General features: G+C 35.4%; 2 protein-coding genes and 1 long non-coding RNA gene across 4 annotated transcripts; 2 read left to right on the top strand and 1 right to left on the bottom strand.

Moving 5' to 3' along the window:
• The first annotated feature begins 784 nt into the window (after positions 1–784).
• On the top strand, positions 785–4,838 carry LOC145820122 (uncharacterized). Its single transcript, XR_014361110.1, has 4 exons — positions 785–1,517; positions 1,787–2,027; positions 2,849–2,948; positions 3,485–4,838. It is a non-coding gene; the product is annotated as an uncharacterized LOC145820122 (long non-coding RNA).
• A 9,316-nt stretch (positions 4,839–14,154) lies between these two features.
• LOC114279165 (nicotianamine synthase) lies at positions 14,155–15,459 on the top strand. Its single transcript, XM_028221367.2, has one exon. The coding sequence runs from the start codon at positions 14,215–14,217 to the stop codon at positions 15,187–15,189; it is 975 nt and encodes a 324-aa protein (XP_028077168.2). The 5' UTR covers positions 14,155–14,214; the 3' UTR covers positions 15,190–15,459.
• Positions 15,460–31,488: 16,029 nt separating this feature from the next.
• LOC114279176 (homeobox protein knotted-1-like 10) lies at positions 31,489–53,807 on the bottom strand. 2 transcript variants are annotated; one of them, XM_082914830.1, is made up of 7 exons: positions 53,491–53,801; positions 53,198–53,379; positions 52,968–53,081; positions 47,805–47,958; positions 35,171–35,415; positions 34,592–34,793; positions 31,489–31,772 (listed from the first exon to the last, which is right to left on the bottom strand). In XM_082914830.1, the coding sequence occupies exons 2-6, from the start codon at positions 53,297–53,299 to the stop codon at positions 34,596–34,598; spliced, it is 813 nt and encodes a 270-aa protein (XP_082770956.1). In that variant the 5' UTR covers positions 53,300–53,379; positions 53,491–53,801; the 3' UTR covers positions 31,489–31,772; positions 34,592–34,595. The 2 variants fall into 2 exon arrangements, with proteins under 2 accessions (XP_082770956.1, XP_082770955.1); XM_082914829.1 differs by having other exon boundaries at positions 53,198–53,807.
• Positions 53,808–72,089: the final 18,282 nt, after the last annotated feature.

The following is a 72,089-nucleotide window of genomic DNA, read 5'->3' as shown; positions in this document are numbered from 1 at the left end:
AACAAATCAGCAGTGATATGCAATCCTTCACGTTATACCGATAAATTTAAGAATGATGTTATTAAGTCTAAGACAAGAATCCATTGCAAAAGAAAGATTTTTCGTTCTTTGCAAATTTGGCAAGTGGGAAAAATAGATATTTTTGATTTTTGTCTTCAAAAAATTAAAATAAAATCAACTCCATTGATTAAAAAAAATACTTCTCTCCAATCTAGAAATGGACAGGAGGGAATTGAATGAGTTCCGAGATTGTGTCACTCAATATTTTCTATAAATTAAATAATTAAATTATGTTTTTTATTCAACTCATTAAATATTGAGTCATATTTTCTTTACGTGAATCTAATATTTACATTTATAAGTAGGTGTACAAAATCTGAACCATTAACTTATTAGAAAAAGTAATGACGTGGCAAATATTAGATGCTTGAATTTTGAACACAGTAGTGCGACATGCATCAATTAATATATTAATTAGTGTACTAACATTAGTAATGACATTATTATTTATTACACTCATTAATCACATTACAAATATCAAAACCTCTTAAATTATATTATATCATCAATTGTTATACTAATTAGTATACTAATAGATACATTTAACATTATTCTTTGAACAGCTCTAAAAAATTTCAAAATAAAAATAAAAACATGTAATGCACTAAATGCAGCAAGTGCGAGCCACACGTCCCTCACTTAGAAATGGACCCCACACAAAAAAAAATGTCCATAAATAAAGAGCTCAAGAGAGGCCTAGACTGTGTGTGTTTTCAAATTTCAATATCACTTTTCCCCTAAAGCCCTCTCTTCTTGTTGTGGGGGTGTCTTCATTTTCACCTCATAGTGTCGACATGGGTTGTGAAGAAGAGATTTTGATAAAGAAAGTGTGTGAGATTTATGAGAAAATATCAAAACTAGAAAGCCTCAAACCATCCAAAGATGTCAACATGCTCTTCACCCAACTTGTTCTCACTTGTATGCCACCAAGCCCCATTGATCTGACCAAGCTTTCCAACAAAAGGGTTCAAGAAACTAGGTCTAAACTCATCAAACTATGTGGTGAAGCGGAGGGACTCCTAGAGAACCATTAGGGCTGGGCGTAGGGTTATCCGACCCGCGCAAACCACCCTACATGATCCGAACCGCACGCGTATGGACGGTTTCGCAAACACATTAGGATAGGGTGCGGTTTGGATTTTATATAAATTTCGGGTTACGGGCGGGTTGCGGGTTTGAACCGCACCTGCCCAAACCGCCCACATTAAATTAATTAATTAATTTTTTTTTTTCTTTCTCTTTCAAATCTAACCGTCCATCTCACCATCTCACCCACCTCATCTATAACAAACAAAACAAAAACCCTAATCGTTGTCTCCCTCACTCTCTCACTCTCATCTCATCTCTCATCAGTGTCTCTCTCACTCTCTCGTTTCGTTGTTCATCTTCATCTTCTGCACCGATCACTCTCTCATTGTTTATCTCATCGCACCGATTGTTGATTTTTTTTACAACAGGTAAGCCACTCTCTCTCAATCTCTGTCTCTCTCTCTCTCGCCCCATTCATTGATATTTTTTACAACATATATATATATATATATATATTTGTTTTGTTTGATCTGAATTTGTTATTAAAATTAAATTAAATATGAATCTGTTATTAAAATTAAGTTTGAATCTATTAGTAAAATTGAATCTGAAATTGAATTTGTTATTAATCTGAATCTGTAAATCTGAATCTGTTACTAAATCTAAATCTGAATGTAATCTATTTGGAATGTATAAGGGATATTGTTGACCTGTATGGATCTGAGTTATCCTTGGATGGCATTCAAAAATACCGCAAGGGCAATGGATTGCAATCCATAAGCTCAATATGCTTCAGGGCTGCAAGAATCGCTACAATACTCATTGATGATGGAATTGAGTTTGACAAAATGCATGACATTGAATGGCATAGGAATTTTGCACCGGTGGTTCGTAAAATATTGAGAACTGAGAATCTGGCTGAGAAGATTCTTGATGAAGTGAGATTCTTTCAAGACATAGTTATACATGTTACATTTATAGAGTATTTAATTATTATGAATGTATCTTTTCCATTGCTAATGCATTTCACTTGGTTAGATTAACTTTTGGTAAAACTAAATTTTTATGCTGCTGTTGGCATTAATTAATGCAAAATTTTTGTAATGTTCATGATACTACCATTTTCGTTAGAAGATATTGTAATTGGCTTTCTCATTTGATTCGATGTTCATCTGAAAATTTAGTCACTGGCATTAGGTTTCTAGCTATTGCCTTCTTTGCCACTTTCCAAAATAGAAGTGAAGCAGTTGATTAATGATCACATTCCATCCCAAGTTGATGATTGTAACAAATTTTGGGGAAAAAAAAAGGTTTAAAAATAAATTTTTGGAAAAAAAATTCAATCTGCAAACCGCCCGCAACCTCCCGCACATCCGCGAACCCTATCCACACAAACCGCAAAGCGCATTGCGGGCGGTTGCGGGTTGAGTTTTTCCCAAACCGCATAGATGCGGGGGGGTCCAAATCGAACCGCAAACCGTCCCAAACCGAATCGCGGACACCCCTAAGAACCCTTTCTCTACCCTATTGGGAACCTTTGAAAACCCTCTTGACCATCTCAATATCTTCCCATACTTGTCAAATTACCTCAAACTTAGCCTCCTTGAATTCACAATCCTTACCCAATACTATTGCTCTCTGCATTTTGATGCATTAATTTTTCCTATGGAAAAGTGTGTAAACACAAAGTGTGTTCGCTGTGTAAATAGTTTGTAGTGTTGCTACTATTTACTGTTGATCATTTTATCCTATGAGATAGACGTCCGCAATCTGAAAGCACCGTGGAGAGGACGAATCTGTCTTAAGGACACAATGTTAAACACTGGACTTGATCAAATTTTGTTCGACTAATTAAAAAGGTTAGTAATTAATTTACTTTCTGTTTTATTATTTATCTCTATCAGATTCTAATTTTGTTTTTTTTTTAACAAAATAAGAATCGGTTGTTTTTATTTATTTTTATACTGTTTTGATTTTTGTAATCAAACAGCCTCTCTCTTTTCTTTAATTCTTTCTTTAAATACTTTGAAGATTGTCCAACAATCTTAAGAAAGAATTATTTTTTTGTCTTTATTGTATTTATTTTCTGTACTTTTACAAAGTGATATTCTAGTTGGAAAATACAAATAGTAGTCATATACTATTTGATAAATAGTAGTAATGTACTGTTTATTTTCTTTGACAAATAGTAGTAATATACTGTTTGTCATTAACAATTTCAGAATATTAATTTGTGTAGTAGTGTTACAAAAAATAATTGTGTGATATTTTATTTTTTTGATTTTAGTAACTAAAAAAGTAAAATTATTTTGTGTTATAATTTATTTTCTTCTTTGAGTAACTAGAAAATTAATTTGTGTTTTGGGTTTGGTTTTTTCTGATTTTTTGTAATCAGATATTATGATTGCTGAAAGTAGTACTCCAAACCCGATTGTTACAACGACTCCGGTCCCTATCCAGAACCATGTTCAAGTTCCTATAAATCATGGAGAAAAATCGAAAAAAATTAATGGCACCGTGTTTAAGAGATGACAGCAGAAAATGTTGTTTTATCTTACAACTTTAAATCTAGCCCGGTTTCTCCGTGAAGAGACTTCAGTACTTAAAGAGGATGAACGTGATCGGCAAGTTGTTGCCGCTGTAGACGCTTGGAAACATTCTGATTTTCTGTGCTGAAACTACATCTTCAATGGCCTTGACAACATGCTGTATAATGTTTATAATCCTCTGAAAACAACAAAAGAATTATGGAATTCTTTGGAGAAAAAATACAAGAAAGAGGATGCAGCACAAAGAAATTTGTTGTTGGCAAATTTCTAGATTTTGTTATGGTAGACTCCAAAACGATAATTTCTCAAGTTCAAAGTTTTTAATTAATTTTGCATGATATTCATGCTGAAGGTATGTCTCTTAACGAGTCTTTCCAAGTCACTGCTTTAGTAGAAAAGTTACCACTGGCTTGGAAAAATTTCAAAAATTATTTAAAACATAAACGTAAAGAGATGACCATAGATGAACTTATTGTAAGACTAAGAATTGAGGAAGATAACCGTAAGGCTGAAAAGAAGAATGGTAAAAATCTCATTGAGTCTAAGGCTAATGTTGTTGAACAAGTGCTTAAACCACATAACAACAAGAGGAAGTTTGCTGGAGATGGTCCTAAACAAGACGACAACAATGGCAATAAGAAATTCAAAGGAAAATGCTATAACTGTAGCAAGATTGGACATCGTGCCTCTGATTGCCGATGCCCTAAAAAGGATCGCGGAAGTATAAGTAAAAAGACTACTAATCAAGCCAATGTGACAGAAGTTGAATACATCTCTAACAGGGTAAATGACATCAATCTCTCTACTGTGATGTCTGAGACTAATTTGGTTAGAAATCCCAAGGAATGGTGGTTTGACATCGAGACAACTCGACACATTTGCACGAACAAAAAGATGTTCACTACTTACAATGAGACTGCAAATGGTAAACAACTTTTCATGGAAAATTCTTCTACTTCTACTGTAGCTAGACAAGGAAAGGTGATCTTGAAGATGACATTTGGGAAGGAACTAACCCTCAATAATGTGTTGCATATACTGGACATCCAAAAGAATTTAGTTTCTAATTCTTTGTTAAGTAAAAATGATTTTAGACTTGTATTTGAGTCTGATAAATTTGTATTAACAAAGAGTGGTATGTATGTTGGTAAATGATACATGAGTAATGGTCTCTTCAAGTTGAATGTAATGACTGTTGTACCAAAACTTTCTATTAACAAGAATAATACATCTTTTGTTTATATTCTTGAGTTAAATTTGTGGCATAATAGATTAGGACATGTAAATTTTGATACTTTGCGCAGACTAATTGGTTTGGATTATATACCAAAGTTTGAAATTGATCCTAATCACAAATGTGAAATTTGTGTAGAAACGAAACTAATTAAGGCTCCATTTAAATCAGTTGAAAGAAAAACTGAACCTCTAGAATTAATTCATATTGATGTATGTGATCTTAAATTTGTTCAAACTAGAGGAAGCAAAAAGTATTTCATAATATTTATCGATAATTGCACAATATATTGTTATGTATATTTACTTAGAAGTAAAGATGAAACCTTGGAAATGTTTAAACTCAACAAAATTGAAGTTGAAAATCAACTTGGTAAAACCATTAAAATGGTTAGAAGTGATAGGGGCGGTGAATATGATGCACCTTTAAATGAATTTTGCACACAACATGGCATTATTCACCAAACTACAACACCATATTCTCCACAGCAAAATGGAATTGCTGAAAAGAAGAATAGAACCCTTAAAAAAATAATGAACGCCATGTTATTATGTTCAGACTTACTGCAAAACTTGTGGGAAGGAGCAATATTGTCCGCTAATCATATTCTTAACAAAATATTCCACAAGAAAACTAATAGCACTCCTTATGAATTGTGGAAAGGTCGACCACCTTCCTACATATTAAGGCTGGGCGTAGGGTTATCCGACCCGCGCAAACCGCTCTACCTGATCCGAACCGCACGCGTGTGGGCGGTTTCGCAAACACATTAGGGTAAGGTGCGATTTGGATTTTATATAAATTTCGGGTTACGGGCGGGTTGCGGGTTTGAACCGCACCCGCCCAACCCGACCGCATTAAATTAATTAATTAAAATTTTTTTTCTTTCTCTTTCAAATCTAACCGTCCATCTCACCATCTCACCCACCTCATCTATAACAAACAAAACAAAAACCCTAATCGTTGTCTCCCTCACTCTCTCAGTCTCATCTCATCTCTCATCAGTGTCTCTCTCACTCTCTCGTTTCATTGTTCATCTTCATTTTCTGCACCGATCACTCTCTCGTTGTTTATCTCATCGCACCGATTGTTGATTTTTTTTACAACAGGTAAGCCACTCTCTCTCAATCTCTGTCTCTCTCTCTCTCTCGCCCCAATCGTTGATTTTTTTTACAACATATATATATTTGTTTTGTTTGATCTGAATTTGTTATTAAAATTAAATTAAATATGAATCTGTTATTAAAATTAAGTTTGAATCTATTAGTAAAATTTAATCTGAAATTGAATCTGTTATTAATCTGAATCTGTAAATCTGAATCTGTTACTAAATCTAAATCTGAATGTAACCTATTTGGAATGTATAAGGGATATTGTTGAACTGTATGGATCTGAGTTATCCTTGGATGGCATTCAAAAATACCGCAAGGGCAATGGATTGCAATCCATAAGCTCAATTTGCTTCAAGGCTGTAAGAATCGCTACAATACTCATTGATGATGGAATTGAGTTTGACAAAATGCATGACATTGAATGGCATAGGAATTTTGCACCGGTGGTTCGTAAAATATTGAGAACTGAGAATCTGGCTGAGAAGATTCTTGATGAAGTGAGATTCTTTCAAGACATAGTTATACATGTTACATTTATAGAGTATTTAATTATTATGAATGTATCTTTTCCATTGCTAATGAATTTCACTTGGTTAGATTAACTTTTGGTAAAACTAAAATTTTATGCTGCTGTTGGCATTAATTAATGCAAAAATAATTTTATAGGTTAAATCTACAAAAAATGTAATGTTCATGATACTACCATTTTCGTTAGAAGATATTGTAATTGGCTTTCTCATTTGATTCGATGTTCATCTGAAAATTTATGTTCATCTGAAAATTTAGTCACTGGCATTAGGTTTCTAGCTATTGCCTTCTTTGCCACTATCCAAAATAGAAGTGAAGCAGTTGGTTAATGATCACATTCCATCCCAAGTTTGATGATTGTAACAAATTTTTGAGAAAAAAAAAAAGTTTAAAAATAAATTTTTGGAAAAAAAGTTCAATCTGCAAACCGCCCGCAATCGCCCGCACATCTACAAACCCTATCCGCACAAACCGCAAACCGCATTGCGGCAGTTGCGGGTTAACTTTTCCCCAAACCGCATAGATGCGGGCGGGTCCAAACCGAACCGCAAACCGTCCCAAACTGAACCGCGGACACCCCTACTATATATACTTAAAAGTGTGGGGGTGTTTGGTAAAGGTAAAAGTTCTTGTTCTTAAAAAGACTAAGATAGGACCAAAGATAGTAGATTGTGTGTTTATTGGTTATGCTCAGAATAATAGTACATATCGGTTTCTGACTTATAAATAAGAAATACCAGATATACATGTGAACACTATTATAGAGTCAAGGAATGATGTGTTTTTAAACATGTTTTCCTTACAAGAAAGAACAGGAATTAAGTTCACATAAAAGAACTTATGATTGTACACAAAGTCAAGAGACTAATGACAATCAAACGCAAGAGACTAGTAATGGTCTCAACCAACATGATTTAACTGATGATGAACCAAGACGAAGTAAGAGAACGAGAACATCAAAATCCTTTGGTTCAGATTTTCTGACATACCTGTTAGGAAATGAACCTCAAAGCTTTAAGGAAGCAATGTCAGGTCCTGAAGCACCTTTGCGGAAAGAGGCTATTAATAGTGAAATTGAATCCATTATGAAAAATCATACTTGGGAATTAATGGATCTTCCACCCGGATCTAAACCTCGTAGGTATAAATGGATATTCAAGAAAAAAAATGAAAGCAGATTGTTCAATAGACAAGTATAAAGCAAGACTTGTGGTAAAAGGTTACAAACAAAATAAAGGTCTGGACTATTTTGACACATATTCCCTGTGACAAGAATAACATCTATCCGCATGCTTATTGTTATAGCAGCGTTGTATAATTTAGAAATACATCAAATGGATGTTAAGACAGCTTTCTTAAACGGTGATTTTAATGAAGAGATCTATATAGAGCAATCCGAAGGGGTTGTAGTGCCAGGACAAGAAAATAAAGTTTGTCGGCTTGTAAAATCTCTTCATGGATTAAAACAAGCTCCTAAGCAATGGCATGAAAAATTTGATCATTCTATGCTTACTAATGTGTTTAAGATAAACGAATGTGACAAGTGCGCCTATGTTAAAAACATTGACAAATGTTATGTCATCGTTTATCTTTATGTGGATGGCATGCTTATCATTAAAAGCAGTCAAAATAGGATCAAATCAACTAAGCAAATGCTGAAAAAAAGATTTAATATGAAAGATATGAGAGTCGCAGATGTAATATTAGGGATAAAAATTACTAAAATATTTGATGGATATGCATTATCTCAATCTCATTATATTGAGAAAATTCTTGGTAAATATATCAAGGATAAGGATGCAACTTGGATGGGCTCAACCCGAGCAACTTGTGCCTAGCCCGAGTTTTTTTAAGGCTTAAGCAACAATATCTTGTAATCTAGATGGGCCTAGGTAGATTTTTGATGCTCGAATTATAATTCGGGCCAGGCCTGGACAGAGTTAGTGGCTAACCCAAGCAACCCGAACCTGAATTGCATTTAATATATTATATAAATTATATAATATATATATAAATTAAATAGTTGGCCCTTAATTTTTTATTTTTTCTGGAGGTGGTTTTTGGCCCTTGGATTATCATATTTTATTTGGACCATTAGATTAAAACTAAAAACAAAACCCTACCTTATCTATTCTTTCTTCTCTCTCTCTCAGACTCTTATTTCATTTCTTCATGACAGCTGAAGAAGGGCGGACGACATCAAAGACGCCACGAACAACGACGACGCCACCCTTTCAATAAGTTTCGACGCCACACAAAACTGGTAGATCATTCTCTGTGTTTGTATTTCAATTTGTCTATTTTTGGTCACTCGTCGTTCGATTACCACTCAAAACCGGTGATATTGATTTTTGAGGACTTTGGACTAATTCCATTTGGATCTGGTCGAAGAGCATTGTGAAATCAATCTAGGAGTTGCAACAATAGAGCTTGCACTTGCCAATTTTCTTTACTCATTTGATTGGGAATTACATGCTGGGATGAAAATTGAAAATATTGATACTGATATCAATCGTGGTCTTACAATGCATTAGAGAAATGCTCTTTGCCTAATGCCTAAGAACTAATATGTTTGTTGTATGGAATAATAAAGCACTGTTTTATTGCCTTGTGAAATTTACTTTTATATGTAGCAGAGTTTGTGGCTGGAATGATGTTTAAGTTTGTTGTATGGATTAAAGGACTTATGTATATAATGAAGCACTGTTTGTTATATGAAAAAATTCAGAAGATATTTGTTGCCTTATGAAATTCAGGCAATTCAGGCTAACCCGAGTTCAAATTATGAAGCTTGGTCCGAACTTGGACAGCCGTGCTCGAGTTGATGATCGGGCTTTGGCGGGCTTGGCCACTACCAAACATAATTCGAGCTAGGCTTGGCAAACCTCCAACCCGCCCGAACCTACCCAAGTTGCATCCCTAATTAAGGATGATATAAATGTAGTAAGAACACTTGTAGACATCAGTCTTTATTTATCAAAAAATAAAGGTGATGCGGTGTCTCAGCTAAAATACTCCCAAATCATTGGAAGCCTAATATACCTAATGAATTGCACTCGTCCTAATATAGCTTATGTTGCCAATAAATTGAGTAGGTACACTAGTAACCACTGAGAAGACCATTGGAAAGCGATCATTCAGGTTCTTAGATATATAAGATTTACCCGTGATCATGGTTTGAATTTTACTCGATATCTAGCAGTACTTGAAGGCTATTGTGATGCAAATTAGATATTGGATAATAAAGATTCAAAATTCACTAGTGGATATGTCTTTACTCTGGGAGGTACTATTGTTTCCTGGAAATCTACGAAACAAACATGAATCGCACAATCCACAATGAAATCTGAGTTCATTGCTTTAGACAAAGTAGAAGAGGAAGCAGAATGGCTTCGCCACTTCTTAGAAGATATTCTAATGTGGCCAAAACCTGTGCCAGCTATTTGCATTCATTGTGATAGTCAATCTGCAATAGGTAGGGCACAAAGTCATATGTATAATGGTAAGTCACGACATATTCGTCGTCGACATGATACCGTAAAGAAATTGCACTCAAATGGAATAATCTCAATAGATTATATAAAATCTAAAAAGAATATTGCGGACCCGTTAACAAAAAGTTTGACAAAAGAGCTAGTTCATCGAAGGGGATAGGATTAAAGCCTATTACATAAGAGTCATCATAATGGTAACCCTACTTAGATGATTGAAAATTCCAAGAACTAAGTTCAAAGAGACAACTAAGTTATGTGTGGCTCACCAGAAATCACCAAGGGATTAAAATTCCCTACTATTCCTATGGTAAGAGTGATATCTGCAACATGTATTGTATGCAGGGGTTTAAGGATAAACTTTGCTTTTTATGATTACTTATATCTTGATTTAGGCATAAAAGTCAAGACAAGTATAAGAGATACTCACAATAAGAATTACCTATATGAGTGTTGAACTGAGGTCGATTCTATGAGAATGACGAGGCTGAATTCTCTAGAAGCACTCACGAACAACCAAGAGTGTTCAAGGCCAAAATGAACACAACCGTGAGAATCACGATGTGTTAGAAGATATTTGTGTAAAATCTATTGTTTTGGTTTACACAAACAGCTGAACAATTCAAGGCATCGCGTCTATTGGTTGGCTAGTAAGTCCGATAGGTTATCACTAAGGAAGGTTTAAGGCCGAAAGCTACCTATCCTGATGCAAAATATTTTCAATTTATACTCTTTCAACAAATTTGCATATTGTTACATTTCCGTTGTCATCAAATTCCATTTATGTGGGGGATTGTTAGAAATGGTTTTGGAAAAAAAAAAAAGATTTTTCCTAGACTTTGGTCTAATTTTTAGGTGGGACCCATGCGACAAAGTTGGCGGGTCTAAGTGGTAACGCGTTCTATGTCACGTTGTGATTCACGTACTATATTTGGTTGCTCAAAACCATTATCGGGTGAATGAGAAATTGAAGCCAAAATGAGCTCCATGGAAATGTTGTTTTGGTGAAATTTCCATTAAGGTTTTAGTTAAAGCTTGTCACGCATTGGTTTCGTGGGCAAACTTTTGTGGGTTTATAAAGCTTTGGTTTGCAACTTGGGGAGGGCCTCAAGGGGTACCCAAGTTTTGTGGAATGGTGATGTTATGGGTAAAGTGGGCTAGACCCATTAGACCCAAAATAAACACACATGTGCATACCGCCGCCATCGTCCATCCTGTCGGTCGGGAGGGCGGAGCAGGGCTTGGGCTTGGGCTTGGGCGTGGGCTTGGGCGCAAGTGCGTAGTGTGAGGTTGGATTAGGCTTGTCTAGCCAAATGCTTATCTTTTTAGGTCAAAAACTTTTTGAATTTTATTTTTCGAAAATTAAATTCTTGTCATTTTTTGGAATTTGAATTTTGAATTTGATTCCAAAATGGTGTCCAAATTTTCCTCCACCCAAACAGATTTATATCTATTTAAATTTTGTCCGTACAGATTCAAATCTGTTCAAATTCAAAACCCAAACAGTGCCATATCTGCTCATTCAAACCAAACAGGTCTTGCACCTGTTCAATTAGATTTGCTACCTATTCATTCAAATATGAACAGTCACCTTTGCACTTATAAATAAACAAGTCCCTCATTTGGTTTTTCATTGAATTTCATCCTCAATAATACTATTGCTCTCTGCATTTTGATGCATTAATTTTTCTTGTGGGAAAGTGTGTAAACACAAAGTATGTTCGCTGTGTAAATAGTTTGTAGTGCTGTTACTATTCACTGTTGATCATTTTATTCTGTGAGATAGACGTCCGCAATTTGAAAGCACCATGGAGAGGACAAATCTGTCTTAAGAACACAATGTTAAACACTAGATTTGATCAAATTTTGTTCGACTAATTAATAAGGTTAGTAATTAATTTACTTTCTGTTTTATTATTTATTTTTATCAGATTCTAATTTTGTTTTTTGTAACAAAATAAGAATCTATTGTTTTTATTTATTTTTATACTGTTTTGATTTTTGTAATCAAGCAGTCTCTCTTCTTTCTTTAATTCTTTCTTTAAATACTTTGAAGATTGTCCAACACAGTTTAGTTTTGATTATTAAAATAGAAAAATTATTTGTGGTTATGTTCGGAATTTTATAATTTTGGTTCCGGTTTAAAATCATAATAGGATCATTTGGTTTTATTATTTCTTAAAATTATATATATATATATATATATATATATATTCATAAGTTCTTAATCCTTTAGTGTTGCAAGTGTATTGTTGTATAATGATTGAACTAATTCTAAACAATTACTTAAATAATTTTATTTGTAAAATGATGATATTGTGCTTGATTTTTAAACAAGTTGTGATCATGTTGTGAATGATATAACAAAGTTTATAAATACCATAGTTCCAAACTAATCTAAACAACATTTTTCTAGTTCGCTTTGGTTTGCTTCTATAAAATTTATGGTTCAGTTTGATTTCAAACTCTACAAAATTGTCATCCATGCTCACTCTTAACAAGTAAAAATTAATAAAGTATATATTAAAAATTTAATTTTTAAAGTAGATATAAATTTCAAATAATATACATTGAATAGAACTCAGTGATTTTTCCATCAAAGATGATGTGAAAAAAACCATTTTAACCTCTTTTTTTTAAAGGAAAAAAAATAACAAAAAGGGAAAAGAAAAAAACACAGGAAAAGCTACAATTTAACATTAATGCACCTCATTGGGCTGCTTTGTAATTTTTTTTTTCTTTTTTTTGAGTCTTATGATAAAAAAAATATAGGAGAAATGACAGTGAAAAAATAATTACACTATAGTTGAAATAAATCCTTTTTTTGATATAACTCTAACACATCTAGATGACTTACTAAAAAAAGCACATAGGACATTGGACCATCATAAAAATACAAATATTTTGTCCACTAATTTATAATTTTCTTCCAAATATATATATATATATATATATAAAGTTGCCTCTGGATTGGGATCAGTGGCTTGATATCCCACCCCCCAAGAAAATGTATGCATTTTGTGTGGTCCATTGGAACCCCCTACTTCCATCAAAGATTTCAGTTTCTTCTAAACATGAAACACTGCTGCTATTGAAGTGAATGTATGTATAACAGCTTCATCAAATTTTGTTTTAAATCATCTATCATAGCAAAGTCAAAAATATTCATGTTCTAGTTAGGAGAGAACTTGTCCCTTCTCTACTCCCACAATTTTAAAAATATTTAAAATATTTATTTTATATTTATTTATATACTAACTTGACAAGAAATTAAATTTTATTTGATTGATTCCTCAACAAATCAATAGTGATATGCAATCCTTCGCGTTATACCGATAAATTTAAGAAAAATGTTATTAACTCAAAAGCAAGAATCCATTGCAAAAGAAAGATTTTTCATTCTTTGCAAATTTGACAAGTGGGAAAAATAGATATTCTTGATTTTTGTCTTCAAAAAATTAAAATAAAATCAACTCCATTGATTAAAAAAAAAAAACTTCTCTCCAATCTAGAAATGGACAGGAGGGAATTGACTGAGTTTCGAAATTGTGTCACTCAATATTTTCTGTAAATTAAATAATTAAATTATGTTTTTTTATTGTTTGGGATGACCTAAATAAGTGTACTTTTTGTCTTTTTACGAAAAAATGTACAGAAAAGTAGAGAGGTGATGTGATGGAAAAAAATAAAAAGATAAAAAGATAAATTATTTTATGTATGCCAAACATGACTTAAATATTGAGTCATATTTTCTTTCCGTGAATCTAATATTTACATTTTTAAGTAGGTGAACAAAATCTCAACCATTAACTTATTAGAAAAAGTAATTACGTGGCGAATATTAGGTGCTTGAATTTTGAACACGGTACTGTTACATGCACTAATTAGTATATTGATTAGTGTACCAACACTAGTTATGATATTGTTATTGATCTCACTTATTAATCACATTACAAATATTAAAAATCTTTTAAATTATGTCATATCATCAATTATTATTCTTTGAATAGAGCTCTAAAAATTTCAAAATAAAAATAAAAACATGTAATGCACTAAATGCAGCCAGTGCGACCCACACGGCCCTCACTTAGAAATGGACCCCACAAAAAAAATGTCCATAAATAAAGAGCTCAATGGAGGGTAGCCTGTGTGTGTTTTCAAATTTCAGTATCACTTTTCCCGTGTCTTCATTTTCACCTCATAGTGTCGACATGGGTTGTGAAGAAGAGATTCTGATAGAGCAAGTGTGTGAGATTTATGAGAGAATCTCAAAACTTGAAAGCCTCAAACCATCCAAAGATGTCAACATGCTCTTCACCCAACTTGTTCTCACTTGCATGCCACCAAGCCCCATTGATCTGACCAAGCTTTCCAACAAAAGGGTTCAAGAAACTAGGTCTAAACTCATCAAACTATGTGGTGAAGCGGAGGGACTCCTAGAGACCCATTTCTCTACCCTCTTGGGAACCTTTGAAAACCCTCTTGACCATCTCAACATCTTCCCATACTTGTCAAATTACCTCAAACTTAGCCTCCTTGAATTCACAATCCTCACCCAACACTACACCCCCCAAGAACCCCCTAAACGCATCGCCTTCGTGGGGTCCGGTCCCCTCCCCCTCACCTCAATTGTCCTAGCCACTAACCACCTCACTGCAGCCACTTTCCACAATTATGACATTGACCCTTTGGCTAATTCAATGGCTTCACGCCTTATTTCGACCAATCCTGACCTGTCTAAACGAATGTTTTTCCACACATCCGATGTAATGGATGTCACGAGCGAATTAAAAGACTATCAAGTTGTTTTTTTGGCAGCGCTTGTGGGTATGGACAAGGGAGGGAAAATTAAAGTCATTGATCATTTGGCTAAGTATATGGCTCCAGGAGCCACTTTAATGGTGAGGAGTGCTCATGGTGCTCGGGCTTTTCTTTATCCGGTGGTTGATCCTTGTGATCTTCGAGGGTTTGAGGTTCTTTCAGTGTTTCATCCTACCGATGAGGTGATCAATTCTGTTGTGATCGCACGAAAGTTTTCGGTGCCTATGCACTCACCTCATGATCATCATCAGGGGCTTGGCCCTCTTATGCTGCCTTGCAAATGTTCTGATCATCACATCCAAGGCTTCAGTCCTCTCAATCAACTGATTGAGGAAGTGGCTATTCATGAGGAGCATCTCTCATGAAATCTATCTCTTTCTCTCTCCAACTTATCCGCCTATCACACATGCCTAGGATTCTCTGACGAAACAAATTTGAGACAGAGGATCTGGCCTCATGAGGCATATGGAAATTTTATCCATTAATTGCTTTTGATACTTCTATGCATGTCTAACTTTTTTTTCTTTTTTTTTTGGTTGCCAATCTTCTAGCAATATATTTCTCTTTTGTATCTTTACTTCTTAATTTTAAGAATTTAATAAAATTACCCTTCAACGAGTGTTCTCGGTTTTTTATTTCGATCAATATTATCAAGCATTGAATGTATATTGCCTTTTTTTTTAAGAAAAAGAGAGAGAGAGAGAGAGAGAGAATGTATATTTCCTTTTTCGGTTAACATACCATCAACCTTTCGGTCTCTCGATGTTTTTTTTAAAGAAAAGAACAACAAACAAGAACAAATATCTATCTATACTATTATAAAGTGAACACATAACTCTTATGGTGTCCTGAAACTTTACTCTCCTCATACTATGTGGCAGTATTTTTTATTTTTTAAAAAAAAGTTAAACAAAGAGATGGACAAGGCTTGGCAGTATTTTTTATTTTTTAAAAAAAAGTTAAACAAAGAGATGGACAAGGCTTGAACCCATGACCATTGGTTTAAGTACGAAAACTCATACCACTTAAGCTAAATACACACTACAATATTAATTTCATTATTATTTTTTTTTATTCCTACTTATTTAAATTGCACACACATCGTGTGTGCCACCCACTAGTATATATATATATATATATATATATTTTAAGTGAAGGACCTTTTCAAAAAAATATTAGGGATCCCAAATATTTTATTAAATATTTAACTAAATGTCTCATATGAGTGTGAGACTCATACCATATGAGTTCTATGTGGACCCTATACGACATTTGATAAAATATTTAAAATTCTTAAGGTTACTTGAAAAAAAAAAAAAAAAAAAAAAAAAAAAAAAAAAAAAAACTTAAATCTCCAAAAATCAATGCACACAACCCAACACTGAACACCCATAATCACACTTCATGCCACCCACGCCTGATGGTATTTGTCTCTAAAAAAAAATAAATGATTTATTTTAATAATATATTTGACGTTTATTTTTAAAAAATAAATATGATAAAATAAAAAATTTATAATTATTAAATTAAAATAATTTTTTTGTGAATAATATACGTTAAAGATCCTACCAAATAAATCAATCAGATCGCTACAAAACCCTGATAAGTTCTATAAACCCCTCAAATTCTCTCCCATTAAAATCTCCACATTCAGAAGCATTGAATGTATATTGCCTTTTCCCAGCCACTCCAGATTAAGATGTGAAAGTGAATTTATTTTTATAAGATGTGTTTTTATGGAACCTTAAAAAGTTATTTGAAAATGGACGAATTACACTAATTTTTTTTATAATTTGAGATTTGTGTCATTTTAATCTTTAATTTTTTAATTATGACATATTTAATTTTAAATTTTGAATCTTATTTTAAATAAAGACAATTAAATATACCATTGCTTAATTTCAAGAGTAAAATCGTCAATTTAATAAAATAAAAATTAATTTGACAAAAATAAATGTCAAAAACACATTTTTAAATTTTTAAAAATTATTTCTATCCACCAAAGATAAAATTATATAAAATTGTTAAATCTTTTACACATTTATTTATTTTACCAAATTAATTTTTATTATGTGTTTGGATGATGATTATGTAATGGGTGGTTGTTTTTATTTTCATTAAATTATTTTCAATTTTTTCAAAAGTTAAATATAGTGACAATTTTGATATTATTATTAAACCCATCCATTAAATCAAAAAAATCCAAAACTAAAACATTTCATATATTAAATATATTGATTACATATTAAAAGTCTAACAACCACTCATTACATTATCATTATTCAAACACATAATACAAATTAATTTGGTAAAAAAATAAATAAATAAATGTGTAAAAGATTTATCAATTTTACATAATTTTATCTTTGATGGATAGAAATATGTTTTAAAAATTAAAAAATATTTTTTTGACATTTATTTTTGTCAAATTAGTTTATACTTTGTCAAATTAACGACTTTGCCCTTAAAATTAAGCGATGATATATTCAATTATCCTTATTTAAAACAAAATTTAAAATTTAAAATCAAATATATTATAAATAAAATGTATGAATCATATTTATTTTAAATGTCACGCTTCACGATAAATTTAAAATCATGCTAAAAACTTCGAGCAAGGATTCTCTCCTTACCTTCTCTACTTGATCCTCTCCTTGCAATGGTCAAGATTCACTCTAGGAGGATCCAACGGTCCAAATCACTTTATTAAAAAAAATAAAAATTAAAAAATAATATTTTTGGGATGATCTAGGCCATTAGATTCCCTTAAAGTGAATCTTGACCATTGCAAGGAAAGAGCCAAGGAAGAAAGGGAATGAGAGAATCCTACCTTCTCGCAACTTTTTAAACTCCTTAGTTTTCTCATAATATTCATACATCCATTCATTCTTTGTTCGGTTTGACTGAAGGGTGCAATTTGGACGGACTTAACCGAACATCCTAAGCTTAGCCTGAATTTTTTTTAGGATTTGGATAAGAAATTTTTTAATTTGGTATGGATTTAGATAAAAATTTATAAGCCTGAATTAAATTTGGGTAGACTTAAACAAAGATATCGAACACCCCAAACAACCTGAAATTGAAATTATATATAGATATAAAATATATTAACTGTGCTGATTATCATATGAGTAAATTAGATATCCTTAGTGGATGCTAATTTCAATCCACCTATTTTACAGATGTCTCCTCCGAGACCTTTGAGACCTTCTAGTAAGGCTCTTGTTCCTTCTAGTCAACTAGTTCCTCCTTTGGAGTTAGTCACCTGACACCATCCGGCTGAATTAGTCAATCGTTACCAAGTTCTTGGTGATATTCCTAAACCTAGTTATACCTCTGCATTGGCTTCTGACCCATTCGCCTCTTCTTCTCAGTCAGTTACTCCTTACCCCATGGTCGCCAATAATTATCTTAGTAACTACCCAGACTATACTCAACCTGAAATTGTTTCATTAATAACCTCTAGTTTTACTGGTAGGTTAAAATCTTGGTGAGAAAAATATCTTATTAAAGACCAAAGAGAATCTATTTTACATGCAAGTAAAAAAGATGAAAATGATTTACCCATATTTGACGAAACAATTGGCTATTATAAACCTGATGGTATCAATACCCTAATTTATACTATAGTTGGACATTTTATTGGCACACCTACTAATATCTATTCTAGAATACATGATCAACTTAGTAATCTTACTTGTCCAACACTAAGTGATTTCAGATGGTATAAAGATGTTTTTACATCCAGAGTAATGCTCCGCGAAGATTGTACTAAATCATTTTGGAAAGAAAAATTTATTAATGGTCTACCTAGTCTTTTTGCACATAAGATTAGAAATGTTCTTAGTCAACCTACTGGAATAATTGAATATGATAATTTAACTTATGGTGATATAATTAGTACTATCCAAAAAGAAGAATTAAAAATGTGTATTGATTTAAAACTTAGTCAAAAAGCTGCTAAAGATAAATATAAAGCTAAGTATGAACTAGACAATATCTGTGAACAATATGGCCTACCTCCTATAGCACCCTCTAAGAGAAAGTCCCACATAAATAAATAATTTTCTAAAAAATCAAGTCATAAATATCGTAAGAGATACTCAAATTATAAGTTCCTTGATAAGTATTATGATAAACTCGAATCTCATCATAAATATAAATCCTTTAAAAAGTCAAAATCTAAATTTTCTTCCAAATCTCCTTCTAATATTACCTGTTATAATTGCGGAAAAAATTGTCATTATTCCAATAAGTGTAAAGAAAAACAAAAATTGAAAGACAAAGTTAATCAACTCAAATAAATGACGAATCTAAAAATCAATTATTTGACATCCTCCAATTAAATCAATCTCTTAATAACTCCTTTGACATACCCAACTCAAATACCTCCTCTGTTTATCATTCGCCTAGTGATACTTCTGATAGTAACGGTTTTTGAATTAGGATGTAATGATGCTTGTTGTAAAGCTATTAAACAAATCACTGTCTTCACTAAATAACATCAAGAAAAAACTGTTCTTATTGAATTAATTAGTAAATTAGATGATCTTGAATTGAAACAAAAATATATTGGCAAACTAAAATCATTATTAATTAACAAAGATACTAAACCACAACATGACAAACCAATCATTAGCCTAACAAAAACTTTAGAACGATTTAAAAATAAACAAAAAGAAGTCACTCTTCAAGATCTACAATAAGAAATTAATCAAATTAAACGTCTCATCAAAGATTTACAAAATAAAGATAAAATTTTAGAATAAGAAATATCTGTACTAAAAATTAATAAAAGTTTAGACAACTTTCAACAAAATGATGCCATCTCTTCTAATGAATCTGAATGTACTAATGAAGATACTAATCCAAATAATATTTGTTTGATAATTGATCCAATCCATCTGATAATCCTGAAAATAAAAGATTAAATCTTATCAATAAAATTAATATTCAAAAATGCCATTCAAAAATCAAATTGGTTGTCAATGATTTTGAGTTAGAAGTCATCGCATTAATAGATGCTGGTGTTGATCTTCATTGTATTCAAGAAGGCTTACTCCCTACCAAATATTATTATAAAACAGATGAACAATTAGCTTCTGCTAATGGCAGCAAAATGCATAGTAAATATAAATTACCAAAAGTCCATATTTGTCAAAATAATGTTTGTTTCAAAACATCATTTGTTTTAGTTAGAAATATGACTAATAAAGTTATTTTAGGAACACCATTTATATTTTTATTCTATCCGTTCACCACTTCTAATCAAGGAATAACTACTCAAGCCTTTGGCCAAACCATAACTTTTAAATTTTTATCTCCACCTGAAGTAAAAGAATTACACCAGTTAAAAGACTATTCTATTTTTAAAATTATTAATCGATTAACTCAACAAATCAGATATCTTAAAGAAGAAGTGAATTATAAAAGAATTGAACAACAATTAACTGATCCTATTACTATTTCTCAAATTGAACAATTTAAGCAAAAGTTAGAATCAACCGTATGTTCTACTTTACCTACTGCCTTTTGGCACAGGAAAAAACATGTAGCCACATTACCATATATTAAGGATTTTAATAAAAGACAAATTCCTACTAAATCTAGACCTATTCAAATGAATCATAAATTAGTTGAAATGTGTAAAAAAGAAATTAATGAATTACTACAAAACAAAATTATTAGTCATAGTAAGTCACCCTGGTCTTGTCCTGCCTTTTGTGTTAATAAAAATGCTGAATTAGAAAGAGGAGTTCCTAGATTAGTAATTAATTACAAGCCATTAAACAAAGTTTTAAAATGGATTCGTTATCCAATTCCTAATAAAAAAAGATCTAGTTAAACGACTTAGCTAAGCCGTCATTTTCAGTAAATTTGATTTAAAAAGTGGATTCTGGCATATACAAATTCACCCAAAAGATCGTTACAAAATTGCTTTCACTACACCTTTTGGTCATTATGAATTGAAGGTCATACCATTTGGATTAAAAAATGCTCCTAGTGAATTTCAGAACATAATGAATGATATTTTCAATCCCTTTAGTCATTTTTCTATAGTTTATATCGATGATATTCTCATCTTTTCTAAATCCCTTAGTGAACATTGGAAACATCTTACTGCTTTTTTCTATACTATTAAAACTCATGGTCTAGTCATTTCTGCTCCTAAGATTAAACTATTTTAAACCAAAGTCAGATTTTTAGGATATGACATCCACCAGAATACCATTTTATCCATTAGTAGATCCATTGAATTTGCTTATAAATTTCCTGATGAATCTTAGATAAAACCTAGTTACAAAGATTCTTAGGATCACTTAATTATATTGTTGAATTTTACAAAGACCTTAGGAAAACTTGTCAACCACTTTTTGATCAATTAAAGGATAATCCTCCTCCTTGGTCTTCTACTCATACTGATATTGTTAAATAGGTCAAGCGATATGTCAAATCCCTGCCATGTCTTGGTATTCCTACAGAAAATTCATTTAAAATTATTCAAACCGATGCATCTGATATTGGTTATAGTGGTATTCTTCTCCAAAAAGTCACTCTTCAGTCCTCCAAACAAATAGTTTGTTTCCATTCTGGTATCTGAAATAAAGCACAAAAAAATTATAGTACTATTAAATAAGAGATTTTATCTACTATTTTCTGTATTAGTAAATTTCAAGATTATATTTTAAACCAAAAAATTTTACTTCGCGTTGATTGCAAATAAGCTAAATATGTTTTAAAAAAAGATGTTCAAAATCTTACTAGTAAACAAATTTTTGCCCGCTGGCAATCTATCTTAAGTATTTTTGATTTTGATATTGAACATATACCTAGTTATCAAAATTCTATTCCGATTTTCTTACCAGAGAATTTTTACAGGGGGGATAAGGGATGGCAACTCCTTATATTTCCTACCATAAATCACAAGTCACCTATTACCAAAACCTTATCCACCAAACTACTTACCACGTTGTTTGCCTCAAATTAGCCAAGAAATCTACTAAACGTGCTTAATTTATTCAATTTCACACCATTTGCAGTCGCCGTAATTTGTTGGCCCACTATATTAACTGTGCTGCTTATCATATGAGTAAATTAGATATCCTTAGTGGATGCTAATTTCAATCCATGTATTTTACAGATGTCTGCTCAAAGACCTTTGAGACCTTCTAGTAAGATTCTTGTTCCTTCTAGTCAACTAGTTCCTCCTTTGGAGTTAGTCACCAGATACCATCCGGCTGAATTGGTCAATCATTACCAAGTTATTGATAATATTCCTAAACCTAGTTATACCTCTGCATTGGCTACTGACCCATTCGCCACTTCTTCCCAGTCAGTTACTCCTTACCTCCCTAATTCTATTAAATCAGCTTGATCTGATTATGTTAAATCTCATACCACTAATCTCTTTTTCAAAGAACCCAGTCACAAGAATACTCATACTGTTCTTGGCCTAGTCAAATCCTATTTTCCTCATGGATGGCATTTTGCTCTTTTTTATCCAGAAAAGTCAATCACCTACTACAAAGACATCCTATTCAATCATCGGTCCATTGTTATTAAACCTATTTATAATCGGACTTACACCAATAAAATTGCGTACCATTCATTGTATATTCACAATATAGTCTCTTTGAATGAATGGGGTCCTCCTTTTCAACTCCGAGATTTACCTGGTCATACAATTCAATATAGTTATTATGATTATATTGATGTCTGGTTCAAAGTTCTCCTGTATCAAAATGAGTCAAACAATCACTCTTGGTTTCTCCAATTTGATCATAAATTCAAGTCAGAATTCCCCACTTGGTTTCTCCGATGGTGGACTCAATATGGGGCTATTAATGATATCTTCCCTTCTATTTTGATTGAACAAAACAACTATTTTTTTTACTGTTTTTTCATTCAGTCCACAACAAAAGAAATTCCCTACATTGCTCATTTTTTTATCCAAATACAAAGTCCCATGGATATTTAAATGGCAATATGCTATTTCTGATGACATAATCTTTTGACAACACTTTGTTAAATGGTGGGATAATTTCAAAATTCCACAGATTATTGAACAAGTCCAAGTAGAATTTCTAGTCAATCTTCATGCTCCTACACCTGCCATGGTCAAAGCTCTACAGAACCCAACTGGTTCATTAACACAGGGAAGCCAACTTCCTCCAATTAATCTTGGAAGCCCAACCTCAAGTTCTTCCAAGCCCAAGTCAGCAAAGCCCAAAAACGCTCAAACAAAGTCCAAAGTTAAACCTTCATCAACTCAGACTAAAACTAAAATTAAGTCCAAGTCATCCAAAGATGAGCTCCTTCAAATTCCTCGCCTCCTCATGGCCCAAGCCAAGTCACAAACTGATGAAGACAGTTCAGAAGAAGGTTCAAATGGTTCTGACTCTTCTGAAGGTTCAACCAATCAAGATCCTTACAGGCCCCAATTTCAAGATGCTCAGGACTCATATGCCTAATTCAGTCATTGATTCTATATAGATATAATTATCAGCTTCAATCAATACTCTTCTTTTAAGAAAAGCTGCTAATATATATATATATATATATATACATATTGATTCCCTCAGCCACATGCCTCTATCAAAAAGCAATGAATAGTGAAAAAAGTCAAATTTACTGTTTACTATTCAACAAAAAGTCAACATTACTATTCATCATTCATCATAATTCATCCCACCGACAAATTCAGTACAATCAAAGGCAGCCATCAACTTTAATCACTCACCAAAAGTTGCAGACAGCTCCCATGTACTTCTTTCAAAGTCAGATTCCTTCACAAGGCTCATAGTAACTCCTTCACAAGGCTCACAGTAACTCTTTTCATCTATAAAAGAGCCTCTTCAGTCAAGAATAAGGCAGAGTTAGAAAAATTTGAGTGCTCATTCCTCAAGAAAAATAGCTACCTCTATAATTTTATATTTTCAAATTCGTTTTCAAGTTTCAAGTTATGTATTTTAAAGAACTGTTTGCTTCATTCCAATAATTCCAGTAAACAATTGTAAGTTTTATTATTGTAGTTATTATTTGAAGTTTTAATTATTTTATTCTCCTATTTAATTATCATGTTTAGTGCTACTTCCTCCTTCCTGCTTCCGCCTCTTTCATTTTTATAAATTATTAACCATTATATGATATTAAAGTAATTTAGATAATTAAATCATATTGAATATATATTATATATACAAGTAATACAATATAAAATCTTATATTTTTTATTCTTACTCATAAATTGTAAAGACTACTAATTATTTGTTTTGATGTTGTTAATGATTTTTTTAAAAAAAAATGTAAACAGAATCTAATTTAAACAAATTAATAATTTAGCTGCAAAAAAATAAATAAAATAAAATAAAATTTATGTGTAATTCGGACAATTTGGGTTTAACTTGAGTTGGGCTTTGGCTGACAGCCTCGGGTTACAATTTGGGTATGGATGGACCTAGGTAAGTCTTAGTACAACTTGGGCTAAGCATAGGTAACCTCTCAATCCATCCTAACCTGTCTGAGTTGCGCCCTTAGTTTGATTTTTCAAACTGTTTTTAAACGAGTTTTTATTTGGATTTAGTAAGTTTTTTATTTCTTTTTTCTTTTTTTCATATTTCAGTCATTTTTTTAAAAATTTTAAAATACATCAATATTAGATTTATCTAAAAGTATAAAAATAAAATAATTAAAATACAAAAAAAAAATCACTGAAAAAACAAAAATTCAAATAAGAGTACACACAAAAGTTCATTAAAGACAAACAAAAATTAATTTAAAAATAATTTATAAAAAATCAAACCAAACAATTTCTCCCGCTGATTTTGAAGAAGTTCTCTTTCAAGTTGTTCAACTATGAAATGGTTCGGTCGGACCAATTTCTGTACATCTCAACTATAAAATAGCTTGTCTTATGCTTAACCATGGAAGGAAACGTAGCCTTGCACGGTTCATGTTTTGACTTTAATGAGGTTAAACAATACTATTTGATCTCTTTATTTGAATTTTTTTATATCATTAGTTTTGTCTTATTCTCCTTTCGTATACCCAACCTGCTAGAAAAATGGTGTACTTTTTTTTGGGTTCAATTTGAGCCAAAATGAAGGTGCGTGCGATCACATGGGTTTTATGACCGGTCTGTGTTTTAACGTCTTCACCTTCACGATAAACAACAAACTTTTAGTTGATGAAAATGATTACGAAGTAGGATGGTTGAATCGAATTTTAGTATGTTTGAATTTATTTATTAAAATTTTAATGTGTTTGAATTTAATAAAATTTAACGAATCAATTTTGAGTGAGTTGGCTGGCTTAGATTTGACTCAAGTCTGCTTACAAATTTTAACGAGCTAAACAAAATTATAAATTCATATTTGCGTATGAAATTAAAGTTACAATTGAAATTTTAATTATACAATTATATATGGGTAAAACACCAATAAATCCCAAATGTTAATGTGTTGAACTATTTAGTCCTACTTTTTATTTTATAGACTAATAAGTCATGTTTAAACGTTAATTATGAATATACTCATTTAATTAACACGTGACCTTTTGTTGGTAGAGGGTAAATGTGAAATTTTAGTGATGTTGTAGTGACTAAAATGTCCAAAAACTTACTATAGCCTTTTTTTATGTTTTCCCTCCATCCCGAATAAAACGATCCAAATACTATTGAAGATCCTGGATTACTATCCCAATGTTAGTGATTAGGATGTGATTGAATCTTCCCATTTGGTAATTCTAGACAACTACTGAAACAATATTGTTAGGTTTTTATTCTTGGCAACCCTGTTTGACAAAACTCCTTTAAATTGTATTTGTTTTCGCACTTTTTATTTCAGTAAGGCTATGAGTGTTTAGATGCGAATCCAACCCGAATTGTGCCTTACAGAGAAGTTTGTGATGTTAATACTTTCAAGATTGCCACTTCGTTGATTATGACGGGGATCGAGCTGTCGGGCCAGCTCGCGGAGGTCCAGGGGGCAGCACCCCTTGGCGGGTCCAGGGCAGTGTCACAGCGGGGTCGAGGGGCAGCGCCCCCAAAGCAAATTGCAAAAATGCATTCAAAGTTGTCTGTCCACTCGAGCGGACATTCCCCCGCTCGAGCAGAGAATGCTGGGTTTCAGAAGTTCGTTTGCCTGCAAAAATACTGGATGTTGTTTTTTCCTGCTCGAGCGGATCTTTCCGCGCTCGAGCGTAGGTCCGCTCGAGCGGCCAAAATGACGCTCGAGCAGAGATCGCGGGACAATTTTCTATAAATACGTGTTTCAGTCCAAATCTAAGATAACTTCTCCAGATCTTCTTCTTGGGTTCTAGGGTCTATATCTGGAGATATTTTGCTAGTTTTCTTTGATGTTTTGATTGCGTATTCAACTCATGGTTTAAAGAGTATACATCAAACGATTATTTGTTTGTTCTACACAAAAGAGAGAGTTGTTCTTCGGTGGATTCTAAAGAATTCGAGCCTGAAGCTTTGGTGGATTCTGGAGTGACTCATCGTCAAGACAATTCCGAGGTGAAGACGGGGTTAGAAGAGGTACATAGAGGTTGGTTCAATTCGGGCGTGGATTCGCTAGGTAATTGAAAGTATACCTATGTAATTCCTTTATATCTTCTTAGTGGATTGTTTTGTGACTGTTGCCCATGATTTTTTTATCACAATTGGAGGTGTCCAATTGTGGTTTTTCCACGTAAAATTGTTGTGTCGATTTCTCTTGATTGTTTAATTGGAATTGTTATCTACTGCTTAAAATTGATACATAATCACAAATCAACATCTAGGGGATTTCTAGATTTTTCAATTGGTATTAGAGCAGGTCGCTCTATTTTTTTTGTTTTACAAATCTATTAGAGCGAGATCTTGTTTGATTTGTGATAATGGATTCAATTCGTGAGGGAAATTCTATGGTTCGACCACCCCTACTTGACGGATCCAATTATTCTTTTTGGAAAGCTCGGATGAGATCGTTTTTGAAATCTATAGATGAAAAAGTTTGGCAATCTGTCATGAATGGGTGGACTGAACCAACAATTACCGTTGATGGAGTAACTTTCCCCAAACCAATTGAAAAGTGGGACACAATTGATTACCAAAATAGTAGCTGGAATAGTAAAGCTATCAATTCTCTCTTTTGCGCTGCCACGCCTGAAGAGTTTAGTCGAATTTGTAATTGTGAAGTCGCAAAAGAGGCTTGGGATATCTTACAAACTATTCATGAGGGCACTCCTTCTGTTGAACGCTCAAAACTTTAAAGGTTCACGTCTAGTTTCGAAAACCTTTCAATGAAAGATAGTGAGACCTTTGATGAATTTTATGCAAAGTTGAGTGACATTGTAAATTTCAGCTTCAATTTAGGTGAAAAAATATCAGAATCCAAAGTTGTGGGAAAAATTTTGAGATCCTTGCCCGATCAGCTCCAACCAAAAGTTACAGCTATTGAGGAGGTTCAAGATGTTGGCAACCTCAAGCTAGATCAGTTGGTTGGAAATCTCTAAACTTATGAGACACATAGGAATTTCAAAAAGAAGCAAAAAGATGCTATTGCTTTTAGTAGTGCTCATAGAGTTGGAGAGGATTCTGATAAGGATTGTGAGATAGATTCCAAGATTACGGCTGCTTTTGTTAAACAATTTTTAAAAAAAAAAAATTGAAAAAGCATCCTAATCTTTTGGAATCTACTCATACTCATAAATCTAAAGGCAAAGATAAACTCAAAATTAATTCCATAGCCAAGAAGGAGAAAGGAAAGATACAAGGGAACTCTGAAAGAGTCCAATGCTATGAATGCCAAAGATCTGGCCACTTTGCTTCAGAATGCCCCACTTGTTTGAGGAAGAAGAAAGCCCTCGCTATCACTTGGGATAATGAATCAGAATCTGATAAAGATGAAAGTGACAATGAAAATCAAGGTTAAGAGGGACATAAACAATTCCTTACTTTCATGGCGGCTTCTAAAACTGAAGGACGAACAGAGTATCCGAAGAGGCCGGTTGAGAATGCCACTGATGATGAATCCTCGGGAAGTGATGATGAAGAGCTTAAGCAAGCTCATGAAAAGTTGTATAAGGAATCTCTTAACTTATCCAAATTAAATGACAAACTCACTACGAAACTCAAAGCATGTGAAAGTGAGAATGTCAAATTAAAGAAAGAGATTTCCGAGGCTAGGAATGATGCCCTTAAGATTTCTAATGATCGACAAGCTCTTTGTGAAAAACTCTTGACTTGTGAGACAGAGAGGAATGAGCTACAACAAATCTATGCAACATATGAAGAAAAAATCGACACTCTCGAGAGGTCTTAAGTTGCTTTGGAAGAACTAATGATCAAGAAAGAGGAAGAGCTCAAGTGTGCTATAGCTACCATTGGTCTTTGGAATAAAGGATCAAAGACTTTGGAGGATATCATTGGGTCTCAACAAATGTGTTGTGACAAAAGTGGCATTGGCTTTGGTGATAACAAAGAGCAAAAACATAGTGCATCTACATCTCATGATATAAGAACTCAAGGAAAGGGGGAACAAAAAATTCAACATAAGGATGGACTCCTCAAACTTCCTAAAGTTGGTAAGGTAAAAGAAAAGAAGGTATACCCTGTTTTTATTTGTCATCATTGTGGTATGCATGGTCATATTCGCCCTTATTGTTATAAGTTGCATGGGAGAGTGTATTTGCCTAGACCTAAAAATAGGAAGTTGGAAACCAAGTCGAGATGGGTTCCCATTGAAAGCAAAGGGAACCACAACGTCAAGACACCACGCAAGAACCGTAATGCTCACAACTTTGTTTATACTAAAGCGGTTTGGGTCAGAAAACTTGACTTGTGTTAATTTGTTTATTTGTTTTAGTTTTTAGGTTTCTGTGTGTTTTTTTTAATGAGAAAAAAATGTGTGCATGTTCGTTTTTATGTCTTGCTTTGTTTAGAAAATGAAAATGAAAAAAAAAAAAAAAAAAAAATCCCAAAAAAATTTTCTTAGTATGGTTTTGCAAGCTTAAAATTTTTGAGTGATCCTTGGTGCATATTGGAATTGATAAGAATATCCATTACCTGTTAAGATGTGTATGCTTTCTGTGGTCATTACTCATTTTGGAGTGTGAGTTTTTTATTAGTATGTCTCATTCTGTATACACTCTTGGATTAGCAAATTTTGGAGTCTTCCGCCTTAGTGATTATTTTTTCTCTATGGACTTCTGGCATTGTATCTTTTTCTTTTCTAAAGGAATTGACCTATACTAGCATATCATGGGTGATGTTGAGTCTCTTAACCACCTTCCATCTTTTTGCATCTCTACGGCTTTCCCCTCTATTCTTTGTAGTCCAGGCATGAGGAAAAGACTACCTCAAAGTCACCAACCAGGCCATCCTTATTATATCCATGCTTCTCTGGTTCGGTTTCCATACTCTTGAGCGTGTTAGCCACCAATGAGTGTGCAAAAGAAAGAAAAGAAAAGATGTGCAAAAGAAAGGAAAAAAAAAATGTGCAAAAGAAAGAAAAGAAAATGATGTGAAAAAAATAGAGAAAAAAAATTAAAAATTCATTAATTGAGGGGGAGCCTCCGCTTTTACTCACCAAATACCCCTTGATTCCTAGTGGTTTGACTTTCCTTTGTTGTGCTTAGATTCTCTAGTCGGAGGTCCAGCTTTCATATCACTACTAGGATTGAATCTAGTGTTTGTCGAACTCCAAGAGTCATACACACACTTTTATCATGGGATCTATGCTTTTCACATAATGCATCACTTTCTTTCATGAGGAATCTTCTACAGACTGTGCACATTGTGTTTACTAGTAATTGTGCTTCTTGGATAATCTTGTGTGTTTTTATGTACAAATCTGAGATTTCTTGCTTGCTCCACCATATTACTTTTGTTGTTTTTCTTCTTGTTCATTGTTTTTAGTGAAGGCGAGTTTGGTTTATCATTACAAGAGTTTGTTAGCATGAACACTTTGATTTGTTTGGTAAGGGAGATTGGGTATAGTTGTTTTGCATGTTGCTATGCACTGTTTGCCTTCTTGCATGTTCCTGGTATTTACATCGTCATATCATTGCTTGTGTGGTTTCTGATCTTGGTTTAGTTGATTGAGCTTCATTTGTCAATTCGTGACAAAAAGGAGGAGAAGATTGTTTTCCATGTGTCTTAGGATTTCATGTATTCATGTCATGAGTTGGGTGCATATGTCTTAGTTTTCATCTATCCATCTATCCATGCTACATGTTCTTAAAATCTCCAAGTCGCATTTATTCATGTTTTCTATCTCATGCTTCAAGATAATCTTGTCTTATGTTTATTGTTTTTTCCTATACTCTTGTGGGACTAATAGTTGTTTTGGAGATTGTGGCACTAATAACTGTTTTGCAGATCATGACCTTGAGAAAGAGGTTGGCTTTTGTTGGCTGTAATGGGTTGGGGTAATTAAGATTTTATTTGTTAGGTGTGTTTTGTCACGGCATTGCCAAAGGGAGAGATTGTTAGGTTTTTATTCTTGGCAACCCCGTTTGACAAAACTCCTTTAAGTTGTATTTGTTTTCGCACTTTTTTATTTCAGTAAGGCTATGAGTGTTTAGATGCAAATCCAACCCGAATTGTGCCTTGCAGAGAAGTTTGTGGTGTTAATACTTTCAAGATTGCCACTTCGCTGATTATGTGGGGATTGAGTTGCCCGGTCAGCTCGCGGGAGTCCAAGGGACAGCGCCCCTTGGCGGGTCCAAGGCAGCGCCACGGCAGGGTCGAGGGGCAGCACCCCGGAAGCAAAATGTAAAAATGCATTCAAAGTTGTCTATCCGCTCGAGCGGACATTCCCCCGCTCGAGCGGAGAATATTGGGTTTCAAAAGTTCGTTCGCCTGCAAAAATACTGGATGTTGTTTTTTCCCGCTCTAGCGGCCAATATGACGCTCGAGCGGAGATCGCGGGACAGTTTTCTATAAATATGTGTTTTAGTCCAAATCTAGGATAACTTCTCCAGATCTTCTTCTTGGGTTCTAGGGTCTATATCTGGAGATATTTTGCTAGTTTTCTTTGATGTTTTGATTGAGTATTCAACTCATGGTTTAAAGTGTATACATCAAAGGATTATTTGTTTGTTCTACACAAAAGAGAGAGTTGTTCTTCGGTGGATTCTGAAGAATTCGAGCCTGAAGCTTTGGTGGATTCTGGAGTGACTCATCGTCAAGACAATTCCGAGGTAAAGACGGGATTGGAAGAGGCACATAGAGGTTGGTTCAATTCGGGCGTGGATTCGCTAGGTAATTGAGAGTATACCTGTGTAATTCATTTATATCTTCTTAGTGGATTGTTTTGTGGCTGTTGCCCGTGGTTTTTTTATCACAATTGGAGGTGTCCAATTGTGATTTTTTCACGTAAAATCGTTGTGTCCATTTATCTTGATTGTTTGATTAGGGTTGTTATATACTGCTTAAAATTGATACATAATCACAAATCAACATCTAGGAGATTTCTAGATTTTTCAAACATCAACACACTCCACGTGGAGTTCTCACGCTTATACTCACTAACATCCACACACCCCAAAATCACATTACACACTCTCTCTCTCTCTCTCTCTCTCTCTCTCTCTCTCTCTCTCTCACACACACACACACACACACACACACACACACACACACACACACACTAAACATTTCAAACAACTAGATTATTTGACCATCTCAAAATTACATTACTCTCTCTCTCACACATACACACACAATAAAGATTTCAAACAACTACATTATTTGACCATCTCAGAACATAACATATACAACAGTGGCGCTAAAACTATACATTGTTAATGGTACAACGCCACAGAAATGTGATGTTTTTTTATTTTGCCTCCAACATATCAATTGGCAAGTAACATTGCATTTAACAGAACCCAAAATAACTTTCGTAAAAATGGTCCCCAATAATTGAAAGCAACATAAACCCAATTTCGTACAAGGCTGCCACTGCAAATATGATGACAAACTGTGTGAGTTTCCATCGTAAACATCAGTAGCAAATTGCAAACAACAATAAAGAACACATCATCATAAAACATATTTGAAAAAAAAAAAAAACTGATAAAAATCGCACAGCCCCTCTCGCTCTAAACCCCAAGAAGAACACTACCAAAAACGTACACCCAGCACAGGATTGGGGATGCTGCTGTGCGGGAAAATGGGCCCATTTTGATAATCTGAACCATTCACATTTTAGAATCCATCAAGTATAACATGCCTGCAAAAAATCAAGTTAATCGGATATCGTTTACCCATTCATCCACTCACATTTCTATCTACAAAAATAAATAATAATTGTAATTTAAAGTATTAAAATGAATATAAATGTGAGTGGATGAATAGGTAAACGATAGCTGATTAACTTAATTTTTTGCAGGCATGTTCTACTTGATGTATTCTAAAATATGAACAGTTCGGATTATCAAAATAGGCCCCGAAATGGGCCCATTTCGCCGCACAGCAGATGCTGCTGCGCACCCTGCAAAGCAGCATCCCCAAATTCCACCCAACACACCCTCTTTAGAGAATCACAAATTATTGAACATCAATAACGACACACCACTTTAGTAACATCAACAATCCCCCCAATCACTCCACCAAATCCCTAAAAAATATAGAAATGTTACCCCACACCTTACCTACAATCCAAACAAACATCAAAATCAAATCTTAACCAAAGGGCATACAAGTAAACTCTAATATCACTAAACCAAATCAATAACACCTACCAAAAACAAAAAAGACTATTTGGTTTATAAGAAAACATGTAGGACTAAATGGACTAACATTCCCCAAAATGGGATTTATGAGTAATTTTTCCGATTATGTAAATGTATTGTCTATAGTTAGCTGTTATGTACATTTATATTTTTTTAAATATATAAATAAATATTTATTTTATTTTTTATACATATTTTTATATTATTTAATATATAAATAATAAATGTTAAACGAGCCAGCTAATTAGTCAAGCTAACAAGCCAAATTTTAGTATGTTTTGACTTATTTATTAAAATTTTAACGACCTCGAATGCCCAAAAAAAAAAGAGAGTTCGAATGAGCCCTTATTGAGCCAAGTTCGAACATATTCACAAACGGTTCTGTTCATTTGTAACCTTATTAAGAAGTGAATGAAAAATTGATTCTAAAGATCACCCTATTAAACATTAGTTGCAAAAAGAGATTGGATTTTCTTAAATTAGATATTTAACTTGAGAGAGTATTCGAGTTTGGTAAACTCATTTTAAGGCCAACCTCAGTGAATCGAACCGTTTATTTTTTATGACTCATTGAGTAAATATTCATGCAAAAAATTAAGATTATTAGATATCGATAGTTATATGTTTGAATCACATTTGTTTTAAAAAATGAACGACAATTATAATTTAAAAATTTGTCATTTATTTTTTATAATACAAATGTAATTCAAACATATAGCTACCGACATCTGATCATATTACTTTTTTGCATAAATATTCTACGTCATCAGTCTTAAAAAGTGAATGGTTCATATGATTGAGATCGGCCCCAAAATCGACCTACCAAACCCAAACACTCTCTCAAGTTGAGATGGCTAACAAAAAAAATCCAAACCCTTTGAAAAAACAAAAATGGTAAATAAATTCTTGTGAAATTATTTGTCAAAGTAAGGTGGTTTTTATATAGTCCATCCTTGGACTTGGTTTTGGGCCCAAAGCGGTACTGAATGGGAGGAACTAGCCGAAGTGGGTTAGACCAGATGCATGTTGCTGCCTCGTTGCACCAAATCCAGTTGGTCTGTTTGATGTATATATAAGTTTTGGATAAGTATATTTAAATTATTTTCGAAAAAAAGCTTCATTGGTTAGTGTTAATTCGTGCCTATTATGAAGCAATCTTCCTTCAAAGGGATGTGATTCGCCATGGAAGGTTGTAGCGGAACAATCATGAACACCTCTATATATCGTTCTTCATTTTTGCATTCATTTTCCAATTGTACCTCTATATAAACATTACTAGGCACACAGATTAGAGACCTACCATCCTACACATCTACCATTTTCTCCCCCCAATTACTTAGTAAGATGTCTTTGACCAAGGCCGGCATAGGCGGGCGAAGTGGCCCTTTAGGGCCCCCAAATTTTACCCTTTACTCTCAATTTTAGTTTTTGTGTGTGATCACATATGGAGAGCCCATCTTAAAAGTTAGCTTAGTGGCTCTAAAATTTGAGGCTAGCCCTATCTTTGACCATCAATGACCTATCACTATGAGACCCCCTTCATATAATTCTATACCTAATCACAGCAGTAATTTGAGCATAGAACATCAAAACACTTGTCGGAAGCAGAAAGTTTAGCATGAAAGGCTGATTTCTAGGGAATTTCTTCACCAATTCTCAAATCCCACAAATATCAGCTTAAATAATATCTGGTGCACACTATACATGCCAGCAGACAAAAATTACCACCCAAAGTCTAATCATACGAAAATTAGAAGAAAGAACAAACAAAGAAAACGCTATGTGTTTACAATTTTACATTTAAATTTTTGGACGGTTTGATGAAGTAGGAAAACCATTAAACAGCTTTAGGCAGTTTGATGAATGAGAAAAACCGTTTATAAGTTATTGGATGTGAAAGGTATTAATGGAAAACAGAAAGTGTGACAATGTTTACAGCAAATAGGGCGTACGATTTTCGTAACTGTATATATATGTATGAATATTCCAGAAACTACGTCAATATGAAAAGAAAAGGAGAATAGTACTCTAAATAAACATAGTTACCAGTTTAATTATCAACACTTCCAGCTTCTCCTGCACTGTCGAAGTACACGGGCCCTCCAATGCCCCCACTGACACCTTCCATGAGTGCAAACCTCATGTCTTCAGATGGTCTCCAATGCCTCTTTCTCTGGTTTACGAACCAGTTGTTAATCTGCTTTTGGTCTAGTCCAGTAACTTCTGACAATTTCATTTTTTCCTCTTCCTGTAACCATTATTTATTGTTTGTATTTAGAGAATTATGGAGGAAAATCTCAGGAATGAAAAGAAAGAGCAATGAAGCTTCATCCCACTTTAAAATCAAGTACTCTCATTAAACCATTTATAAGAACTTCAACAGTACATTTTTTATTTTGTTGAATGAATGAAATGAGTGAAATTGGCTTTTGTCAACGAGTATGTGCTCTAACAAAAACCATCTTGAGGATTGCACCACATCACGCTAGCTGTGGTGTGGAGGAGCTAAATTTTTTGTTAAATTTACCGTAATTATTGGGATCTAAACACATTCCTCAATCACATTACGTATCACATATGTCTAGAAAAACAATAATAAGAAAGTAAGATGATATTTGAAGTTACTGTAGGGTATGGCCATCTGTAGTGTGTGTTCCACCAGTCAAGCAGCGCTATCCTTGCGGCCTTTGATAGCTTCCCTTTCGTTCTTTTTTTGAAGAAATCCTTTCTCAAACTGCTAAGATACCCACTGTACTTGCGCAATAGCATTACCTTCAGCTCCTGTTCCCTTGATTGGGGACCGGAAGATTCACGACTTTCAGCTGGTTCTCCACAGCTCAAATCCTCCTGCGAAGTACCAGATGCTTCATCTGAAAACATAAGGGTATAAAAAGGAAATGTCCAATTGCGATGCATTTAGAACAGACTAAGACAATAGAAACCAAGCATAGCATACATGACTTCTTCAAATTGTTTTAAAGTGACCATATGGACTAGGATGCAGCTTCTCAAGAGTGCAATAAATTAGCGTCCTAGCTAGAAATTATATTCTTGTTTCTTTCTTTCGTTTCTTTAAAAAGAAACAGAGAATAGAACAGAGGTGAGAACCTGATAATTACTCTCATTTCCATTATCTTTCAAGCCTTGTGCCAAGCAGAAATCATATATTGATGCATTTTCCTATTTTCCCATTTGCTGACTCCAAACATTGGACTAGGCTTTGTTAGAGTTGTAGTTTAAACAAGATTTTATTAGCATCAACCATTTTGCCACTAAATACAAGTTGTTTCTCTTCGCTACCGTGCAAAACCTAACATCAACACATCCTAAAGGAGTAAAATGTTCAGAAAAGGAAAAGACTTCAAACAATAAATAAATAAATAAATAATTCCACATGTATGATGAAACATCACTAAGAAATTACACAGAGAATACAAGGGTATTAATTGTCATGCAAATGCCTTTTTGTTGAGGATATAACTGACTAGATGAGATGGTGGTTAACAATTTAACTTGGTATCGAAAAAGGTAAAAGTCTAGTCACATAATTATTAGTTATGGTACTTGCACATATTTGGCCTACTCAAGGTAGGAAGTATCGAATATATGTCATTGAATATCTAAGGAGTATTAGTGTTTTAATACAAAAATGCTACAGATACGACACTCTTCTAGAAGTATCCGTGCTTCATAGGATGGAGGTATATCAACTAGTTCCGTGTCTTAGGATCATACCTTGAGGTTTGTAGGATGAGAGTCGAGAGGGAGGCATTACACCTTAGGAGTTGCATCATAGAGAGGCTTCGGTGCCAGTGTGAAACACTTTTCAAAGTATCAATTGCCTTTGTCAAAGCCTCTCTTTCTAACTCTAGTCAAGGTAGGCTACCCCAAGGGGTGGGCCAAACAACCTTAACAATCTCTTAACTCTAACCTCCATGCCACAACTTACAAGTCCTGCTGCGACCCTGAGTAAAGTGGGTTTTCTAGTAGCAATTCCCTGGCCCTACTCCTAGCCTAGGCAACATTAATGTTTATAGAAGAGCCTTGAATCACATAGGAGATAACTTGCTACCGAATGGGGAACAAGACATAAGGGGATTATGATTTGGTGGAGGATCGCTTGGTTGAGCCAATGGGGTGTTGACCTAAAGAAGATGCCTCAACCCATATGCTTTGGCTTATTCTGTGGTGCCATAGCATGTTGTTAGGTTTTTGTAATTAGCAATTCCGTTTGACAAAACTCCTTTTAGTTGTAAATTTATTTGCTCTTTTGTTTCAGTGAGGATGTGAGTGTTTAGATACGAATCCAACCCGAATTGTGTCTATGAAGAAAAGTTTGTGATCTTGAGAGCCTTTCATGTTTGCCACTTCGCTGAGCAAAAATGTAGTCGAAGTTGTTTGACCGCTCAAGCAGTCATTTGTGCACTCGAGCGATGAATAAGAGAGCATCCTGTACTTTTGCAGAGCATTTGAACTTCTGGGAAGAAAGTTTTACCGCTCAAGCAGTGAAAGTTTTGCTCGAGCGGTTAGCTTATATGTTTTGCACCGCCTTTAGTCAGACCGCTCGAACAGTGAAATGTGCACTCGAGCGGTCTATGTGATCCTGTTTTCTACAAAGTGCGCCATTCGGTGTTTTTAGGGTTTGAGCTATCCAGATTTTCAGAGAGGAAGAAAAAACAAAGTGTTTTATATTGAAAGGTGATTTATGAGTGTTTCCTTTATGATTTAAGATGTGATCAATGGATCCATGAACTTTATATCAACATCATCAAGGGATTTATTTATTTTCTTTTACTCACAAAAGAGAGACTTATTCTTCGGTGGATTTCAGAGAACTTGAGCTAGGTGCTCCTACTGTACACCAAGGTTAGGCGGGGTTTACCTCAGCGAACAGACGAAGCTTAAGTAAGCCAAGTGTGGCGAGCCAAGCTAGTTCATAAGCTCGACCCTAAAGGTTAATCGAGATTGAGGCTAGGACAGATCGGGCCACGTATATCTCGGTAGGAGTTGCCATATGGCCCAATCAAAGTGCATGAAGGAAATCCCACCATCCGTACGCGTCAATATCGTTAAGTTGTTTTGTCGATGTTGTTTGGCTGTATTGTCGCATACACACGTGTTAGACGACAAGAGGGTTGTTAGAATTTACCATCACCTACCACCAATTTACCATCACCTATCACCACCTACTCCTCACCTACTCCTCACCTACTACACTCACCCTCTCCTATATAATGAGCCACTCACCATTTGTAATTAACAACAACAAAATACATCAATCAATAATACAATTCTCTATTTCTCTTTATACATTAAATTTTCTACATGGTATCAGAGCAGGTTTAGAACCTAGTATTTTCACTTCCCCGGCGGGCGGCAACCTCACCTTAGCCGCCCGCCGGACCTCAACCTAATCCGCTAGATTTTTCAACACATACCACAAACACATACCATACACTCTTCTTTCTTTGGTTTCTCATCTTCATCGTCTCTCTCTGCACAAGTACACTTGTTTGTTCTCTGCATAAATAAATGACTGAGTGGGTTGGCAGTAGAAATATGAGTACTGAACCACCACACAATTCAGAACCTGAAACTAGCTCCAACTCATTCTCATCCTCACCCGGGTTAACTCAGTTTCAAGTGCCGTTACCGTCACGTTCACATTCCGAGACGGAGAGCGTCGATGTGGCCGAAGAAGCCGGCTCGAGCGGCGGTGAGCTCGCGAGCGTTGGCTTGGACAAGGAAGCGCCGTCCCTCGGCGATGTTCTGGCGTACGCCGTAGCCGTCTTGGAGGCAGTGGCCGAGCTCGCGGAGAGCGTCGATGTGGCCGACTGTTTTCAGTATCTTGTCATGGGCGTCCCAACCAACAAGCAGGAGCTTGTGATGAGCATCAAACCTGGGCTGAAGCTTTTCCTGTATGATTTTGATCTCAAGCTTTTGTATGGAATATACAAGGCATCTTCTACTGGCGGCATGTGCTCTCTCTCTCTCTGGGGTGATCATTGACAGAGATCATTGATGCTGCTGGAGCTAAAGCTTAAAACACATGCTCACCATTCCACATTTTTTAAGTGAATAGTGCTGGTGGGTCCTACCACTAGCCAAAGCAATCCTGATTTCTCTCTCTTCCTCACCTTCCGATGCCTTTTAGCCTTCACCCACTCCTTTTAATTTTTACTACTTTGTTTATTTATTCCTTTATTATTATTTTTTTTATCTCTTCCTCCTTTTTATTTTTAAAACATGCCACGGTAGTGCAACCACTTTACAACCACTCCTTTTTATTTTTACTTCTTTGTTTATTTATTTATTTATTATTATTTTTTTTATCTCTTCCTCTTTTTTATTTTTAAACCCATTTGTTGTCTGTGAGTTGTTCTCCTCCCTCAAAAAGAGTGTTGTCTGTGATAGTGTTCAGAGCCTTATTGCTGAAATTCTATCCCACCGTCTAAACCAATAATAAATTCCATACCACTTCTATCCCTTTTTCTTTTTTATTCTTTTCCCACTTTACCTTTATTTATTTTTTATCTTCTTTTTTTCTTTCTCTGCCGCTGCTCCCACGAGGGCACATGCTTTCACCTTTAATATCTTATTATTATTATTATTATTATTATTATTATGATTCTTACACACAAAAAAAAAAAACAAAAAAAAAAAAAAAAAAAACAACAAAAAACAAAAAAGAAAGAAGACGGATTGCACACCAACCTCATTTTATTCCTATCGGGGCTCACCCCGATCACCATGTTTCCACATACCAAAAAAAAACAAAAAAAAAACAAAAAAAAAAAAACAAAATACAAACACACAACCACATTCACAGGTGGGATTTTTCTTCTCTACTCTGCCGCCGATCTTTTCTTCTTGCCTCCGTCCTGAGCGGGCCTTGACGGTGTTGCCTCCGTGCTTCCTAGACCACCAAGCAAGTTGCCTCCTGCCTGCTCCTCCACTGCCGCATATGGCGGCCCTCCAAATCGGAACATCACGGTGGCCTTCCGCTTCAGCTCCTTGTTTTCTGCCTTTAGCACACTTATCTCTGCTCGCGCATCCTTATACATGCGTTGGAGCAGAGCCAGTTGGGCGTTTACATGCTGCACCTCATTTGTCCTACTCTGCAGCCGGTTCGACAAATTTGTGACCGCCGTCATGCTTTCCACACATGCCTTCAAAGTATACTGATTGGCCTCCACATCTGACTGCACTGCCATTCTTTGCTCCACCGACCGCATCGGAAAGTTCAACGGAGCAAACTCCGGGGCGCTTGGTTGAGTTTCCAGTGCCACCACACCAGTTCTCTCTCTCGTTGACTCGTTGAGGTCGGGAAAGAGGGTGAGCAGCCCGCGGGAAGACGATGAAGCCATTTTCTAGGCACCAGAGTGTTACACAGTATCTCTCTCAGAAATCTCTCTCAGAATATCTCTCGTAGGTTTTTTGCCTCAGCCTTAGCCTCTGTCTTATAGCCGAGGCAGCCACGCGCATCGCGCGCCTCTTACCACCAGCCGACAAACGGGCATGCAAGCCAAGGCGCCCACGTGCCTCGCCATCATGTCCGGCACACCTTTTGATGAATTGGGCACGCCTTTTGATGGCACTCCTTTTGACAAAATTGGGCACACCTTTTGAGGGTGCCACTTTTCCAAGGGTCCGACAAGACTCTATAAACTGTCCCGACATTTGATACCGGTTAGCTTTTACAAGGGTCCGACAAGACTCTGTAAACTGTCCCGACATTGATTCCGGTTAGTTTCTACATGGGTCCGACAAGACTTTGTAAACTGTCCCGACATTGATTCCGGTTAGTTTCTACATGGGTCCGACAAAACTCTGTAAACTGTCCCGACATTGATTCCGGTTAGTTTCTACAAGGGTCCAGCAAGACTCCATAAACTGTCTTCTACAACGGTCTGACACGACCACACAGTGTCTGCTACAACGGTCCGATATGACCCCGTAAACTGTCTGCTACAATGGTCTGACACGACCATACAGTGTCTCCTATCCTTTTTTATTTTTATGTATTTTCTTGTTTTGTTCCTCTCTTCAAACTCAAGTTGGTTAGTTTCTATCCTCCTTGAGTTTGCGGGGGGGCTGTTAGAATTTACCATCACCTACCACCAATTTACCATCACCTACCACCACCTACTCCTCACCTACTACACTCACCCTCTCCTATATAATGAGCCACTCACCATTTGTAATTAACAACAACAAAATACATCAATCAATAATACAATTCTCTATTTCTCTTTATACATTAAATTTTCTACAAGGGTAGTACATCATGTGTCCAGGAAAGGACAAGCAGATTAGTGCGCGCAAAAACTATAAAAATCGTGCGGCACCTCCATGCGACAGGTCTGATTTTCATACTATCTGAGAGCTACCTATTCATTATCTTCTTTCTCTCGGAGGGTGCTAACTTAACCGTAGAAGGGGTTTTCCGGCATCATACCCACTGGGTAGCTCACCGTCGCAGTGTTTTCAGGTCGTAAGACATCATTTGGAGCTAGGTGAGCTTAGACACGAGGAGTACGGAAGGCAAAGAATATTTGCTCCCTATACAAGAGTTATCAATAAAAATTTTGGGAGAGTTTCTCTTCTTTGGATGTTATATCTAAGAGAAAACTATAATTTAATGTCATGTAGATTCATTTTATCTAAGAAAGTAAGAAAGAGCCTTCACTTGCGTATGCAAACCAGCATTCTCATGGAAATTCCTCCTTTAGTGATTAACAAACAAAATTGGCAATGCATTTGCAACTTCACCTTGTTTCGGCTTTTAGCTTGGCAAATTTTCAATTACCATTCAATTTTGTTATTTTTTTTATTTTACTTGGCCCAACATACTTGAATAGGCTCTCCAATATGAAATTATTTTTGAAACTTTCTAATGTAAAAATGAAAAGGATAAAAAATTAAGTTGAACAATCCAAAAAGGATACAATTCTCTCTCATTCACTATGTAGATTGGATAGGAATGTTGGACTTATTGGTCCAACTACAAGGCTTAATTTAATAATATGATCCGTTCATCTTTTAAATCTGTCTCTAAAACATTCATGAAAAAAAATAAAAATTGATTTGATAATTGTAATTACAAAATTTTAATTTCATCTTAATTATTTTGTAATATATTTTCAAAATCATGCTTGTTAATTTATTTGATGATAAATCATATAATTATGATGATCTAATCAATTGAATTTTTTTCATAAATAATATATACGCACGTAACTTTAGGAAATGAGCGGACATTTTTGTAGGGTACAAATAGACCAACAAGAAGGTCTCAAGAGACGGGACACCATCTAGAAAGAAACTTAGGTTGAGAATTCAAAACTTATTTATACAATGTTGATTATAATATTACCAAGAGTTCACAATTGGGGTTATAAGTCATGGATCTCCATAAATAATTTTTTTTTATTTTTTTTTTGTGTATCTAGTGTACTCACAAGCATTTAAATGTCATAACACAGACATTTTGAGTCATAATCGTACAGCTGTTAGTGCGTACAAAAAATAAGAAATTTGGATACAAAATATTTTGTGTCAATTGGAATTTAAATTTGTTCACACAATAATATGATATTACAAAATCAATGAGATATTGTATAATATTCACATTATTATATCATTTATAGTGAAATGATTTATCCATCAAATTTGTTGTGGCCCAAATCACCTAAATTTGTGTCAACCAGACGATTGGCTTTACTCTCATCTACTACAGTCATCACCTAGTCATCCGAACGATCGACCCGATGACCAATCAAATTACAGACATCAACAAATTCAAACAATTCAGACAAAATCAAATTTAGTAGCATCGCTCATCATTTATACTATGAAAATATCGAACTCGAAAATTAGAAGAGATAGAAGTATGTCCAAATAGTCCACATATATATAATCCAAAGAACACGCGCATTTCTGTCGGACCTACCTATAGGTCATGCTTGTTTGGCTCTATTAGTGAGGAGATTAGACTAATTCGAGGGAGGGCCACATAGAGAGTTGTTTGGTTGTGGAAGGTTGTGATGTGATTAACACTCCAAGGCCATGTTTGTTTGGCTCTTTAAGAAGGGAGATTGAACTAATAGTCGATAAGACTCACCTAAGTATTTGGCTGGAGACATGAGTCGGGGATTAACTATCCCCTTAGACTAGTAATTTCACCATGTGGTAGAACTAATAAAATCATGAGAGAGTCGAGATTAGAAATTGAGTGAGGAAATTAGTGAAATTTTAAATGATTTTTAAGCAAAAATTATATTTTTTAGAATAAAAAAATAACTATATTATTAAAAAAATACTAAAACTTAAAAAATATTGGTAGCGTTTGATAAAGTTTTAGAATTATGGTTTGAGAATAGAGTTGTATTTTGAGTTTGTGAGTTTTGAAATTATGATTTGAGTGTGAAAAATTTGTTTGGTTACGAATTTTGAATTAAGTTTGAAATGAATGATGTAACATATGATATTTGATTAAAAAACTTACAACTCATAACCAAATACACAATCCAAAATTCTATTCAAAACTCATAAAAAAAATTTAAAAAAATTCCGAAAATATTTTTTATTTAAAATATAAAAATAACATGTGCAAAATAAAAAAATAAAAAAAATAAAAATAAAAAAAAAACGAACATTGTTCTGGTCAACCAGCCGGACGTCCAAGTGATGACCGGGTAGATGTGTTTTGAAAAGTGAATGTGGAATTAATTTTTGAAAGCGCTAACCAAACACTACACTCAAACCAAGGGGTGTAATCAACTTTGAAAAGTTTTACCAAACACAACTATTAATTTTATATATTAATACTATCTATAGTATTACTAATCTGATGGTATACAAACAAAAAAAATTTATTCTATATCTACAACAATATCACCACACTAAGTAGTCGTTTGGCACGTGGGTTTAGCATGGGTTGGGCCTATTTTAGCCACAAAAAGACAAAATAGGTTTTTTAGTTTCAGGCTAAAAGTTGTTACATTCAAATTATAATCATTACATTTTTTCTCTCACAAAAGTGATAAAAGCCAAAAAAACTCCATCCCAAATGAGGCTATTTTAGCTCAACCCACATCTCAAACGACACCAAAATAGACTTTTTAGCCTCAGGCTAACAGTTGTCTCATCCAAACCATAATTATTATATTTTTTTCCTCACAAAAAGTTTATCCCAAACGAGACTATTTTAGTCTCAGGCTAAAATAATCAAAAAGTTAAAAAGCCAAAAAGTCAACCCGCATCCCAAACGAAGCCTTTTAGTCCCAAGCTAAAGTAGCCAAAAAGCTAAAAAACCAAAAAACTCACTCAATTTCATCGTACTCTTAATTTCCTTCATCCTATGGAGCAAAACAAACGTGGCCCAAAGGGACTAACAATTTCCCTTTTTGGTTGGACTACCGTGGAAGAAAAACGTATGAGATTAGAAATTTAGTGATAAGATTAATGGATTAAAATATTAAATAAAATGGATTAAAATATTTTTAATATTATTTTTTTCAAATAATTTATTTTTGAAAGAACTATTTAATTTTTTTTAATAAATACTATAAAAATATGATTTTTTTTATATTTAGTGAATTTTTAAATAATTTTTATGCAAAATTTATAATTTTTTTAAGTGTCTCTAGATTTAAGTGGACATGAAAACTACAAAATAAATAAATAAAAATTATTATTATTATAATATTAAAAAAATAATAAAAATTAAAAAATATTTAACTTGTTTTGTTTGAATTTTCTGAATTCACTTTTCACAAAATTGAATTTTTTTGTTTTCTGTGTTTTTTTTTTTATTTTACTAAGTTTTTTTTAATATTTTAACCAAATTTTTAATTTTTAGATACATCTAACATAATACACTTAAAAAGTATAATATTTGTGGAAAAAAACTTTTAAAAATTTACTAAATACCAAAAATATAAATAAAAAAATATGATATTTCAATATATTTTTTGTATTATTGTGTATTTATTGATTTTTTTAAAATATTTTTTTATAAATATTTTACTTTGTAGATACATCTAAGTATCATGTATCTCAAAAAGTTTTAAAAAAAAATTACTTAAAATTTTAAAAATATTCACTAAAAACAAAAAAAAAAAATTAAAAATTCAATTTTCAAAAAATAGATTCTAGAAAATTAAAACCAAACACAGTAATTAATTTTATATATTAATACTATCTATAGTATTACTAATCAGGTGATATACAAACAAATACTATTTATCTTACATCTCCAACATAATATCATTATACTAATAATCTCCTCAATTAATCTTACCGTACTTCTAATCCCCTCCATCCTATGGAGTCAAACAAACAAGGTCATAGAGTATTTGAATGGGTCATGAGTGAATATCCCCTTGGACTAGTAAGCCCCCTTATTGGTAGGATTAATCTCATGGTGGGGTTGATATTATAAATTGAATGAGGGGATTATTGAATTTTTAAATAATTTTTACGTAAAATTTATTTTTTAGAACAAAAAAAATAATTATAATATTAAAAAAATATTAAAAATTAAAATATATTAATTTTATATATTAATACTACCTATAGTATTACTAATCCGATAGTATATGAACAAACACTCTTTATTTAACATTTTTAACTTAATACCATCACACTAATAATTTTATTACTCAATCTCACTATACTTTTAATCCCTTTCACGCCATAGAGCCAAACAAAACATGGCCGAAGTTCATCAAACTAGGAAGTACGAGAGAGAAAAATTGAAAAATTACTCGACAGAGAAAACCAAAAAGTTTGGAAATGAGAAGACATTGAAAAAAACACATCAGTGCAAATACCATTGCAACAAAAAGGAAAATGCCTGGTAGCTCGAAGCTACCAGGCTCGAAATGGCTCGAGAGGAAGAGAGGGAGAGGGAGAGAAAGAGAGAGAGAGGAGAAAGAGAAGGGAGGGAGAGGAAGAAGGTCGACGTCGCAGCTCCCCGCTCCGCCGTCGTCGCAGCTCCCGTCGCCACCTCTGCTTCCTCCTCCGTCGCAGCCCCGCCGATGTCGCAGCACCACCGTCGTCTGCCCAGCCTCCCCTCATCCTCAAACTGGTTTTTATGGCCCCCTCCCCTCCCTCCTCCTCCTCCTCCTCCCTTCTCTTCTTCTCCCTTCTTCTTCTTCTTCTTCTTCTTCTTCTTCTTCTTCTTCTTCTTCTTCTTCTTCTTCTTCTTCGTTCTGCAAAACCAGGGAAGAAAGAAAAAAAAACAAAACAAAACAGAATCGACACCAAAACAACGTCGTTTTGGTGTCGAGCCGCGACATTCGAGCTACGTAGCATGATTGCAACAAAAATTATGTGGCGCTAATGAAAGGATTGGATTCTTTTAAATTGATAGTTAGGTATTTAATTTGAGAGAATGTTTAGATTTGCCAAGCTTGTTTTGAGGTTAATTTTGGTAAATATGAATCGTTCACTTTTCAAAACTTGTCAAATAAAATATTCATATAAAAAATTAAAATAATCGGATATTAATAATTTTCTGTTTAAATCACATTTGTTTTTGACAAATTGATGACAATTATAATTTTAAAAATAATCTTTTATTTTTTATAATACAAATATTATTTAAACATATAACTATCGGTATCCGATCTTAATTTTTTTTGCGTTAATATTTTATTCAACGAATCAAAATAAATAAATAGTTCGGATTACCGAAATTAGCCCCAAAATGAACCCACTAAACCTAAACACTCTCTCAAGTTGAGATGGCAAACTTATAAGAATACAAACTCTTAATGAAACTCGTGTTGGGTTAATTGTAAGGGCTTGGCTTCTATCCAGTCTTAAATTAGACTAGAGAAGTATTGTTAGGCCCACTCGGCCCATTTTTTAATTTTTTTCGATAATTTGAATCGTTCATATTTTAAAGTTTGTCGAATACATTATCCCTGCAAAAAATCAAGTTGATCACATGTTCGAATCAATTTTGTATCGACTTAATTGTTTACAAGAATGATGTACTCGAAGAATTTTAAAATATGAACAGTATAGATTACTGAAACGAGTCCAAACGTGCACCAACACAAGGTATATATTACAAAAAATATATACACTTCAAATAATAATAAGACTGTCTAGTCCCTAATTATAAAATGCACCAACACAAGGTATATATTACAAATCAATCACTTATTTGCCATCTATCTCTAAATAATTATAAAAAATGGTAAATTACATTGACCACCCTTGAAATTTAGAGAAAATATTATAAGTTCCACTACATTGACATAATTATATGGGGTTCTTTTAAAATTTTAATTCACATAACATATCTACCTCGCTATTTTTATCTATAATTTGTTAATTATACAGATGGAAAAATAATGTCAAATTTTTTACTTTAAATATATATATTTCTTTGTTTATTCTTGTATTTTCACATCATCTACATTGGTTTCAACTTCTTTTGTCTTATTAAAAGGGAGGTCAGAATAATTATGCCAAATTTACCCAAAAAATATTATACAAACACACTTTCTTTTATATAAATATCTTTTACAAACTGATGTATTTTTTAATATTTAAAAAATTGCTTTCATAATAAATGATTTTTTATCAAGTTTTACCAAATTTTAAAAAAAAATAAATAAATAAATAAAAAATGGTCAAAAATCAGAAAATGTATACCATTTCCTTATCTTAAATGAGATCTATGATAGGAACATCTATCCACCACAGCAATTTATAAAGTAAATTTATAAATAAATATATATATATATATATATATATATATATTTAGCATTATTTATTTGAATTGGGTTTTGAAAAGAAAATTGTGAATTTATATCATGACTTCATGTAGGAATTTTTTTATTATTATTTTTTTTCAAAGGTTAGGAAAAAAAATCTAAACATATTCAATTCACAATTTTTCTTTTCTATTTCTAAAATCCCACTCAATTTTTATCTATTTTCAAAATCCTAACCAAACTAATGATTCAAAAGCCTAAATGAATCCCATCGTGTACACAAACCAATCAAATCCCTGCGTGACATTCATCTGGTAGTGTCATTAGGGACACCGATTAACTTCTCCATTGCAGGTCATGGACTGTCGGAAGTGTGCGCATAGCTCACTGTATCATCCTATTATTCTAACGTGCACAAGGTCACACAGCACTATAAACCAGCTTCCTCGTAACAAAACCAGTAACAGAAGTGAGTAGGTTAATCATGAAAAGGATAAAATACGCAGCGAGAGCAAGTTGATTACCAGACGGACAATTCCCGGGTTTGAACGAGGTCGTTAACGTCTCGTTGCAGAGGCTACTCAGCTCTGACTCGATGTTGCTCAGGAACGTCGTCGCTTCATCAAACGGCTTCGATAGCTCCTCCTTGTATCTATGCAGCACCTCACAATACGATTCCTTCAGTAATTGGGAGAAATCAAAAATTAACAAACCACACATTTGAATTTGATGAATCTACATGCGGATTATAGATATAGGCAGATCGCAGAGCGGTCCAATTTCAAAAAATTTATAAACTCTACAATTGTTCTGGCGTGTTTTATAAACCCTATCACAAGATTACGTAAATTTTATGATGTTATAAAAATATACAGTTAAATATAAATTTGTATAAGTTTTGTGGATTTATATTTAATTTATGCATTTTAATGAGATTAATTATGTAATTTTGTAAAAATTTATGTAATTTTATAATAAAGTTTGTATGGATTGGTACTTCATGTCTCAAATTAATTATATAACAAAATTATAAATATAATATTTTTATTATATTTTATTAAATATTGATCGTATTTGCTATTTATTACTATATATATATATATATATATATATATTGTTTACAATTATTTATAGTATTGTATTTGTCTTTATTTATTATAATTTTCGTTTATTTTTTTATATGTCGTTATGTTTTTAAATGGATTGCACTCATTTTTCTTCACATTTGATAAAAGAATAAAGGTTGATACCCCCTTTGGAGGTCACCCCCTTGACCCCTTTAATTTTGATTGGTCAATTTTTCCTTTTTTTTCTTTTTTTTTCTTCTCACCCAATCCCCAACCTCCATGTGTGTGAGGGAGTTGTGGGGTGGGTGTTATAAGGGGTCTAAATCAATACCCTTTGATAAAAATATATGCATATATATATAGTTAGTTTTCAAAATTTTAACATAATTATATTAATCTTTCTTTTAATAAAATTAAAGCAATCAAAATTAATGAAGATGATAGTTAAACACTAAAAGAAACAAATTTAAGTATAAATTTTAATAAAAAAAAATATGACAATATTATTTATTTATCCATATGACTCGCAATTAACTGATTAAAATGACTTTGTTATGTGACTTATAACTTCAAGGGAGGAAAATGTAATTATATTAAAGGATAAATTACACTGACACCCCTTAAGGTTTTTGTTTAATACAGATTTTCCCTCACATTTGAAAATTACACTTACCCCTATCAGATTAAAATGACATATTTGTCGCTTAACCTTTATACATATAAAATAATAAAATAATACTGATATTTTGTTTATGTCATTTCAAGAGAAATAACAATCATCTTCTTTGGTTTAGATACACCTAATCTAAATAATATTTTGTAATTTTTTTTTCTAAATTCACCAATTACAATAACAAAATACAAAAATTCAATAATACTTTAATATATGTGGGTGAATAGACGAGAAAGAAAAATAATGGTGGAAATAAAAATGAAAAATTCTATTCATATATAAATATTTATATAAAAATATCATAAAAATATTGTAATAGTGATGTTGTAAATATAAATCATGTTTATAAATGTGTTGTCTTAAAGTGAAAAGTAATCATTAAGTTATGGGGGTGTTTGGTGGAACTTTTTTAAGTTAACTTATGGCTTCTGGCTTTTAAAAAGTTATTTTAGATTGTTTGGTTAAATTTATTTCAAGCAGTTTCTGATTCTAACAACTTATTTTAAATCAAAAAAACTAATTCTGAGAAATTGTTCACCCCTTGCTTCTGATTATCAGCTTCTGCTGTGGACATGTTAATTCACGGTTATACTCTTTGATTTTTTTATTTTTTATTTTTTTAAAAATAGAAAAAGACCCAAATGGACTATAAAATATTATTATTATTATTTAAAAAAATGTAGACAAATAGTGAATAATAAAAAATAAAAATTAATTGAAAAAGCTACTTCACAGCTTATTTAACAAACACTACTCACCAACTTAAATCTATAATCCAACAGCTACACCAAACAGATTAACAGCTTCTGATTAAAGTCATAATCTATAATCTGTTAAGTTATAATCTATAATCTGTTTTAACGGCTACACCAAACAGCACCTATATCATTGTGTTTCAAAATTTTATATAAAATTTATGTTTGTATAACATCACTCAATAAGAATATGTTCTGGTAGAATTTAACGATAAAAAGTAGTAGAATATAGTCATTATGATATATAGGAAGAAGAAATTATACGAAAAAAGGATAAAATGGTCATTTAAAAAATTTTAGGGTATGACATCAGTAATTCAAAAATAATTTGTAATGAGATTACAAACTTTAGAAAAGGAAATGTACAGAACACTCAGGAGGTGTCAGTGTAATTTACCCAATATTAAAAGTGTAGAAATAATTATATCTTCTACAAACTTGATAGAGGGTGAGTGTAATTTATTTTTATATTTTTATATATAATCTTTTAATTTATTTATATTTCTTATTTTATATTCATTCTTATTTGTTCATCCTCCAAAAATTGTTTTATATATATAAAATATTCAAAAAAATTAAAACTACTTATTGAAATGAATTATCCTCTTGCTTATGGATTGATTTGTTTAGTGTTGAATTACTTGTTTGAACTACGTATAGTATGTGTCCAAACATATAAAAGATTCAACTGTCTATTAGGCTACATTGGATTAAAATGAAATAAAAGATAAAAAAGTAAAAATTATAAAGAGTGAAGTGAAAGGGAAAAAAAATTTATTGCATAAATTTGATTAGAATGAAACTTTTGCAAGAAAAAAAAGAGAGAAAACATGAATTTTAATTATAAGTAATTTCTTTTAAAACAACTTTAAATTTTTTTGTATTATTGTTTGCAGAAAATTAAAATTTTAATTACTATGTTATCATGAGTTGTATAAAAAAATATATATATATATATATCAAAAAAGTGGGATGTTGAAAAAATAATTACAAACTCATAAAAATACAAGTAATTTATGCAATAGATAGTGGAAATGAGTATTATACTTTCATGAGTTTGTATTTATTTTTTTATACTTGACATTTTTTTTGATATTTTCCCCAAAAAAAATTATTTTCCTTATAACTTCCATCACTTTCATGCTAGGCAAACTCAAGAATTTTTTTTATTTTTTTTATTTTTTTTCATTTCAGTCACTTTTTACTACTTTCATCCTAACCAAAATTAGCCCAAGACTTTTTTTAAAAGAAAAATAAAAGATAATTTTCTAATTAGTTACTTGGTCATATCTATTGTGAATAAATCTAAAAACTCACCCTCAAAACATGTGATTTATGTCATGAATGTAAAAACTCATTTCAAAAAATTACATTTTTAATTTTTTAAATATGTAATTTTTGCTATTTTCACCTCTAAAATTGCATATTTATCTCTAACTTTAATTACATTTAAAGGGCATTTACACACAAATCCTAATTTATGAACTTATACACCATTAAGTCCTAATTAAGATTTTTTGGACCTTCAAGTCTCATTAAATTTGTAATAGTTGGAATTTCCCTTTAAATAATGATTGTTCATCATTTATGATTATCTATAAAGAAACATGATAATTTGATATTTATTTTGATTTTCAAAACTTTAAAACATCAACTTTCAAATTGAAAAAACTAACAAAAAAAAAATTATGTGCAAAAAATTGAAAAAATTGAATTTTTTTTGTGCAACACTAAAAATTTTGTATCTATAAAGGAGCATGATGATAGAACATTAATATGCAAAACTAGAAAAAAAAATATTAAAAAAATATTAAAAATGAAAAAACTGATAATATTCTCAGTTTTAAAACTGAAAAAAAAAATTGATAATATTCTCGATTTTATTAAATAGTTGAATCAAACCAATAAGTAGAAGGGCAAAAACATTTAATCTCGTGCTTTGTTATTTTTTTATCAGTTAGTGAAACAATTATCTAGAACATTACTATGCAAAGTTGATAATGTTCTTAGTTTTAAAAATTGAAAAAAATTTGATATAAGACCTGAATTACTATAATATTTGTAAATATGACTTTTAGATAATTAACTCAAAAATTTATTAACGGAGTTATATTGGAATGACTAAATTTAAACACTTTTTATATATTAAAGATTAAATTGAGATAACTTTATTAGTAAAGACTAAAATAACACAATTTATATTTTGAGACTAAAAATGTAATTAATAGAATCAAGGATGGATCTAGAGGGCAAGGGGGGCCATCGCCTCCTACGATTTCAAAAAATTATTTATATATTAATATTAACTATTAATTATCTTTAAATTATATGAATTTGCCCTTATAAGGTTGAAAAATAAATAAATAAATGATTAAACCACTTACACCTTTTTATATATAAAAGGTGGAATTTGAAGTATAAAATTTAATAATTTGGACAAAATATAATAATAAAATTTATTTTCACATAACTAGCAATTGATCTTTATTACTCAGTATGAGTATAGAAAAAATGTTTATGTATAGGAAAATATTTGAGGGCCACAAAATCAGTGGCTTAAATGGCTCAAAATTGCTAAAAAGACATCGTTTTGCGTTGTTTTGCACCTAAAACGACGTCGTTTTGACAGTTTTAAACCATTTGAGCTACTGTTTTTGCGGCCCTCTAGCATTGCCGTTATATATATAAGCTATATTTTACCCTTTATGTATGCAAAAATTAATGTTTTAAACTAAGCAATACTAGGTATCATGAAAAAATTTTCATGAAAATGATCATGAAAGATTTATGACCCTTGGATTACACTTAAAATAATGCACCACACATTAATCAAGGTAATTCAAGAATGATAATTCTTTCATGATCATTTTCATGAAAGTTTTTTCATGATCTCTAACTTTTCTCTTTTAAACTTCATTTTAAAAAAAAATTATTAAAATATAAATAATACTAGGGATCATGAAAAAAAAAATCATGAAATATATCATGAAAATTTTCCATCCTTTGATTAGTGTGTGATATTTTATTATGTGTGTAATCCAAATATAGAGAATCATTCAGGATCATCTTCATAATATTTTTTTCATGATCCCTAACTTTACTCAAAGCATGAAAAATATATGTCCTGCTTCAGTCCAAGTGAAATATATGAATGAGAGAGAGCGAGAGAGAGAGAGAGAGAGAGGAGGTTACCATGAATTCATCAAGTTCAGGATCGGCGCCGATTTCGCAGCGACTGCTTGTCGAATGTCGGTTCTGTTTGCTGATTTCTTCAAGAAGTGATGCCATTTCTAGTGGTGCTCCAACCTGTGATGATGATACAAATATAGCGAAAATTCAAAGTTCGATAGCTTGAGTTAAGCGTCTATGGAAGCAAACCTATACAAAGTCTATACATACACACAAAGTACACATGCGATCACCTTTCGGCATTGAATATAGGCAGAGACTAGGTTTGGACAAAGCGGATGATTCGCAATCTGATCCTTGATGAGATCAGACATCTCCAATCCGCCGACCTCCATCTCCGCCGTCTCGAACTGGACCGCACCGTCAAATGCTTGGACAGTCGTTGGAGAGTTTCCGACGCCGCCGGTGACATCATCTGAACACGAAATTGAAGAATGAATCCAATACAGATCGTCCATTGACTGTTACTCTTTATTTATGAAGGAATTATATATATATATATATATATAACTTCCAAATCAGAAACCTCCAGTTCTATCGCGCTTTCATTTCAATTTGAGTTGGCCAAAATCAGAACAATTTCGGAACAATCAACAAGGTGAGAACGAGAACTTTGGAGAACTAGTAGAAGTCTCCATTAATGCACGAACTCCTGGTTCTACAATCCTTATATGTATATACAGAGAGAGAAACTTGAATAAATTAAAGTTGAACAATCTAGAGAGAGAAGTTTAAGGCGTGTTTGATTGAGTGATTTGATAACGGATTTGGGATAGGAAAAGAAAAAAATATATAAAATTAAGTAGAATATAAAAATATGTTATTTACATTTCACCAAATTTTTGTTTTTTATAAATCTCTTTTTAAATTTTTCAACTAAACGCGAGAGAGAGTGAGGGAGAGAGAGAGAGTGTGAGGTTGAGAATCAGAGAGAGAGAAAGAGAGGTTGAGAATAACCGAGAGAGAATTGGACACCTGAATTGAATTCGAAAAGGACCAGACCTTACTTGATGTTGTAGTCTCTGGAGAAGGAACCTATGAGAACAGAGTAGAAAGAGACAGATGAGTAGGAGAGAAAGTAGAGAGAGGATTTGCCTTGTTTTTTAAAAAGTAATGTTAAAAATCATGAAAAAATGATTATAAAATATTTTATGAAGGTTCTTTATTTTTAAATTATACATACAATACTATATATTAATTAAATGATAAAAAAATTTCATAAGACATTTCATGATATATATTTTTTTCATTATCCCTAACATTCCCTTTTGAAAAAGGGGAATTATATTTTGTCAGTAGAAATTATTTATCAAAAAATTAAAAATTTAACTTGTCATGATCACTCTCATTTTCATGGCTCCCATCCAAAAGTAAATCAATGATTTTCATGATTGCTGAGATTTTTTATTTTATTTTTTTTATTTTATAGCTTCACACACACATATATATACACATATTTTGAGATCTTCAATCATTTATTCTTCGTCTTCTTCAAATTTCTTACATATATATATAAGTTTAAGTAAATCGATTCTCAATCATTTATTCTTCGTCTTCTTCAAATTTTTTACATATAGTGGGGGATATATTTTCTGAGTACCAACATGTGGCTAAGGTGACGCCGACGTGTCAGCCGAGGTGCCACGTGTCCTGGTCGTGGCACCGAGGTTATCTCGGCAAGGCCGAGGTTACCTCCGAAGATATCGGAATTCGAGATAAACGGATAAGGCACAAGAATCCTAGAAAAGGAGAAGACTACAATTGAGAAAGGATGAGACTCTTAGGGAGTTTATCCCAATCCTACTAGGAGTCCAAGATTGATAGTAATCCAAAGTCCATTGGAGCTAGGCTCCTGTTGGGACAAGGATTGAGTTAGCTATAAAAAAAGGCACCTCCGTGGGTCTAAGGTACGCAATTTATATTCTGAACAGTGAGATTTGTACTATTGATTATCTTTGAGAGATATACTGATTTGATCGTCGGAGTGCCCCCGGGTGGACGAACCACCGCCGGAATCTTCTCTTTCTGTTGTAGGTTAGCCAGGTGTCATCTATTCTGCTAGTGTTCTCCAGCTGAATACTGAGTTGGGCAGTGTGATCGGAAAATCACTCACACAATTTGGCGCCGTCTGTGGGAAAGAAAGTAGAATAGATGGCCAGTAACGGACAGAAGGAAAAGATTGGGGACGGCACTCCTACTGGGAGTGGGAGACCTATTGACCTTGATGGCGAAGGAGACAGGTCCAACGCAGAAACTCATGAGCAAGCTCACGAAGTAAAAGATGTCGGCCAGACTGGTGACATACCGAAGAAACCTGATCAAAGCAGGTACTACAACGAGGACGACCTCCAGGTTTGGAAAGATAGGTGCCTACGGAGGGACGAAGAGGTAAAAGAAATGGAAAACAAATTGGCAGACCTGCAGTCGGTCATCAATTTCATGATGCAAAATAACATCATGCAGCCATCGTTCCCGTTGCAAGACACACCGATTCCAGCGGCCAATGCCCAGAAGAGAGGGCAGAAAACAATCCCTGTAGCACCTCAGCACAACATGAGTGAAAGATACTCTCACCGACCTTCTAGGGAAGTCGGACGAAGAGAGTCGAGAAGAGAAGAATCACGGATGACACATCGCACAAAGGAGGCAGACCCCAAAGGACATCGACATGTTCAGGGGCAAGCACTGTGCTTCGACACAACTCATAGAGAAGGGTCGAAAAGAACTCACCACGAAGCTAAAAGTAGCGCACCAAAAAGACTGAAAGCAGGAGATAGCCGAGCTCCTGGGCGGACGAAGAAGGACTTAAGAAATTTCCTCAAGAGGAAGCAACAGAATGCCGAGGCCGAGGTAACCTCTCCAGATAAGCCGAGGACACCATTCTGGGTAGAATTAGACAGGTTTGAGGCGCCGAAGAGATTCAGTATGCCGAGGTTTCAAATATACGATGGTAAGTCAGACCCCAACTTCCACGTTGGACTATATTTGAACTCAATGGCATTGTATAGTGGGAATGAGTCGTTGCTCTGCAAAGTGTTCCCCTCATCCTTCGAGGAGATTGCATCAGATTGGTTCCACAAACTACCAAAGGAAAACGTGAAGGCTTGGGAAGGCCTGGCCGAGATGTTTGTGGCCAGGTTCGTGACAAACAAGCTGCAGCCATTAAGGATGGACACATTGATGGCCCTAAAGATCAGCAAGGATGAAGGCCTTAGGGCCTATGCAAAAAGATACTATGAGGTGTTCAATCGAATACCCAAATGTAATCAAGAGGTGGCGGTCATATCTTTCAAGAACGGCCTGAAAGACAACTGTCCACTATGAAAGTCTTTGGCAAAGACATTGTCAAAAAATATGGAAAACCTCATGGCGAGAATCGAGAAGTACGCCAGAGCCGAAGAAGACACATCGGGAACTAGGGAGGTAAAACAAGAGAAAGGAAACGGCTCGCCGAAGCAAGGCCGAGGTAATAATGGATCGAGCAAACAAGAAACAGAGCTGAGGGCCACACAGGCAGTAACAACTGTGTTCCGAATCCCGATTCCCAAAGTCCTGGACCGGATTCGGAACCAACCCTATTTCAAAACACCAGCGAAGACACCAGGAGAGTTTATGGGAAGGAACGTTGGCAGACATTGTGCTTACCACAATAAAGATGGGCACACGACTCAGGGTTGCAGAGCCCTAAAAACACACTTGGAAGAACTGGTGAGGCAAGGCCACCTGAGAGACCTCATCGATGAGGCCAGGACAAGGGAAGAACAGGCAAGATTGCCTCAGGCACCAGCAGCTCCGCCTCCCCCAGCATCCCAACCTCAAGCAGGAGGACCTCGGGTAGTCAATGTGATTCACTCGAAGGTCAACGAGAACGAAATTAGGGGGGAGACCCAGAAGGTGAAACACTTGCAACATGTCTACCAAGTCGGGGAGAAGAGACATCGGACAGAGGAGCGCCAAGGACCAGTAGTGTCCTTTTCAGAAGTCGACCTTGAGATGGTCCAGCATCTGCATAATGATACCTTGGTAGTATCCCTCCAGGTTGGAGAGTGCCAAGTGAAACACATCCTGATTGACCAAGGCAGCTCTTGCGACATCATGGACGTTCGATGTTACAAGGAGCTCGGCCTTCACCCAGACGATATGGAGCAATCCAATAGCCCAATGGTCGGGTTCAATGGAACGCCGACATGGCCACTGGGAACAACCAGCTTGGAGGTGCAGGCGGGCACCAGAAAGGTAACAACAGAGTTCACCGTAATCAACACACCCTCTCATTACAACATCATCTTGGGAAGGCCATGGTTGTATGCAATGGGGGCAGTTCCCTCAACATTGCATCAACTATTGCGATTCCCAACAGAGCATGGAATAGAGGAAGTCAGAGGCGATCAGCTGCAGGTGAAGAATTGCTCCATGGCAGCAATGAAATCTACCTGCAACATACAAGAGCCAGAAAAGGCAGAAATTGAAGATGAGGACGTGGAAGTCCTAGAAGACGTCGGCAAGGAGCCAACCGAGAAGAGCGAAGGGGAACTGAAAAAAATCCTCGTCCAGAATGGGGATGAAGAACGCTTCTTTCTTCTTGGCTCGGACTTAGCCGAAGAAGAGGAAAAAGAGTTAGAAGCTTTTTTGAGAGCAAATATTGAGGTGTTTGCTTGGACACCTTACGAAATACCTGGCATTGATCCCGAGGTCACTTGCTACAAACTGAATGTTGACAGGTCGGCCAAACCTGTAATTCAACGAGCCAGAAGACCGACGTTGATGCACGTCAAAGCAGTAGAGGAAGAAGTAGACAGACTTCTGGAGGCCAAGGCCATTAGAGAAGTTCACTACCCGACATGGCTATCCAATACAGTGGTGGTAAAAAAGAAGAACGATAAATGGAGGGTCTGCATAGACTTTACTAGCCTCAACAAAGCCTGTTCCAAAGACAGCTTCCCTCTACCCAAGATTGACCAGCTAGTAGATGCCACTTCAGGGCATGGAAGAATGAGCTTCCTAGATGTCTACAGGGGGTACCACCAGATAACCATGTACCCCCAGACGAAGAGAAGACCGCGTTCATCACCCCAAAAGGCCTGTATTGTTACAGAGTAATGTCTTTCAGGTTGAAAAACGCAGGAACAACTTACCAAAGGTTGGTAACCAAAATGTTCAAACACCTGATTGGCCGAACAGTGGAAGTCTACATTGACGACATAGTCGTTAAGACCACGGAGCTTGAGGGTCATCTCCCCGATCTAAAAGCAGTCTTTGAAATCCTTAAAACATATCGGCTCCGACTCAATGCATCGAAGTGTGCATTTGGAGTTGGATCTGGTAAGTTTTTAGGATACCTGGTGACTAGAAGGGGCATCGAGGCCAGCCCAGATCAGATCAAGGCCATCCTAGAGTTGAAGAGTCTGACGTCGGCAAAATAGGTGCAGATGCTAACTGGAAGGGCCGCAGCCCTAAGCAGATTCATCAGCAGAAGCTCAGATAGGTGCAGACCTTTCTTCAACTTGGTGAAGAAAGCCACAGACTTCCTGTGGACCGAAGAATACGAGGCTGCATTAGCCGACCTGAAGAAGTACTTGACCACAGCTCCAGTTCTTTCAAATCCAGAACCTGGGGAGGAGCTGTTCCTGTACTTAGCCGTTTCAGAACATGCGATAAGTGCAGTACTAATCCGAGAAGAAAAAGGGGAGCAAATGATTGTTTACTATGTAAGCAAAACCCTAGCTGATGCAGAAACGAGGTATCTACCCTTAGAAAAATTGGCACTAACTTTAGTAATGGCTTCAAAGAAGTTGAACCATTACTTCCAGGCCCACAAAATTGTGGTGCTAACAGAGCACCCCTTGAAGTCCTTACTGCAACAAGGAGACCTGACAGGAAGAATAGCTAGGTGGCCAGTCACCCTAGGCCAATATGACCTGGAGTACAGGCCAAGAACAGCAATCAAAGGCCAGGTTCTAGCCGACTTTGTGGCAGAATTCACGCCAGAATCCATCGAACATCGGGCTTCGTTGAGCTAGGATGAACAATGTCCAACCAAGCAAGGAGAAGCTCAGTCAAAGGCGAAAAAACAAAGAAAAGAGGAAAAAATCAGACCCTGCAGCATTTACATCGGCGACTTCTTTCGACTGTTCGTTGATGGGAGTTCAAACCGACAGGGAGCGGGGGCAGGAGTAGTATTGATATCCCTAGATGGGCAGGTACTAGAACAATCAATTCGTTTAGGGTTCAAGACCTCAAACAATGAAGCAGAGTATGAAGCACTCATTGCAGGACTGAAGCTGGCAGCAGCAGTGCAAGCAGATGAGGTAATAGTTTTTTGTGATTCATAACTGATAGTTAACCAGACAACAGGCGAGTTTGTAGCCCGAGATGAACGAATGTCAGCCTACGCAAAGGAGGTCATCAGGCTGTCAGCTTTGTTTCAGAACTGTCGACTACTTCAGGTAAGCCGAGATGATAACAGCCACGCTGATGCGTTGGCCAACCTAGCTAGTACAGTACAACCTGGAAAAGCAAGGACAATAATGATTGACTACCTGTCAGGCCCAAGCATTGAACCAGTAACCACAGAGCGTGAAGCGATGTGTGTAGACATGGGACCAAGCTGGATAAATGTAATTATTGCATTCCTAAAAGAAGGAAAGCTGCCAGATGATCGCAAAGAGGCAAACAAGATCAAATTAAAGTCGACAAGCTTCAGTCTGACAGCAGAGGGGCATCTCTACAGAAGGTCCTTCACTGGACCCCCATTAAGGTGCATACATCCTTTACAAGTCGAAGATTTTTTATATGAAATTCATGAAGGAATTTGTGGAAGCCACGCTGGGGGCAGATCACTCGCCCATAGGGCCATTACCCAGGGGTATTGGTGGCCTTACATGCAGAAAGATGCAGAAGCCTATGTGAAGAAGTGTGAACAATGCCAAAGGTTTACACCTCTGATACACCAGCCAGCAACAGACTTGAACCCTGTATCCAGTCCTTGGCCATTTGCCCAATGGGGCATGGATCTCGTCGGGTAACTGCCCCAAGCAACTGGACAAAGAAAGTACTTGCTGGTAGCAATAGATTACTTCACTAAATGGATAGAAGTTGAACCTCTTGCCAAGATCCGAGATGTGGACGTAAAAAACTTCATTTGGAAGAACATTATCACCAGGTTTGGGATTCCAAGAGTGATTGTTGCAGACAATGGAACTCAATTTGACAGTAAGCTAATCAAGAACTTTTGTGCAAAGTTCAAGATCAAGAACTACTTTTCAACCCCAAGCTTTCCACAAAGCAATGGACAAGAAGAAGCCTCCAACAAAGCAATTCTGGATGGGATAAAGAAGAGGCTGCAGGCAGCAAAAGGAAAGTGGGTAGACGAATTGCCCAATATACTCTGGACATATCGGACTACGCCGAGAAGATCAACAGGGGAATCCCCCTTTACCATGGCTTATGGCACAAAAGCAGTTATTCCGCTGGAGGTCGGCATCCCAGGAATCAGAACCCAGGAGGTAGAGAACGAGACTAATGATGTACTTTTAACCCGAGATCTGGATCTTCTAAAAGAACGAAGGAAGAAAGCTGCAATTCAACTCGCAGCATACCAGCAACAGCTTGCCAGAGCTTATAAGAAGAAGGTTAACCCAAGGGAATTTCAGATTGGTGACCTCGTCCTAAGAAAAGTCGTCAGCAACAAGAAAGATCCCAGAGAGGGCAAGCTTGGCCCAAATTAGGAAGGACCCTACAGAATCATCTCGGTACTGGGTAATGGGGCTGTAACACGTCCGCGAGGGACCCAGCTACAGTTCGGACTCGGTTTGTGTCACGGTTCTTAATCTGAACCAAAGAGTCCAAATCTGGCAAATCATTTTGAGAAATAGATTTTTGAAAAGAAGTGCCAAACATGGACTGCTTCGCCAGATACAGAGTCGCCACCTAAATATTTTTTATGGGAAAATTTAGGAAACCCTGACTCGGTGCCAAAGGCCACGTGTCCGTCATCACCAAAGTTGCCTCGGCTCGGGAGCTAGGGTACGATTGGGGAAGGTCAGCTATGAGCACCCCCTCTCGCCCGATCCGAAGATCGGCCTCTACTAACCGTGATATCCGTTTTTGAAAACGTTATGTGTTCTTATCCCGATTATTAGCCTAGAATTACTATGTTATGCGCACAGCACAAAAGTATAGACTAGATTGCCTAATTTGGGAATAAGCATTGCATATCCGTTTGTTTTGAAAAAATATTTTGGAATTTGCTACTCGCTAGTAGGCTAAAATATGGATTTCAATGAGCTATTCCAACTCAGGCAACCCAACCTTCACCCACAGGCATTCAAGCAGTTATATCACATAAGCAGCTAGCCTCATGGTAATCATGCTATCATGGCAACACTCACACGCATGCAAGGATGCTAAAGTATAAATACTTACATCGTACTCCGTGCCAAAACAAAGAACTTGTTAGCGATCAATGCATGATCCAAGTCCATGTTTGAATGTCTAATGCAACACATACGGAATGCCACTAGAGTAGGCTCGGCTAGTCTATGAATGACATATGAAAATGCACAAGTAGCATGTATTCAAGTTTAGATTTGAAATACTAATGCAGTTAGCATGATGCGCCGAGCCCGGTGCATGCAATACTGATGAATGATGCACGCATGCATAGCATAAGGTATGCTAAATTAAACATGACCTATTACTAACCATCAAAGTAGGTAAGTAAAAGGGAGAAAGAAGTGGGGGTTGGAGGACATGCACACATTCACCCACACTCATTAAAAATTCGCCCTCGCTCGGAGGGACCAAAAGAATAATACAATTCGAATAATGAATTAACTATCCTAGCTAATTAATTATTACAGACCAACTAAATTAATTAGACAAATTAATTAATTTAAGAAAGTAAGAAAAAGGGCCTCGGGAAGAGGGCTCAATGCACGCGTGCTCTGGTCTTGCTCGGAAGTCTACTGCCATGCACAAGCTGCCTCTATTTTCCCTGCTCTGATTCTCTGAAGACTGCCAAAGTCTCAGGATGTGCTCACTGGATGTTGGGGAATGCCACCGACTGGAGGGAATCATCACCGGCTGTGATCTGGTGTTGATCGGCCAAAAATGAATCCATCGGCCACAGATGGATTGCCGGTCGGCACTCTGTGCAGTCGATCGGCAAAAAGCTCCTGCAGAATCTGTTTGACAGCAGCAGAGGACAGAGCTTTGCATGGCAATGCAATTCAAGCAATGTATGCACCAACCATATCCCTTATCATGTTTATGACTCAAAGGGACATGGTCCTTGGTTCTCGGACCATCAAGCGCGCATTTCAATGCGTGATAGCCCAAGAGACCAAGTTGTGCATTTTTTCATTTCAAATGTAATGCAATGCACATAGTCAAACCAAGGGGGCTTCTACCTCTATCATGACTCACTTCAAGAGGTGAGGCAATGCATGCACAATGCAATGCGACCAAGGCATGCGAGCTAAGGATGCAACATGGCAATGCAATGCATTTATGCAAGTATGCAAGCAAATATGCAAGGCAAGCATGCAAACAAGCAAAGGATGGACTTAAGCATGGTTTAGGCAGCCCTCACTAGGCCTAAAACAGTGGCCAAGGTGCTCAAAAATGAAGGACTAATAGGCACACAAACATGCATGCAAATGATCCCCAACACTTCAAGCATTGAAGAGCAATTCTCAAGCACACTTAGGAGGATGCAAACATGGACATATGGCATGCACACGAGCTTTGAAAATCAGGTTAATGATGGTGCTAAACCAAGCAAACGAGACAAACAAAGCATGCAATTGGTCCAAATACTTAAGGCAAGGCAAGGAGACTTGAACCATGGCCAAGCCAACCAAGCCCCACAAGGCCAAGAAGACTTAAAACATGTTCAAGGCAGACCTAAACAATGCTAAGGGAACACCTAGATGGCGTCCAAGTATCCTAAAAATGGAAGCATGCAAAAGAGACCAAACATGGAACATGCAACATAAGCCTTTGACACATCAAAGGGGCCATGAAATGCAAGCATACAAGCATACTAAGTGGACTGAAATGACATGGAAAATGGTCCCAACCCACTAAATCAAAGCAAGTAATGCATTCTATACACTCACACCCTTAAGGCCAACAAGCCAAAATGCAAAAGGGCTATACAATGCATGCCAAAGTCGACCCAAACAACTATGGACAGACCTTAATCATGGCAAAATAAACATAAAAGCTTCACAAAGCCAAGCCTAAAACATGCTAGAACAATGGTTTACAACCTAAGGCATGTTAAGGCAACAAAATGGCATTACAAGACATGTATGCTAAGCAAGCATTGTGTACCAAAACCAACTTAAAATAGAGGCATATTATAACATAATAAGCATAAATAACAGCTAAGGCATGGTCAACAAGAGCCTAAGCTAGGTGCTCCCTCAAGAGGCAAAAATGGCCCTTTTCAAAGACAACAAGGAGAGGGGGTGGCCCTCTCCTTCCTAGGACCTCAAGGCACCATCCCTACCTCTGAAATCCCTCAAGATTTCAGTGGTGAGGAGGCCCAAACTCAATGGTCCTGGAGCTCACACAAAATGGCACAAAAAGGAGCCTTACAAGTCTCAAAAGGGATTAAACAACCTCAAATCACAAAACACTCTAAACAAACTATTTAGAGGGCCTAAAAACAGAACTTTTTTATGTTATACACAAAGCTCAAAAATAGTTGCAAGGTAAGATAAAAGGCTATGCAAGAAAGGGGTAAAAAGGGGCAAAGTTGTTACCCTTGAAGACTTTCTTCACAACTGAAGCTCCAGTAGCTTCTTCAGCTCCAAACCAGCTCCAAGAACTCCAAGAACACTCCTTTGGCCCTCAATAACCAAGAAAAGGTGTAATGGTGGGTGTTTGTGTGCAAAAGTAAGACCAAACACACACTAAACTAACAAGAGAGGGAAATATAGAGATGGAATAGATACAAATTCCTAACCCTAATATCAAAGCTCTCTAAAAATATTGTCTAACCCTAAATCCAAGAGAGGAGACTCTCTCTTATAGAGCTCTCTCTTGTAAAGCTTGTCAAATAAGCTTGTTAAGAGAGAGATCCCTCCATACACGTGTATGGAGGGGAGAGAAGGTGGGTGCCAGCTGTGAGCTATCACAGCTGGCACAAAATATCTACCAAAAGTAGATGAACAGTGATCGGCCATTCAAAATTTCCATTTTAGCAAAATAAATGGCCGACCGGCAACAAAGAGTGCCGACCGGCAATATACATTGCCGATGGCATAAAATCACTGGCCGGTGGCCTCAAGCCATGGCCGGTGATGTGTGGGGATGCCTCACAAGGCATTCTCTGCCCCTTGAAGACAAAACACAAGTGTTTGATACAAAACCAGACACAACACGGTCGAGTCGAGAGGTCCTGAGGCAAAGCGCGCAACCGAGACCTCAGGGAACTCAAGACGAACACAAACAAGGGTAATCACCAAGTGTTCTAATGGTGGCGTCCAAGTCTTGAGGACGGTCAAAAATGGGGTGTCTACAGGGGCATAACGGCTTGAAGATAATGAGGGCAAAGAGTTGCCAAGACCTTGGAACACTTGTAATTTGAAATTTTTCTATCATTAGAATTTCTTTGTTCCTTTGCCATTTGTCAAAGTAAATAAATAAATATTCAGCTGGTTCTCTTTTTCAAAATACTTAACATTATCTCTAGAATACATGCATAACGAGAACCCAAGTGGAACTCAGGTTCACATTGGGGGGCAGAGAGAAGAAAAATATGTTTAACACTTGTTGAAATTTGTGGACAATTTACAAGTTGAAGTTAAACCGAAATCATTGTTTAACACTTGTTAAAATTTGTGGATAATTTACAAGTTGAAGTTAAACCTAGATCAATGTTTAACACTTATTAAAATTTGTGGACAATTTACAAGTTGAAGCTAAGTCGAGATCATTGTTTAAACACTTATTGAAATTTGTGGACAATTTACAAAATAGAAGACTAAGGTTAAACACTTGTTGAAATCTTATATCTACAAGGTGAAACCAAGATTACGCCGAGAAAGATAGTTAGGCACTTGCCGAGGTAAATCATCGGTTTGTACAACCGAGATGTGTCACCCCGAGGAGGTTGCACAAGGATTGAAGTATATATTGAAGACATGCCAAAACTTCTAAGTATAGAATCATGCAAAGAGAAGACAAAAATACAAGTATTCAGAGAAGAAAAGTTATATTAATATTCAGAAAAGACACGTCGGCCAAAAACTTACAATTGTTCCCAAGAAAAAACACAAGAAAAGCAAAAGTACAAAAGACAGAAGAAAATGACATCAAAATTAAGATTCCTCAGCATCGGCAGTAAGCTGGGTTGGGACCTCGGAAAACTGTTGAGAAGCCACCTCGACCGCCTTCTCTGCCGCAAGCTCATCATCAATCTCTTGCAAGGTTTCATCAATACTCTTGTCGGCGAGGGGGACATCGGCTGAAACCCTCTCAGGAGCAGCATCTGTGAGGACCTCATCACCCTCCTCATCTTGAGTCAAGTCTAGGACTTGCTCATTCAGAGATGAGGACTTGGCCCCATCAGCCTCCTTGGATTTCCTGACCAAGGTCTCCTCCTCTTCAGATTCAGAATCATCATCAAATTGAGCTGGTGGAGGAGTTTGAGGGAATGGAAGAGGAATGGCGTCAGCTTTCCGAAGAGGCGAGTCCTCAGGGACCTCAAGCTTTTTCAGAAGAGACATCCAACCAAGGGTGAAACCCCTGTTGCATGCCTGCTTCACCTGCCTTTCGTAGGCCTCCGTGACATCGGCATCGGCATCCTTGATTTCGGCTTCTTTCGTGGCCAAGGCCTCTTGAAGCTCTTTTTGGGCCTGTTCTATCTTTTCCTCGGCCTCTCTTTTTTGGGCCTCAAAGACCTTCCTGATTGCCTCGGCAGATTCAGCCTTTTCTTCAGCATCGGTTTGGGCCTTGATGGCGGCCTCGGCTTGGTCCTCTAACTTCTTCATTTTTTATTGAAGGCTTTTGTTAGCCTTTTGAAGAGAAGAGAACTCCCTCTTCATCTCGGCCAACTTCTCTCGATTTTTAAAAGATTGAACAGAGAAAGAATGGGCATGCTGGATGGCCTGAAATTGAATAAAACAAAAGTTATTAGAAAATTTCTAAGTATGAGAAAGAAGGAAAAAAGTGCCAGATGAAAGACACTTACTTCAACAGAACGTTGAAGCATCAGAGCGTAATATTCATACTCGCTCAACCCGGCGTTTCGGTCAAGATCGCCGGGGAGAAGCAGAGTAGTGCTGAGAGCTACGCCGACATTGATGTCCTCAGCACTATCGTTGGCCATGACTGGCTTATCATCCAAGGTAATTTCAAGGGCCCAGGGGGCAGCAAGCTTTTTAGACCCCGAGGTCGTTGCAGAAGATGACCTCGGCCGTTTGGATTTGGTAGAATCGGATGAAAGTGTTTCAGCGGACCTCTTCGCAGGGACAGAGGCAGTTTTCTCACTCGGAGCCAGTTTGGAAATAGGCAAGGTATCCTCAGAATCGATTTGAGGTACCTTTGCCTTTGGCTGAGCCTTTTTGATTCGTTTTGGCTTTGGAGGAGGTAGGGTTTGTGATGGCTGAGCGTCAACATCAGTTGGAATGTTAGCCAGGAGATCTTTGGCAATTGGTTTTGGGCGACCCATCTCGGTAGAAGAAATTGTTTGGCGTCGACGGCGGCGTTGGGATATTGGAATCAAGTATGGAGCCGAGGTTGACGATATCTCAGCTGGATCAGAGGTTGACCCTTGGTCTATCCGAGATGTGGACACGGTTTGTGTAGTTGTGGCAGAGGGTGGAGAAAGGCTTTTCTTCTTCCTCCTAGGGATGTCGGGCAAAGTTGACTTGTATGTTGGAATAAAATTGAGAAGCAGAGGCGCCTTCCGTTTATGGACTGGCAAGTCCAAAAGTCTCTTCAAATCCTTGCTGGAAATGAAGGATTGGCGAAAGTCTTTTGGTGGCTTAGGAACAGCTGCAAGAAAAACAGACATTAAGAAATAGATAAAGTATGAAAAACTTTAAAAAACAAAGTGGGTATGAATGCAGGGCTCTTACCATTGCCCTCTACAAAGATTAATCGAATGAAAGGGAAGAGATGGAGGTCTTCATCTAGAGCAAACTCCCAGTTCCCCGAAGTAATGAAATAATCGTCCCGAGCTCCCTTGTTGGAGTCAGGGAGGTCGGCAACGATTTTGTATTCAGTGGACCTTGGCTTGAGGTAGTAAACGTAGCCAGTGTCTTTTTTAAGGCCACACATAGTATAGCAATATTGGATGTCGGCTAATGTGATCCTAGCGTTTTCTTGTTTGGCTAAGGCTATGATACCATTGATGGTTCGATAGGAATTGATGGAAAGTTGCATTGGGTTCAACTTGTAATAATGAAGTATTTCACGGAAAAGGATGTTGAGTAGAAGCCGAAGTCCACACTCAATGATGGCTACCACAAGGAAAGGCATAGAGTCATCAGTAGGCATGATAGAGTCATCATCCCCAGCCAACCTCAGATGGACGTCGGCTGGGATTTCAAACTCTTGTCTAAAGAATTCTAGTTTGGATGGGGTGTTTACCCTATGTTTCCACATACCCATGATGTCGGCTTAAATGGAGATATCGGATTTCAAGAAGAAGAATTTTTGGAAGGTTTAAAGGACCTCGGCCAAAAACCTAAAAGTATACTTTGGTAAGAATTTGTATGGATCTAGAGGGAGTTCATTTCAGTTTTTCCTAAATTGTGGGTTCTACAGACAAATCCCAAACCTAAGTCTATGGAAACGAAGATTGAAGGCATGAATCTAGAAAAGACACAAAAAACAAAAGCAAGAACGAGTTTCAGAATCAAGAACAGAGATGGTCTATCAAGAGCATAAAGAATACATGAAGTATAGGGCCAAGAACAATGGCAAAAGTACAGGGAAGTGGTGAAACAATGCGTGTGTTCAAGATATGGGCAAGGGCAAAATCATGGAAAAAACACATTCAGATGTATGATTCACAAATTAATAGTTTGAACAAATGCTGTAATGGCAGCAAGTGATAGAAAGCATCAAAGAATTGAAAACGAAAGGAACAGTAAACTCACTGAAGAAAAGAAGCCGGTGTAAGGATCGCCGAAGTCAGACAATGGTTACAGAAGTAAAAGAATAGTGGAAGCTTCACCAGAAGGAGGAATGAAGGCAGTTGCAGAGCTTGAGGTCTGGAACAATGGCGTATTCAAGAGCTAGAGAGAGAAAAAGCAAAGGAATCAAATGAAAAGTGAAAAAAACGAAAGAGGGAAACAAGTTTTGTCAAAAACTTAAAACGGCAGCAAAATAGGGCAATTAATGCGCCTGGGACAGCAAATGCGTCAGACGGCGTATGTAGGCGTGAAATGACTTATAAGCGCGTCCAGGGTACGATCCAATAAGGATAAAACGCGTGAATGAAACGGTTGAAAAGTGATGTTTTGACAGCTCATACGCATAAAGGAGTTCATTGGAACTCTTGTTCTTTAAGGAGACGTGTCGGCCTTAAACAATGATCTCGGCTAAAATAATTTAAGCTAACGTACTGGAAGGAGGTACCGATATAGGTTCCATCACCTCAGAATGCCGAGGTAATAGAACCTAGGGAACAGTTGTGGGGATATATTTTCTAAGTACCAACACGTGGCTAAGGTGACGCCGACGTGTCAGCCGAGGTGCCACGTGTCCTGGTCGTGACGCCGAGGTTATCTCAGTGGGGCCGAGGTTACCTCCGAAGATATCGGAATTCGAGATAAACGGATAAGGCACACGAGTCCTAGAAAAGGGGAAGACTACAGTTGAGAAAAGATGAGACTCTTAGGGAGTTTATCCCAATCCTACTAGGAGTCCAAGATTGATAGTAATCCAAAGTCCATTAGAGCTAGGCTCCTGTTGGGACAAGGATTGAGTTAGCTATAAAAAAAAGCACCCCCGTGGGTCTAAGGTACGCAATTTATATTCTGAACAATGAGATTTGCACTATTGATTATCTTTGAGAGATATACTGACTTGATCGTCGGAGTGCCCCCGGGTGGAAGAACCACCGCCGAAATCTTCTCTTTCTGTTACAGGTTAGCCAGGTGTCATCTATTCTGCCAGTGTTCTCCAGCTGAATACTGAGTTGGGCAGTGTGATCGGAAAATCACTCACACACACACACACATATATATATATATATAAGTTTAAGTAAATCGATTTGGTTTCTGACGGAGATCGTAACAATTTGGATTCAATAGCGATTTGGTGTGTTCTCAATCTCTCTCTCTCTCTCTCTCTCTCTCTCTCTATATATATATATATATATACACACAACATATATATATGTACACATCTATATATATACTCTTTGTATTTATCTATATTCATTCAAATTGCTTGAATTTCAAATTCTATATTCCTCTATATTTTATGTTCTTATTTTCATGTTAGAAATTGCTTGAATTCCGTCGCAAGGATCATACACTCTTTTCCCATTCCTACGCACTGTTACTACTACTCTCTGATTCACATTTTCTGTTATTTTTTCTATTTGTTGAGTTTAGAAGGTTTTTGAGTAGTAGCATTTGTTGAATTTATATGGCTGACTGGTTGTTGAATTTATATGGGTTGTTTTCATATGATAGTGTTCTCAATTCATTATTTTTTTCAATTATTTATTTATTTATTTATTTATTTATTTTTAAAGTGGGGATGTGGATTGTTATCAATGTTATTTTTGCATTGAAGGTCTTAGGAATCAATTGCTTTCATTTCATGGTTATGCAAAAGGCCAATGCTTGTGTTGGATACCGACATTTTTCTGCCACTCCTAGAACCACATAGTTTAAATAATCCAAATGTCTTGATATGGATTTTTTTCGTTTCAATGTTATTATGTGTCTTGATGTTTTGCTTTTGTTTTATGTCGTGTGCCTTGGCAATACATCCCTAAATTTCTGTTTGTCAAAAAATAGATATGAATCACATAGTCAAAAGTAGATATACATATTAGTGAAACTTCTTCAAGAATTTAGTTGTGCTCCTCCTTTAAGACCACATATAGAAAGTAACAAGATATTAGAATTTAAGAATAATGTCTTTGTTTACTTTGTAATAGGGACTTCGAGATGGACAGGAGTTGGATGCAACTTCATAATACAAGGTTGCATTAATACATTGATGGGGTAAAAGAATTTATCGTGTTTGCTTGTGATGAAATCAGGGACGAGTAAGATTTGGTGTCCGTGTAATAGATGCAACAACTGTACCCAAAAAACCATAAATGAAGTTAAAATTCATTTGTTTGCATATGGGGCTGTCACAACTAACACTAGATGGGTGTATCATGAGGAAGACTTTGAGTTGAATGACAGTGATCCCTCGGAAAATGAAAATGATGAATATTTCAATGATGTGATAGAGAAATAAAATTCTCCAATACCAAGGTGTGAGAAATTGTCCATGACATACACAGTGGACCATCCACATTTGCTCATACTGGGAAAGCATCTAGTAGCCGTAATCCTAACTTGTCTGGTGGTCATGGTAGTGAAGCAAATATGTTTGCAAGATTAATGAGGGATGCATAATAGAAATTGTATCCAAATGCCAACGATATTTCAAATTATCATTCATTGTTAAGCCGCTACATCTAAAGATGCTCAATAAATAGAGCAACAAATCACTCACGATGATGCTAAAATTGTTGAAGGATACACATCCCATCGGTGAAACGCTCCCATACTCATACAATGAAGCTAAACAAATAATTCAAGATTCGGGCCTTGATTATAAAAAAATACATGTATGCAAGAACGATTGCGTACTTTTTTGGAAGGAGTATGAAATGAAGATAAATGCCCTACCTGCAAAAAGCCTAGATACAAATTTCATAAAGGTAAAGGTAAAAAAATCTCTCACAAGGTTCTGTGATACTTTCCTTTAAAACCAAGGCTACAAAGGTTATTTATATCAAGGAAGAAAGCTACTGATATGAGGTGGCACAAAGACAAATGCGTAGAGGAGAAAAATGTAATGCGCCATCCGGCAAACTCTGAAGTGTGGAAAGACTTTGACAAAAAGCATGAGTCATTCGCCAAAGATCCTTAAAATGTTATGCTCCAACTAACAGGTGACAACTTCAATCCATTTAGGAATATGAGTTGTCCCATACGATTTGCCACTGTGCAAATGCATGAAAGATTCATTTTTTATGATGCCTTTGCTTATTCTTGGGCATAGAGCTCTTGGATTTGACATTGATGTGTTTTTACGACCACTAATATATGAGATAAATGAGTTATGGGAGGTAGGGGTAGAGACCTACGATGCATTAAGTGGCTCGAATTTTCAATTATGTGCTGCATTATTATAGACTATCAATGACTTCCCCGCATTTGGTAACTTATCTAGTTGGAGCACCAAAGGTAAATTGGCTTGTCCATCATGCAATGAGAATGCATTTCACCAATATTTGCATCATTGTAGAAAAACTTGTTACGTGGGACACTATCGTTTTTTATTGCATGATCATTTTTTGCAAACAAGCAAGTCATTCAATGGTTAGTTAGAGCTTGGGTTAGAATCCAAGCTATTGTCAGGAGAGGAGGTTTTGGGACAATTGGGGCATATAGACGCATCATTATTTGGGAAAATAGATCAACATGGGAATAAGCAAAAACATTCTCCTCAATATTTAAATTGGACAAGGAGGAGCATTTTCTTTGATTTACCTTATTGGAAAACTCTCAAGTTCATCACAACCTTGATGTTATGCACATTGAAAAAAAATGTATATGATAGTGTTCTAGGAACATTGATGAATATTGATGGAAAAACCAAGGACACATACAAAGCTCATCTTGATCTAATGGATATGGGTATAAGACCTGAATTACATCTGAGGGAAGTACATGGCCAAACATTCTTACCTCCTTGTCATGGCCTTGGAAATTTCCAAGCACACCGTACGGCACTTAGACAATCTCAAGCCTCACTTGATGATGCTAAGTCAGCTTAACTCACAAACTTGGAAGAAAGACAAGTAAGAAGACAATGAGAGTTTGAGAGAATGCCTTTTGTATTCACTTTGAGAAAGCTTTACAA

Source organism: Camellia sinensis, chromosome 2 (genome assembly GCF_055761805.1).
Source record: "Camellia sinensis isolate YWXY chromosome 2, ASM5576180v1, whole genome shotgun sequence".
NCBI lineage: Eukaryota > Viridiplantae > Streptophyta > Magnoliopsida > Ericales > Theaceae > Camellia > Camellia sinensis.
The sequence above is the reverse complement of the archived record's forward strand: the minus strand, read 5'-3'. Positions and strand labels throughout refer to the sequence as shown.

Excerpts from the sequence above, each read along its gene's own strand:
- LOC114279165 (XM_028221367.2), top strand. The coding sequence starts at position 14,215 with ATGGGTTGTGAAGAAGAGATTCTGATAGAGCAAGTGTGTGAGATTTAT.
- LOC114279176 (XM_082914829.1), bottom strand. The coding sequence starts at position 53,422 with ATGGACGATCTGTATTGGATTCATTCTTCAATTTCGTGTTCAGATGAT. Across the intron at positions 35,416-47,804 it reads ACCCGGGAATTGTCCGTCTG|ATGAAGCATCTGGTACTTCG; the intron begins GTAATCAACTTG and ends TTATGTTTTCAG. Across the intron at positions 34,794-35,170 it reads ACAGATGGCCATACCCTACA|GAAGAGGAAAAAATGAAATT; the intron begins GTAACTTCAAAT and ends TAATGGTTACAG.